This window comes from Azolla caroliniana, unplaced genomic scaffold (assembly GCF_043228905.1).
Source record: "Azolla caroliniana isolate FFs.n. ecotype wild unplaced genomic scaffold, voAzoCaro1.0.p SCAF_1, whole genome shotgun sequence".
NCBI lineage: Eukaryota > Viridiplantae > Streptophyta > Polypodiopsida > Salviniales > Salviniaceae > Azolla > Azolla caroliniana.
In genome coordinates this window covers 28,322,773-28,383,720 of record NW_028230436.1, presented here as the reverse complement: position 1 = coordinate 28,383,720, position 60,948 = coordinate 28,322,773, and the positions used below count along the sequence as shown (strand labels likewise).

General features: G+C 37.2%; 6 protein-coding genes and 1 non-coding gene across 10 annotated transcripts; 4 read left to right on the top strand and 3 right to left on the bottom strand.

The window, feature by feature from the left end:
• Nucleotides 1-3,493: 3,493 nt before the first annotated feature.
• On the top strand, nucleotides 3,494-7,278 carry LOC147869446 (Pentatricopeptide repeat (PPR-like) superfamily protein). The gene has a single exon (XM_087329566.1). It carries the CDS (start codon nucleotides 3,535-3,537, stop codon nucleotides 6,013-6,015), a length of 2,481 nt encoding a protein of 826 aa, XP_087185692.1. The 5' UTR covers nucleotides 3,494-3,534; the 3' UTR covers nucleotides 6,016-7,278.
• Nucleotides 7,279-14,121: 6,843 nt separating this feature from the next.
• LOC147869445 (elongation factor 1-alpha) lies at nucleotides 14,122-17,026 on the top strand. The gene is made up of 4 exons (XM_087329647.1): nucleotides 14,122-14,228; nucleotides 15,226-15,551; nucleotides 15,658-15,795; nucleotides 15,933-17,026. The coding sequence occupies exons 2-4, from the start codon at nucleotides 15,228-15,230 to the stop codon at nucleotides 16,812-16,814; spliced, it is 1,344 nt and encodes a 447-aa protein (XP_087185773.1). The 5' UTR covers nucleotides 14,122-14,228; nucleotides 15,226-15,227; the 3' UTR covers nucleotides 16,815-17,026.
• A 1,443-nt stretch (nucleotides 17,027-18,469) lies between these two features.
• LOC147869444 (homeobox-leucine zipper protein ATHB-15-like) lies at nucleotides 18,470-27,878 on the bottom strand. Its single transcript, XM_087329555.1, has 18 exons — nucleotides 26,894-27,878; nucleotides 26,071-26,275; nucleotides 25,033-25,136; nucleotides 24,689-24,779; nucleotides 24,294-24,389; nucleotides 24,085-24,198; nucleotides 23,833-23,919; nucleotides 23,400-23,555; nucleotides 23,223-23,297; nucleotides 22,073-22,179; nucleotides 21,763-21,946; nucleotides 20,777-20,947; nucleotides 20,182-20,256; nucleotides 19,935-20,069; nucleotides 19,492-19,829; nucleotides 19,171-19,276; nucleotides 18,929-19,081; nucleotides 18,470-18,764 (listed from the first exon to the last, which is right to left on the bottom strand). The coding sequence occupies exons 1-18, from the start codon at nucleotides 27,115-27,117 to the stop codon at nucleotides 18,606-18,608; spliced, it is 2,580 nt and encodes an 859-aa protein (XP_087185681.1). The 5' UTR covers nucleotides 27,118-27,878; the 3' UTR covers nucleotides 18,470-18,605.
• A 14,101-nt stretch (nucleotides 27,879-41,979) lies between these two features.
• On the bottom strand, nucleotides 41,980-44,688 carry LOC147869443 (pentatricopeptide repeat-containing protein At2g13600-like). Its single transcript, XM_087324599.1, has 2 exons — nucleotides 42,140-44,688; nucleotides 41,980-42,074 (listed from the first exon to the last, which is right to left on the bottom strand). The coding sequence occupies exons 1-2, from the start codon at nucleotides 43,887-43,889 to the stop codon at nucleotides 41,980-41,982; spliced, it is 1,845 nt and encodes a 614-aa protein (XP_087180725.1). The 5' UTR covers nucleotides 43,890-44,688.
• Nucleotides 44,689-44,956: 268 nt separating this feature from the next.
• TRNAE-CUC (transfer RNA glutamic acid (anticodon CUC)) lies at nucleotides 44,957-45,029 on the top strand. The gene has a single exon. It is a non-coding gene; the product is annotated as a tRNA-Glu (tRNA).
• Nucleotides 45,030-45,228: 199 nt separating this feature from the next.
• Nucleotides 45,229-48,694, top strand: LOC147869441 (pentatricopeptide repeat-containing protein At2g03380, mitochondrial-like). Of its 3 annotated transcripts, none has more exons than XM_087329578.1 (3): nucleotides 45,231-45,571; nucleotides 46,477-46,594; nucleotides 46,680-48,694. In XM_087329578.1, the coding sequence occupies exons 2-3, from the start codon at nucleotides 46,566-46,568 to the stop codon at nucleotides 48,526-48,528; spliced, it is 1,878 nt and encodes a 625-aa protein (XP_087185704.1). In that variant the 5' UTR covers nucleotides 45,231-45,571; nucleotides 46,477-46,565; the 3' UTR covers nucleotides 48,529-48,694. The 3 variants fall into 3 exon arrangements, with proteins under 3 accessions (XP_087185699.1, XP_087185704.1, XP_087185707.1); XM_087329581.1 differs by having other exon boundaries at nucleotides 45,619-46,594; XM_087329573.1 differs by having other exon boundaries at nucleotides 45,229-45,571; nucleotides 46,477-48,694.
• A 1,693-nt stretch (nucleotides 48,695-50,387) lies between these two features.
• LOC147869440 (calcineurin B-like protein 1) lies at nucleotides 50,388-55,289 on the bottom strand. Of its 2 annotated transcripts, XM_087329682.1 has the most exons (9): nucleotides 55,150-55,289; nucleotides 54,137-54,250; nucleotides 53,741-53,823; nucleotides 53,562-53,621; nucleotides 53,257-53,365; nucleotides 53,130-53,182; nucleotides 51,958-52,038; nucleotides 51,010-51,122; nucleotides 50,388-50,733 (listed from the first exon to the last, which is right to left on the bottom strand). In XM_087329682.1, the coding sequence occupies exons 2-9, from the start codon at nucleotides 54,216-54,218 to the stop codon at nucleotides 50,664-50,666; spliced, it is 651 nt and encodes a 216-aa protein (XP_087185808.1). In that variant the 5' UTR covers nucleotides 54,219-54,250; nucleotides 55,150-55,289; the 3' UTR covers nucleotides 50,388-50,663. The 2 variants fall into 2 exon arrangements, with proteins under 2 accessions (XP_087185808.1, XP_087185816.1); XM_087329690.1 differs by lacking the exon at nucleotides 50,388-50,733 and having other exon boundaries at nucleotides 51,006-51,122.
• Between the last annotated feature and the right edge of the window lie 5,659 nt (nucleotides 55,290-60,948).

Sequence of the window (60,948 nt, the reverse complement as noted above, 5' to 3'; positions counted from 1 at the left end):
TGATATTTCCTTATTAATATTTCTATGACTTTATTGTGCAAAAGTTATGTCATGTTTTGTGATTGAGAGCAATTCTTCCTTGATGAAGTTAATTGAGAGAGAGAGAGAGAGAGAGAGAGAGAGAGAGAGAGAGAGCTCCAAAGAATCCACAAGATCATGAGAAACTTGGTGGTGTTTGATAACCACCACCCATTATTCCAACAATAGGATAGACATAGAATTTGGCCACAAAAATAACCGTAAAGACACGAGCTTCCTACAACACATTCTTAATTATATAACAAATCTTTCACATATTCAGGATACATAAAGGTTAATTTCAACATTAAGATGCATTCTTTTATATTTCCTTGTTTTCTTGTAGTTTCATGATACATGAATTGCTAATTTTCAACATTTAGATGCCTCATAAATCCATAGCTACTCACAAAGCCAATTTGTTGAAAAAAATATGGAGTGGGTGTATCATGCTTGACATCTCCTTTTTGAATATTTCTTACAAGACCTCCAAGTAATAGAAGCATCACCTCATGAGACTAATTCCGTTAGGGTAGATGTATAGAAAGTTTCTAACCACCACACAATCTTATAGTGAATCGATGACCCCCATAAGAGTACGATAATTGGTAAATAAGGATGGGATGTTGAAGACTACTATTGAGGAATACACTACCCTTGAGTACTATGGATGATGTAGGTACAAAATTTAATTCGTCTTTTAATTGAAATCACTACATTGTGTGCAATAGTCATATAAATAAAGTTTGAGTGAAAGGTGTGGCTAGAACCCCAAAATTTCATGGAGAAAAGAAAATCAAGAATCCCAAAAGAAAGTAGCATGGTTTGTGGTTGTAGGATCTAATATTGAAAGAGGTTGAAGATCTAGTCCTTATAATGTAGTGGTGGCCTAAATCACAAAGGGCTCTTACTCAAGTAGAAAATGTTAAAGATGTGCCATGGCCAAATAGAACCTAGATTCATGATATGCCCAAAAAAGCCATCTTCTATGTCAAAACAATGTGCGCAAATAATGATCCTTCTACTCTACGTATCAAATGATAATCAATTCAAATGGGTTTTGAATAATTGGCCTAATAATCAAACATGAAAGGATCCGCCTGCTCTTTGGGTTAGAGAGAGAATAGCAATGAAACTCATTGATCAATTATTCCCCTTTCATGCTTTACAATGTGTATACTTTCATAGCCCTTTTGGCTCGATCGCAAGCCCTTCCATATCTCCTAGGCCTTTCTTTAGACATGTAATGCTTACTTGGGGAGTTAAAGAAGCATTTGGCCAAACTGGTGGACTAATTGTTCATGCGGATAAAACAAACATGATGGGGTAGCTATACAACCTCACCAATACCCCACTTTAAATATAATGGAGAATCCAGACAATTAGTTCAAAAGCCTTGAATATCTTGGTTAGGATGTACTTGCCAAAAATAATGTATGTTTTGAGTTCAAGCTTCAAGTTGGTTGGAAAAGTTAGTACATGTCAGAGAAACAATGCAATCCAAGTGACACTCATGGACAGGATGATTCATATAGGTCATATTCAACCATGTCTTATAAGCAACATGGATTTTAACTATCACAAAACCCTTTCACTACTTTGCACACAATCAAAATACATCAAAGCATGATGACATGTACAATATGCAATGAACACCTAGAGGAGGATGAATATCATTTGCTTTATACTTGCTCAACATGTAATATGATTTGTGAGACATTTCATAGCATGTTAAGATGGCGAGATAAGTTTAGTGTCATACTTAACCACCTGAAAGGTTGAGCTCATACATGAGTGCATTATTTGCACACATACATATATTGCTCAAACACATAAGCATCCCTTCTTAGGGAGGATGCACACATCAAGATAAGCTTTGTATTTAGGCCTTGTGGGTCAAGAGCCTTTTTTGTGGATGTTGTTTCTCATTCTAATGCACGCCTAAATTTTATCTCCATATGTATAATTATTAGTAATTACATAAACCCCTTATAATAGCATTCATGATGGAAGATCATAAGTTAGTCTCCAAACTAATGGAGGTCAACCCAAAGCTTGACAAGGGTGGAGAGAGCACGTGGCATTTGAATAAAGAGTCCCTTTTATCTTTGCGATGCAAAGCTTGAACTTAGGCTATTTGGTTGAATGTCAACAACTTGATCCGAATTTAGGCAAGTTAGGATGCATGACACACTCGACATTGGCATCAATTTTAGTCAAGGGACAAACTTTGGTTTGAAGTCTTAGTGTGATTGCAAAAGGGTACAAGAATGTTGATTTAAAGGAAGATGACTTGAAAAGCATATGAAAACCAAAGTTGCAAATTTGTCCTGAACAATCTCAAATCATGGGTAGACCAAGCATATCGAGATCAAATACCATAGTTTGAGAGATGCCGATGGTGTTGATAAAGCGCGTAAAGGGGGGAGTTTTGGTGTCAACAAGCACCAATTCAAACTTTCACCATGGTCAAATAGAAGGCCATTAAGGGTTAATGCCATGGTTGAGGTAGTCATTAGGGTTAATAAAAATTCAATGTATTTAAAGAAATGTGGAAGCACAAAGAACCATTTGTGCTAACAAAAAAGACACATCCAAATTTTGTTCTCTACCCGTTGTTTCTTTTGGTTGTAGCACGATGCAACACGAGCTGTGATCTGTATAGTTAAGAACCACTTGCTCTAACCGACTATGTTATGGAAGCAAGATGGTGTATTATTTGATAATAATCATTTCTCTGGCTTTATTTTGTCTCTCTTTAACAATAGAAAGCAATATATAGATAGATAGATATTCTATATATATATATATGAACTCGGTCCTAGGAAGCCTTGGGCATCTAGCCTTAATGTAATCAAATATACGTGGCTAAATAAGTCGACTAGTAGGAAATTAGTCTCAATTTGTTCAAATGAAATTATTGCTGTTGTTGTCACAATCCCATGATGCGAGAGCACACTCACAAAACCATCGAAGCAAGCACTAATCCAATAGCAAAGTCATGGAGACATATATGTAAATGAGGGGGGGCGGCTTGGATCGAACGGTAAGGGTGTGTGGACATGATCGATGGACCACAAAAAAGAGGCATAACATGACAAGAGAAACCGATGGGGACAATAGGAGGAGGGAGAGTCGGATGAAGTGGATGGGCCGTGTGCAAGGGGAGATAAGACTAGAATGGGGGCATGGGCCAATGTGGCACGGAGTGTGTGTTCCATGCGTACATCACGAGCATCTTGAGCCGTTGTGGGAAACTGATGGATGGACCAAACCCACTGGAATGGCCGTGGCCGATGGGCCCATGCGTATGTCATGCCCGGCCGGCCACCATGGGAAATGGAGCGAACCCTGATGGGCCCGTGGGTCCATTCCTCGCCTGCCGTGGACAAGCACAATGGACCACACCCACCTATCCCAACTTCACAATTCTTCTTCTTTTGTTATTGTTTTATGATAAGAATGAAAATCCACCTGCCTGCCCTGTCCCAGGGTAAGGAAAGAAGAACAGGAATTATGCCTCTCATGGGCAGCAGAGCTTTTCATGGCTTCTCACCTCAAGACCTCGCCCTCTTCAGTCACAAGGTTCCGTGGTTTCTCCTCAGGAATCACCCTCGTCAGCATCTTCATCATCAAACCGTTTGCGGAAGATCAATGCACAGAGGAGTTGCTATCGATAGCTTCAACAAAGAAGATGCACTCTACCAACCTAGCTATGGAAGCATCAACGCGATCAAGCAGGAGGCTTCCCCTGATGCTATCACTCCTAGACCTGATAAGGAAAACCTAAAGCTTGACCTAAATGTGGTTAAACCTGACATGAATGTGGTGATAAGAAGTGACTCCAATCAAGGTATGGTTAAATATGATGCCAAGAAGGAGTTAGATGAACTAAATCTGGTAAAAATGAGTGTCTCAAAGCAAGATATTGTTAGGACATGTGCTAAGGAGTTAAATGAGGTTAAACCTGATCTAAATGCAGTAACAAGGAGTGATTCGAGGCAAGAAGTTCCTCAACCCAAACCTAAGGAGTTAAGTGTGTTTAAATATGACCTAAATGTATTAATTAGTAGTGGTTCAAAGCAAGATGCAGTTCAATCCAATGATAACAAGGATTTGAATGTGGTTACATCTGACCTCAATGTGGTTAAACCCAATGCTACGAAAGAGAAAATTGTGGCAATGAGGAGTGATTCCAAGATAGGTGTAGCTAAATCGGATTTTAAAAATGAGTTAAATGTGGCTACGTCAGCCATAAATGTTGGAAAAATAAGTGATTCCATACAGAATTCTGCTAAAACTGATGCTAAGAAAGAGTTTTCCAATCTACATGAACTTGTGGATAATATCTCCATTGTTAGATCCACAGAATCTCTAAAAGGCCTTCTCCATGGAAGGACAATGAACCTTTCCACCGATGCTATGCTTTTACTCTTCAGCCGTTTGCAAATGAAATCTTTAGGGCTTGAACTCTTTTCATGGATGAAGAATCAGCCAGGATTTGAGCTCAATGATGATGTATTCTTCGCTGCATTTCGGAACTTTGTTAGGGCGCAGAAATGGCGGGCAACTGAGGAACTTTATAAGGATTCTATCGAAAGGAATGTTCATCTCTCCATTGATACATTTTCTCGAATGATTAAGGAGCTTACCAAAGCTCGTCGATTTGACCTGGTGGAAACATGGTTCGATAGAATGAAAGGAAACTTGCAAGAGGCTACAGGTCCATTTAACAGCCTCATGCTCGCTTACTACAAAGAGAAGTTGTATACCCGGGTATTCTGTGTGTTTGATAGAATGAAAGCCGAAAGTATCCCTCAGGATTTGACATCCTTTTGCATCATGCTTTCTTCTCTAAGAGATTCTGGAGAGACACTGAAAGCCATAGATTTCTTTCAGGATATGCAAAACCAGGGGTTACCCATTGATACAAAGGCTTATAGCATTGGTTTGGATACGTTAGGGAAAGCTGGAAAAGTCTGGGAGGCTTCCTCTCTTTTCCTCCAGATGCAGCAACAAGGATTACAACCTGACCGAGTCGCATACAATTCATTGATACATGCGTTTGCAAAGGCTAAGATGTATGAACAAGCTGATTTAGTCTTCCAAGATTCTTGTAAACAATCTTTTAAGCTTGACCCCATTATATTCTCAACGATGATCAAAATGTACGCCGATGCTGGTATGCCAAAACAAGCACATGAAGTGCTCCTTATGATGAAGGAACATGGAGTGAAGACTCATGAATATGCCTACCATATTGTTATGAATGCGTATGCAAGAGCAAATTATTTCGATGAGGTACTCGAGATTTACTCGGATATGAAGAGGTCTGGATGTCCGGTGCGTGAAGTTACTTATGCATCGATGATCAAAGTATATGTGAAGTTGAAGGACGAACACGCTGCACAGAAGACATTTCAGGAAATGCTAAAGAATGGGTTTAATAAAAGTGTTGTGGCTTATTGTACCATCATTGATATGTATAGCAAGAAGGGTGACATTGAGAAGGCTATGTCAACATTTAATGAGATGAAGAAAGCAGGATGTCGGTTGAATGCTTGGGTATATAACATCTTAATTGATATGTTTGGTAAATCAGGTAAACTTGAGAATGCTTTGTTTTATTTCGAGAAGATGGTTGCATCACGAATTTCACCGGATTCAATTACATATAGCTCACTAATTATGGCAGCTTCTAGAGCTAATGAACTTGAAAAAGCTATAGAATTATTCACTGACCTAAAGTCAATGGATATCGCGTTGGATGGGACTCTCGTTGCAACAATGATCAACACATTTACAAAAGCTGGCAAATATGGTGATCTTGAAATTCTTCTAACTGATGCCGCAAAAGCAGGTGTAAAAATTGATCATCGGATGTACCTGTCTGTGTATAATGCATTCTTGAATGCCAACCTTAATGAAAAACTCAAGTGGTTGCAAGAAAACTACGGAATTGTACAGTCACAAAAGCCAACTGACCTGAATTCTTAGTGGGTTTGATTTATATTAAGATCAATGGGCATCTCAAACTTAAAGTCTTGATTAACAAGCTTAAAGAAGAGGGTTTATTACTCGGATCTTAAAATGCCATTATGATGCAATATTCCAATATCGAAATGGGAGCAGTCAGTGCCCAAGTTTTAAAAAATTTGCGTCATGATCACTTGATGCCATCCTTCATGAGAAGGCCACTTTGTTTGAACACAAGTGCCTCGATTTATGAAAGCAAAGCAAAGTTCAAATCAAATTATTGTCAAGATCTTCATGCCATCATTCTGTTGTTTATGATGGATGATAAGGTTAAACTGGACTAATCAGGAGAACCAAGAAGCCTTTCAAGCTGAATTTTTCTTACTCTCATTACAAGAAATCTCGTTGCACCAGTTTTGTTGAAAAAACTCGAGGGTACTGGCATGATTATGAATTGTCCAATTTATCATTTTGATGTGCAGTTATCCTTGTCACAAGAAAGCTCTTTGCACCAGTTTTGTTGAAAAAAGTGAAGGATATTGGGATGATTATAAATTATCCAATTTACAAGGGTACATGCATAGGTTTTTAAGAACATGAAATCTGACATTTGTTTACTTTTAGAAGAATATGAATCCGGTGGTTATGAAGATGGTTCCAGGTGGGGGTGGGTTGGCCCAAAGACAGTTTACCATCTCTTAGGTATGATGATGATTCTTTTGTTATCCCTTCTCTAAGTTCTTGAGCTTCTATCGAATTTTCATGTGTATCATACATTCAATTCCTCCATCCTATTGAGGATCAATATACAAAGTACATCCTGTAAGCATGGGTGATGGTATTATGGTGAAATTTCCTATTTTTTTAACGCTGCTGTTGAAGCATCTCTTCCGTGTGATGCTTGTATATTATGATTAGTGTAACAGTCCTGACTCGCCATAACCAATAATAATGACATATTGGAAATTGGAACGAGCTAGAAAATTATACAAAAAGCTTTGGCAATTATGTACATTTAATCTATCTGAATCAATTCATCAATCTATTTTGGTATTAATAGAATCAGGTATTCTACTATGGAGTGTGGGATTAGGAACACTCATTAAGTTGGTTCATTATGCTTTTCACAAGTGAATTTGTTAGCTTTTCTATGCTTCTAGTGCCAAACTTTGCATTCTTACTATTAATTCGCCCTCTTTTCTATATCTTTGGTGTGAATCATTGTATCCCATATGATGACGTCTTTAAAGCATTTGCAAAATATATAAATCCCATTTGTTATTATCTTTGCAACAAACATTATTGTTGATGTCATTTTTTATGTTATCTCATTCTCTGTTATTTGTTTGTGTACAATAACTAGTGCTTAAAAGCAATTAACAATTTGTTCCAATAATAGTGGTTTGTTAGCCTTCTCACTTTGTAGCCAACCATTGTATTCCAAAAGAGACATCCTTATAGTGAAATTTCATCATGTAATACTACTAGCTACAAGATTAACTAGCACAACAACAAAAATGTTGATAAGCAACTCATGCATAAAGATGGCAAAAATAGAGATAATTTTGCAAGCAATGGTGAACTAGAAATGTATTGGCATCCCTGAAAGACTTGACATTGAGATCCCAAACTCTGGCCCTCCATGTTCTTCCAATAATGAAGTAGTTGAAACTTAATTATAATCGCTCATATATTTTATTCTGCCAATCAATTTTGCAATGGATGTGAAAAAACATTTCTTGAATATGAAGATTAGCTATGTTACAAAATATGTGAAAAATACCTGTGTTGAGAGCTATTTCAAAGAATGTGGGCACAATGATTCTGTTAGCAAAAAAAAATGTTTATCTTAGTGCATTAGTAGAGTTTGAAAAGTGAAGGGAAAGACTATTCATAGACCGTGTTACCAACATTCATATAAAGTAGAGAACAAGTAACGTAAACCTATCTTAGAGATCATATGAAATTGAGAACGAGATGGCTATCATCTAAGGCAGAACAAGAACAAAGGTCTTCATTTGGAGACTTTTGATTGGGGTTTTGCCTTTGGGATTACCACTAAAGCGACGTGGACTAACAAATGGGCAATTTCTTCTTTTGCACTATTCAAGTGGAAGATAGTACTCTTCATTTCATAGAATGTATGCTTGCTCATGGCAAATTTCTTTATTGGAAGTAAGTAGCATTTTTTTTCATCAATGGAGTGTGCGTCTTGCCTATTGGCAATTCAACATGTTCCACTACTCGTGTAGTTGTGACCATACCCCATTGTATTATTTTTCACACACATTTATTAATGTAATTGTGCGTTTTTACCAAGAGAGAGAGAGAGAGAGAGGTTATATTGTCATTCACCAAGATCAAACATGACATGTGGGATCAAAAGTGAAACATTTCTCAGTAATACACGTTGAATTGAGATGTGACTCTCAATTTTCAAGAATTTTACTTATCAAAGTTGGACTTGAGAGTGCACATTCTAGCTATGAGAGAAATGTGTTCAAGGAGCATAATGGATTCACAATGCCTCACAATAATGTGAAGATGTACAATGTTTAGATATGAACGTGAACTTATGACATTTTATATGTTCATGACACTTGCTTCTCTCTAAACCATGCTTTATGCCTACAATAACATTGCCTTGTAGTTTGGAGAATTCTTTCATAAAGAAGTATATGTTATCATAACCATGGATGGTTATTTCAACAACAATAAGATGTTGGTTATTTTTCTATGTTCTCTACTATTGACGACTATTTCATGCTTTTGCGTGGGCTTCTTCTTTTTCCTTGAAAGATTTTCTTCAATAGTATTAAAAGCGTTTGAAGATTACAAGTTGAAGTTATCTGCCTAGAGGCTTACAACATAGAATAAAAGACATTGTATGTACACCAAAACCTGTACATACAAAAACAACTTATAAAGGGGTTTTGAACCTTGATACAATACATTACCATGATGTACTGATATTCAAGAAAGGGACCATGGATGTTGATAGTTCCATTGAGGCCCTTGATTTGACACTACAAAGAGGAGCAACTTCCTCCATAAGTGAAGAAGCTTCGTCCTTCTCTTATGAACATTTTCTAGAGAACCATACATATTATCATACTGCCCACAGACTACTGTCAATAATGTTTCCCATATCTCAAGCAGTACATCTGAAGGACCAAGATTTGTTGCATCATAAAGTCGACTACATCTACATTTCCATAATACACATAACATTACCGTAGTCACAGATTTCCAAACCTGGATAGATCACACCTACTTTCGAGATTGTTGAAATGGACTAACCAATATCAATCTTCTATTGTGTACCATCATGGCCACTTGAATATCGTCTTCCTCTTACAACATCAAGCTGGAATGTAAAAGTCCCCACACCACTACTCCCCATGAGAACAAGCAACCAACATTGATCGTTAAGAATAAAGAAAGAACTTTATTCCATACTCGATGAGCCAAGGGACAAGACCAGGCGGCATGCTTAGTAGTCTCCTGAGTTGCATAGCAAAAGCCACATTGCCTAAGATTAGGTGCTACATTCTCTTTCAATGACTAGCCAACTGGAAATGTTGCATGCACTACTAGCCATCTAAAAAGAATAAATTTAGTGGGCCCCTTGAAAGACCAGATCCATCTCCAATATGTTTTCAACTGCAATGTTGAAACACCCTAGTTAGTCCAATGTTTTTGAGTTGTTGGTACCATTACACGTAGACATTAGTAATGACCTTCCAAGCCTCACTGAATACTAAAAGAAGGGAACCTTTATGACCTGTTCCCCCAAGGAATATGACCAAAACCAACCCCCCAGATCCCATAGTAATCTTGCAATAGGTTCTTTTGCGGACAACCACATCATATCCCATAGTGGGCTTCTTCTTTTTCTATATCCCATTGTTCCTTCCCAAGTTAATTTATTTTCAACTACTTATTTCCATTGTGTTTTTGTTCGTTGGCTGTGACTTGTGTCACATAGTTTTGGCTATTTACACAAAGTTTAGCACACACTTCAACGACCGGCCGATAGGTCCTGCAACAACAACAATCCCCTTCTCAAATTTGAGCTTCAAATGATGGATCCCAAAGACCAAGGTCCTAGTTCAAGTTAACTTTTCCACTCATAATGCTTGGTTCTAACATTTCTTTCATTGGGAGGTTGGTTTGAAATGCTAAATTTGAGCATACTCAACCATTACTAACTTTGGGGGGCACATTTCGAAATATTTGGTTAACATCAAGCCCTTCAAGAGTTTATCTTGAGGATTCTTTCATGTTAACACTTTGAATATTATGGACGATTTAGAGGTCTTATCTCATTTTGTGTACTTTTAGTGGTAGAATTGCTTTTCTAGTGATGACGAGGCATGGATGTTGTCGATTTGGTTTCAAAAACTTGTCTCCACTTCATCGAAATTGGTATGTGGCTTATTGCCATATTCAATTAAAGGCCTCCTTCCAAAGTACAAATCAAAAGTGCATTTGCCCTATATCCATCTCCTCAAGAAAAACATGTGTGTTGTTAATTGTGTTGCGTGTGAAATGGAGATTTGGATTTGTCTTCATTAGTGGGTCAGTTGGCATGATGATGAGTGTGGTTACAATTTATTGACATCCTTCTTAGAGTTTATGCTTCTACATGGTATGATACGTTTCAACATTTGTTTGAGCTACCGTGGTAGTGTGTTTGTGTCCTTTATGGGTACAAATCAATAGAGTCACTAAATGACGAGGATCATGGTAATATTGACTTTATTAAGATATGGTTAACATTGACATTTTCAAACACCTATATTATTTGATAATGGGCTATATATATGCTATTAGACTATATCATTGACATCTACCACAAACTTATTGTTCTTATCTGTTTTTTTTTCTCCATTTGAAGAAAATTCTCAAAGCTTAATATAATGGTCAATGTTGATGACTCTTGAGATTTGGTTGATGTTTTTGACATCTCAGCATCTAGGAGATATGCTCTTGATGTTTAGATGATCTCAATGAACAATACATGTTTATGAGAACCCACCCTCTCTCATCTAAGAACTTTGCACATTCTTGACAACCATATCACGTACAATAGTGACAAAACATAAAGCCTAAATTTTTTTCTAGATACATGTTTACAAAATGTTTGGGAGAAAAATACTTTTTTGTTCTTAGAATAATACTAAAACCAACCACATGGACACAATTTTATAGTCATGAAATGTCACAATTGGACAACGCCCATTACATAGAAGTGTTCGATCTATTGCCAAACATGTGTTGTGAATGATGAACCACTTCTATTTACAAGTAGACATGAAATTATGGACGTGTGATTAATTTCATAATGAATGAATTCATATGGTGGGTAACTGTTGGTGAGAGTGAATTGGTCCGGAAGACTCACAAGCTATTCATACATAGTATATAATTTTGCCTTAGAATACAACATAATACACAAGGCTTGTGGTAGCAATTGGTTTTTATGTTTTTTTGTGAACCTAATCGGGCTATGTCTTAAAGTTTAAGAGCAAATGTCTTATCTTGGTGTAAAGGGGCAAAGGACCCATTTCGGTGTAAAGACAATGGTAGCTTTTGTAAAGTTGGTATCTTGTATTTTAAATCTAGCATCTGCTTATGAGCCTTTAGGGGTAGCATCAACTTTACCCCTTGTAGTTTAAAAAATACGATATATTACAAGCACAACAACCTGTTGGTTATGATTATCCCTAGATAAATCACAAAACACTCATGTGTGAAGCTCATCGGCCATGAACACGTGGGTCCAAAGGCGATATTACCCAATCAGCCTTAAATCATATGATTCTTTTTAAACTATTCTTTGTCAACATGTCGTCGTATTAAACCATTTCTTAATTATTTAAGAGATTGGTAGGTATATTGGAAACAAGAAGTCACGAGCATATGGAATTTCTCCCTAAAAATAAATGGCTAGACCAAGATGTATCCCTTATTAAGAGCAATATCTCGAAGAGAAATAAAGCACAACGATTACCTATAAAAGATAAACAATGAGCACACACACAAAATGTTTTCGCACCTAATATGTCGTCCTGCATCACCAAACCTAATAATCCAAAATAGCAATACAAAACACCAAGAAACCTACTAAAACACCAATACAAACATTCATATGCAACAACATTGTTTATCATCGACAATGGGAGAGAAGAAACCTAAGATTGCAATAATGTCTGTCATGTTATATGTTCAACCCCACAATGCTTGTAGCAACTCGTATATGTGATCAATATTGCATCGAACAATCCCCACTATCAATTTTTTATCAAGGAAATCACATCAATATTATGACACTCGTGCTTAAAACAATTCATTACATACAACCCAACGCCCTTTCTCTTTATCATCTTGAAATAGTAAAATAAATATGTTTAATGAATATTTCAAGCCTTTTCATTCAAAATCTTGTCTTTCGATGGTGGCTTTTGTCGACTTTCGCTAGCCAATCATAAATCTTAAAGTGCTTTATAATTAATCGTCATTGGACTTGAGTCACTTGACATTCAGTTGGAGGTTTTAGCCACCGAACTTTAGTTGAGACTAGTAACAATGATCACGATGCCCCACATATCCAGGCAAACTCAGTATAAGCTATCAACACCTCAACACTTGGCGTTCACTAGCAAGGGCCACATTTTTTCTCTACACAGCAATGAAAACACATCGTTATCTCCTCATTTAACCAATGATCGGGTTATGTTGCATTTAGGTGGTTCCCTTTCATTATATGGCAATCCACACCAACAATCTCGAGGACAACCAAATTCAAACTTCCAACCCCCCCCCCCCCCCCCCCCCACACACACACACCTTTTCCAGGGTTACTTACATTCACCGAAAACCAAAGGAGCATTTTGGCCACTAACTGTGTGTGAGAGAGGTGCAATCACACTTAATTGACTTGGCCCAAGGGGGTTTAAAGAAGTTTACACATAATAAACCCAAGACAAAGACAAGACAAGACAAAGCAACTACACATGATGCATGCGTCTAGAAGAAGCGTATGTATGTATACATGTTGATATATGTACATATCGTGGAGAAAAAGAAAACACACACACACACATACACACACAAAAACAAAACAAAAAAGAAAAGAAGAAAAAGCAAAAAGAGAAGAGAAAAGAAAAAACAACAAAAAGGAAAAAAGAAAAGAAGAAACAACGAAAAGTATTTTCCCAAGGTAATAACAAAGAAGTAAAAAAAAAAAAATACTAGAAAGACGAGATAACGAAATACATACATAAATACATATGCATGTATGTATGTATGTATGTGTGTATGCACAGTACGTAATATGCTCGAATGCATTGGCAAACATTCTTTTTTTACATACGAATGAAAACGAATGCGTAAGTTATCTAAACATTTGTGTTTTTTTTATTTTTATACTTTTTATCTTAACTTTCTTACCTTTAAAAAAAAAAAAAAAAACCTTATAATAAGTAATGAATACAAAAGTATGGTATTTAGTATTTACTATACTTAGACGGTGTTTAGCATACTCGAATGATTTAAGTATTCGAGAATGCGAATGCACGTATGGTTCATACTATGTATGGTATTATTTAGTATTTACCATATACTTCGACGGTGTTTACCATACTCGAGTGATGTAAGCCCTCTCGAATGCGAATGCACGTATGGTTGATACTCTGTATGTGTGTATGTATGTATGTATGTGTGTGTGTGTATGTATGTATGTGTGTGTGTGTATGTATGTATGTATGTATGTATGTATGTGGAAGATTATTGAACGAAGGGGAGGGAGATGATGGGTGGGGGATGGATGGATGGATCGAGGCCGTCCGTCCGCCCGCCTGCCCGCCGAGGAGCAACGGTGGAGATGAAGAGCGATGGGGGGGTCAGAATCGGAGCCGTTGGATCGGAGGGGAGAGATCGGACGGCGTACATACGAAACACACACACACACACACACACAGAGGGGTATGTGTGTGAGAGAGAGAGAGAGAGAGAGAGAGGGTTAGGGTTTGTGGGCAGAGTGAGAGGGGGGGGGCTATAAAGAGTGAAGAAGAGCAGAGAGCTTAGGTCTTTCCACTCTGCTCTCTATATACTCTGTGCGGCTTGGCGGCTCGCTCTCTCACTCCTGTTACACACAGACGACTCAGACTCAGACTCAGACTCAGACTCAGATCGAAGATCTCCTCCGACCTATTCTCTTCGACTTGCAGGTATGCCTTTCCTTCCTTCCCTCCATTAATTCTTATCTCTTCTTCTTTCTTTCTTTCAATTCTCTTCTGCTTTCTTCGGTTTGGTCTTTCTTCTCTCGGTATTCAGCTTCACTGCTGGGCTTCTTCTTGTCTTACATAGCTTAAATTTGTTTCTTTTCTACCTTGTGTCTTATGTTTCTGCCTCCCTTCCATTCCTCCCTGTTCTCTCAAATGTTCTGTTTCTCTTCATTTTAAAAGGTCCATATTTTTCTTCCATGTCTCCTGTTTTTCCTCTGAGAGTTCTACTTTCTGTTTCCCTCTTCGAAATTTCTCAGTTTCCTTCATTTTTTCCTCTCCCTTGTTCTTTGAAATTTCGTCAAAGAAAGGCCGCATTTCTTCTGTTTTCCTCCCTTCAAGCTTTTGCCCCTCTTCGCTCACCTCTTCCTGCACATCCAGAACATGCTCACTTACTCTGGATTTTGGTTCTTTCCACTTTTTTCCACACCTGCTTATCTTACTTAAAAGGTCTGGTTTTTATTTTTTCCTGCATACTCTTTCTCCTTTATTCTCTCCCCTGCAAATTGCTAATGTATTCGCTCTTCCCATGGGCCTCAATGCAGTTCTGAACCAAACCTTTTCTTCTCCTTTTGTATGCAATGTTTCTAGGGTATGGTTCAGATCTGTTTTGAAACCTAACACTTTCTCTTGAATATTTGTTTCCAGCGGTTTTCTACCTATTGATATCTTACATTTTTCGATCCGTTCTGTACACTTTCTTCATTTGGTTTTTCTTTATTGATTCTTGTTAATACTGTTAAAGCCGTCCTTTTTGAGACATTCTGAAGTTATCTAAGATCTTTTGTTTTTGTTAAGAGTCATCGTTATCGTTTGTCGAAATATGTTGTGTGTTTGTCTGTAGTCATTTTGACGCCGTTGCAGTTTTCGTTGTCACTATGGTGGTCATTTGATTTTTGATAAATGCAAGTCTGCTTAAAACTTTTTTCCTGTATGATTCCAGTCATGGGGAAAGAGAAGACACATATCAACATTGTTGTCATTGGACATGTCGACTCTGGAAAGTCGACAACCACTGGTCACCTTATCTACAAGTTGGGAGGTATTGACAAGCGTGTGATTGAGAGATTCGAGAAGGAAGCAGCGGAAATGAACAAGAGGTCATTCAAATATGCATGGGTTCTTGACAAGCTTAAGGCCGAGCGAGAACGTGGTATTACCATTGATATTGCTCTCTGGAAGTTTGAGACCACAAAGTATTATTGCACTGTCATTGATGCACCTGGACATCGTGATTTCATCAAGAACATGATCACTGGAACTTCTCAGGTTTGTGATTGTTCTAGTTGTGGAATCATTGTGATTTTCTAAGAAGTACAAAGTTTCCAGAAGTCTCTAATGTTGAATGTGTTTTAATGAACGATGATTTTAATAGGCCGATTGTGCTGTTTTGATTATTGACTCCACCACTGGAGGATTTGAGGCTGGAATTTCCAAAGATGGTCAGACCCGTGAACATGCTCTGTTGGCGTTCACTCTTGGTGTGAAACAAATGATCTGTTGTTGTAACAAGGTAATTTTAGAATTTTATGTTCAAAATACTTTTGCCATTCTGTTTTATTAACATTAGCATTCCAGAATATATACATGGTTAATAATTATATCCAGATTGGTGTCCTTAATGTTGGTTTGTTCTTTGACTCCCTGTAGATGGATGCTACCACACCTAAGTACTCAAAGGCTCGTTATGAAGAAATCATGAAGGAGGTGTCTACATATTTGAAGAAGGTTGGATACAACCCAGAGAAGATTCCTTTTGTTCCCATCTCTGGATTCGAAGGAGATAACATGATTGAGAGGTCTACCAACCTAGATTGGTACAAGGGCCCAACCCTTCTTGACGCTTTGGATATGATTTCTGAACCAAAGAGACCATCTGATAAGCCTCTCCGTCTCCCACTTCAGGACGTTTACAAGATTGGAGGAATTGGAACTGTGCCTGTGGGAAGGGTTGAAACTGGTATTATTAAACCAGGTATGGTGGTCACATTTGCTCCAACTGGTCTAACCACTGAGGTTAAATCTGTGGAAATGCATCATGAAGCTCTTTTAGAAGCTCTCCCTGGAGACAATGTTGGATTCAATGTAAAGAATGTTGCTGTGAAGGATCTTAAACGTGGGTTTGTTGCTTCTGATTCAAAGAATGACCCAGCCAAAGAAGCTGCTAACTTTACCTCTCAAGTTATTATCATGAATCATCCCGGACAGATTGGAAATGGATACGCACCAGTGCTTGATTGCCACACCTCTCACATTGCTGTGAAATTTGCTGAGATTCTTACCAAGATAGATAGACGATCTGGTAAGGAGATTGAGAAGGAGCCCAAGTTTTTGAAGAACGGAGATGCGGGTTATGTGAAGATGATTCCAACTAAACCAATGACTGTAGAGAGCTTTGCTGAGTATCCTCCTCTGGGTCGTTTTGCGGTTCGTGACATGAGGCAGACTGTTGCTGTCGGAGTTATCAAGGCTGTTGAGAAGAAGGAACCCACAGGAGCTAAAGTCACCAAGGCTGCAGCCAAGAAGAAGTGATTCATTCACTCCAATCTATGCACTGTTGTTTTTGGACGGGATTTCAGTTTTGTTTTGCATTTTGTTGCTTTCTTGATGTTTTGTAGGAAGATCTTTTGTTATGCTTCTTTGAAGAGGAGGTAGGTTGGACAACTCTTATTTTTACCCTGCCTGACTAAAATATTTATTCGGTTGGAGTAGTCTTTCTATGATATGATTATGAATTTTCTCAAGTTGCTGGCTTAGTAGGAGCATTTTTCTTGTTTTCGGTATGTGGAAGGATGAGGTCTCTCTGGTATTATTATTATGTTAATGACTGACCTTGATACTATGATGCCGAGATATTACCGAGTTATCTCGAATTAAAATTAGTATCATTCTTTATCATTGTATCATGTTCTTGAAAAACATTTATGCTTTAAGGATAATATAGGGACTACTTTTCTGTTGTGATCGTAGTAGTTGAGCTATGAATTGTTTTATTTGGATTGTGGGAAGCATATGTGGAAATATGGACTAAAATGTTTTTTAGTATGTCTAAGTTTTAACCAAGCTGTGTCTAGTAGTAATGGCTTTGTAACTTGTGGCTCTATTTAGTTTGGAGGTATATGTGCACATCTTTAATATAAATATCGTTAATGTTACAGTAACTACAGTAGAGAAACTTGGCTTGTACAGATTTTGTTATAACAAAAATGGGCAAGTCAATAGCAACTTAAGCAGGGAAGGCGTTTGTTTGAAAGCGATTTTCCTCTACACTACCTCAATTGTATGTAAAAAGTGTGAAATGATAATATGGAGTGTAATATATCACCACCACATAAACATTCGATGTATATATATAATATAGACATTGTTGTACTATGCGTAACATGTCCAGGCATGACACGTTTTGTTTACGAACAGTTATTTTATCTAACATTGGCTCTTAAAAGAGTACGTTCCGCATTATGTTGTGATTATGTCTAAATTACCCTCTTAACACATGCTTCTAAAGTAGGATGTTTTTTATATAGTTAATCAGTTATGTATGTTGCATCAATGCAGTATGTGCTATGTCTAAATCTTTGTTCGACACATGCTTATAAACAGGCTGGCAAGTTCCCACAGTACATATTTTACGTGGGCTCATAACAGTGAGCTGTCTCCCCCAAATGCACTAATGTTAATCGTTTGTTTATATACAATAAAAGCATCAGAGAAAACATGACAGCTCAGTGGAAGTTGTAAAAGAATACGTGTATATGGTTAGGGCAATTCAATAAAACCTTCAAATTTTTGCCCTTAGTGGACTGTATGTAGTTGTGTTAGATAACGTTTTTTCTTATTGCACATACCAACATATTCCAAACAAAACAGTGACACAATGCACAATATGGCCTTCAAGGATTGTATCTCCTATAAATATGCCAAAATGCTCCAAAGAAATCATTAACATAATTTTACACCAAAATCATATATAATAATATGTAAATTACAAAACTTAATGGCGATTACTTCCACATTTTTATCATTAGTTATCACCTCCCATCACATGGCACAATCAAAGGAAACTGTATGGCAACACTAAAAAATTTGCCCGTTGTCTAATGTATCTTGTTTAAACAGTATGAATGATGTATAAAAACATGTTGGACAGTTCCAAAATGCTCAAAAGAAAAAAAGATAATGTTAAAAACAAAATCTATTCATATATGTAGGCGCTAAAATAAATCACGTAAAACTTTCTTGCAAAGAAGAAGTGAGCTCCAAAAAAGGTTCACTTAAGTTATAGATGTATAACTATGTACCTTGCCATCTTCAAGAACAATCCTATGAAGGAACACTAGAAAAGGACCAATTACAAAACATAAAAGCGGCTACTTGAGCGTTTTTATCATTAGTTATCACCTTCCATCCCGTAGCACAATCAAAGGAAACCGGATGGCCAGTACTTGTTAAACAAATTCCCGATGGTAGACAAGCATAGCCCTGTAAGAAAGAGTATTCATATATATTATATATATTTATATATAATCATAACATGGTCAGTACACTTGTTTTAGACGCACATATACATATACTTTCATGAAGCCCATTTTGATGAATTAATTAATGTTGGTGACGATTTTAGAGATAATATTTTTTCAAGATACCTCTTTGAGGATGAAAGGAGGAGGTTGGGAATAGTCTGTCTTGCTAGACCCATCATTAAACATTTGATCGAGGGATAGTCCCCGCAACGCAGTTGGATTTGTTTCTAGCATATCAAGAGCTGCTTGGTTTGCAAATATGAACTCTGGTAAGGGCTGCAACCATATCATAATCACCATCACCATCATCATACAAAAAACAGATATCAGCAAAAAAAGAGTTTTGTTTTGTTTTTGGGAAACACCTTCCAAGCACAACAAACAATTGAATCTTTGAGTGTCCAGAAGCTCCTGAACAATCCTTCGGCGCCTCCACCTATGCATTGCAAAAGATCTTGGCATAGATAGGACCTGCAAGTGAACATTTTCTAGGCAATTAGACTTCAATATTAGAGCTAATAAGAGACGTTATTTCCTCTTGGGCCTCAACATTGTTATCTAAGAGCAATGCATGCAATTTAAAACTTGGGATTCTGCCTTCCAGCTTGGTTAGACACCATTCTTATAGAAAGGAGCATCATCACAAGCTAACATACAATAAAAGCTAATATTAGTAATATCCATACCTGTAGCTATCTACAATCTGTTGCACCAGAACCAGAGCTTCCATGCTACATTGCCCCATCATAGTGGGTGGATGCCCAATCATGGGGGCTGGGTTATATAGCCGTAGAGAAGCTCCTGCCTGCTGAAGAACATCAACCAATGCTTGGACATGTCGTTGAACATTTAAAGCCACCACATCACGGCTTTCCGCCTTGTACATGTATTGGAATGCTATGGTCACAATAGAGCTTTGACCTTGCAATGAATGGCTATTGTTTATTACTTGAATCCTATTATTCGCCACCATCGACCGATCTTCAAGCGACGATGCTAGATCCAAGGTTTGCGAGGAAGTTTCCTACACCAGCACAAACTATCTGGTTTAAGCTTTGGTGTAAAATCGAACGAACTTTGGTTGAACACATGCTATTTTCAAACAAACCTTCTGATATGTAAAGCTTACTTTGGAGCCATTTAAATGCATGATACGGAAACCCGAAGGTAGAAGAGGAGCATCATCGGGAACCGATGCATCAATAGGTGCAAAAATCAACTGAGAATACTCCCCAACTTGTATTTCCTCCACAATGCTGCAAAGCTTCATAGATCAATCCCCCCACCCATTCCCCAATCCCCATCCAATAAAAACGTTTCAGCAAATGTACATGGTAAAAACGGTTCTAATTGTATGTGACATTACTATTTCACACCTGAAGCAAAAAGTTCTCCGGTAAGATATCACCACTCGGTGATCTTGACCTCTGAATTTTCATTAGCTCTAACACCTGCAGGGGGCAGCGATGGACACATACACATGGTTTATTTTCTATATATTTGAGTTCTCACATTCAAAACATGATGTAGTACATGGTCACCAATGTGAAAAGCATTGCTTTTATATGTCCATACAAAATTATATTTACAATTAGAAGGTTAAAGGTTATGCTTTAAAAAATAACAACTTGAAGGTTCTCGGCTCAAGTCTTAAGTGCTATAAAGGCTGTCCTTCAAAGAATAACCTCGAGGTTCTAGGTTCAAGTCAGAAGTGGTTTAAGGTTGTGGTTAAAAAAAAACGAAGACGTTCTGAATTCAAGTCTTAAGTGACAGGTCGAACACTACATTGGATATTGTAAAAAGGACAGAAAAATTTATCATACTTTGACTTCAAGATTATAACTAACATTTTTCTATTGAAATTAATGCATTTGCAGCATCAGTTTCCAGAATTCAAAGATTAAAATCAATAGCATAGCCTTAAGAGAAAGGAAAATCCTAACAGATCATCCATAAAGTTGCATTTCGTACCTCCTCTTGCCCTATAATGGGCTGAAGTACACGAACAGAGCTGAATTTTTTTTTCGACAAATCATTCACGTTCGCCCTGGTGGAATCAGTTAGGCTTGTCTCAGAACCAAAGTCGGCCCAGGAAATCCATCGCTCTTTGAGGAATTGGAGCAGAAGTGGAGGAGGAACACCCTATATATATCGATCCAAGTTGTTTTTTATTAAAATATGGAGGGAGGGGAGGTATGGTATGCGAGGGAGAGTTCAGACAGAGGAGAATGAATGAAAGAAAAATATATTAATATCTTTTATGATGGCAAAATGGGCGAGATATTAAATCTTAAAATCCTGTCTTGTCTTTGAGAACAATACACCAAAATAAATATAACTAAATTAGTAGAAGCACCTAAAATACGAGAAAATTTTGTTAGGTAAGCACTTAAACTTAGACAGTCTGAAACTTGTGCCTTTGAAAGATGTCCAACATGGGACAATCCAAGATGGAGATCTCTGAAGCAAGGGAAGCGCCTTCAGTGTCACATGATATGAGCTTTGTATATCAATGATAGTGGGTGACAGGGTCTTAGATGGACATGGTCTAGTCGCATAACAAAATTGCTATTGGCAGATCTAATGTAACCACTTTTGTGTGTTATGGTCAAGATCCTAATTGTGTAGCCCTTGATTGACTTGCAATATGAGTGATGGAGCAAAAGAAAGTTGTGATGTTTCTTTGTTGATGAGTTGTTCTTCAATTTCACTCTATTTCTTGAGTTCTAGCAAGAACAGTCCGAAATACCTTGTTCTTCGTATTCCATAACCTTGAGGAGTCCGCCAAAACCTTTTTTGAAGAGGTGGTGGGACCTGCCACTTATTTTGACATACAGTATCTTGCAGAGGCAACCAGGAGAAAATAAGAGAGAGAGAGAGAGAGAGAGAGAGAAAAAGGGAGGAGAGAGAGAGAGAGGAGAGAGGAGAGAGAAGAAGATTGTCCTGAAAAAACCAACCTGTAATAACAAAGAGGCCTTTGCACATATAATGCCATTTTTAATTCGGCTTCCAGCATCGATACCTCCAAATTGCTTGCCATTTGATGGTGGGTTAATGTGAATGCTGACAGTACTAGGTCCATCATTGATTATAGAAACCCACCCTTCATCAGGAAAGCAATTGACTGCATCATTGAACCCTCTGAAATAATCAAACTGGCCATTAGTTCTGATACAATCACTTCTAACTACTACTAATACTAATAACAATAATTTAATTAAGGAGTCAATATATGGTGGTAAGGTGATGAAAAAAGAAAATTCTAACCTGATAAGTCGATGGCCGAATCCTCGCAATGATGCAGTTGGATCGCTGATTATGTCAATCTCAGATTTCAAATTCTCTTTGGCGATGCTCTTTAGATGAAATAGGACCTACAGAAGAAGATAAAGATATTAGACGATTAGCATGCCAGAATGACTATATGGTGGAGCAAGAAAAAAAGAAAGATACATCAACATTTTTTAAGAGACCAAAATTATCTATAAACAACAAACGAAAATCATATAGCTAAATTGGTGGACCTACTTAAGGTACTACTTAAAATCCTCAGCTTAAATTGATTGAAACTTCTGTATTCAAAAGATCTCCAACATGGGCCAATCGAAGATGGGGAGGTCATCAAAGTGAGGGAAGTAGATTAGGTGTCAGGTGATAATGGCCTTTATTTGTCGATGATGAGGGTGAAAAGATTGAGTTCTAGGTCGATGTGGCCTATGTGCATGACAAACTAAATTGATTGAAACTTCTGTATTCAAAAGATCTCCAACATGGGCCAATCGAAGATGGGGAGGTCATCAAAGTGAGGGAAGTAGATTAGGTGTCAGGTGATAATGGCCTTTATTTGTCGATGATGAGGGTGAAAAGATTGAGGTCTAGGTCGATGTGGCCTATGTGCATGACAAACTATTATTGCTAGATCTATTGTTTAAGTGGGTTTATTGATGGTGCTACTACCTTAGGTATTGGGAGATGTGGTTTAACTGAACTATGAGAAATGGGTTCTTATTTGATGGACTTCGGGGAGTACCACAACAACTCAGTAGGCTGAAAGCAAGTTGATTTGGCAATTCACAACTATGTTGTATGGAGACATTGTACCAAGATGAGGTAGATTCATGTCATCTAGTATTACAGCAGTTGAGAGGGTTTATCTTGCCATATCACTACTAATAAAGTAGTGGAGATAGCAAGGGTTGTATTAAAATCTTGTTTTAATAACAAACATAGATTTACGAAGGAAAAAAGAAAGAGATCTTATTATCGTCCTTGGAGGTCAAATATAACCTCTAGGACCAAAAGTGAAGCATTTTCATGATGTATGTGTCAAAAGGATGTTCAACCACTGGGTTAGTAAAAACAGGGCTAACCAATAAGGTACAGCCCTAATACAGAAAGAGAGAGAAAGAGAGCTTACTTTACAAGTCATTCTCCTTGCAAGGATAGCAGATGCACCATAAAGCGGTCGAAATCCTTCCAATAGATTACAAGACTAGCAACCAGCAATGAGCGCATTACTTTTTTGAGCATGAATGGTCAATATTCAATCTAATAAAAAGTTTAACATGTAGGATCAAAGCCAAAACAAGTATACCTTAAAACTCAAGTCATCTATCACCATCACCATTGACCCTCCATGTTCATAAGGTCGTATCAAGAACCCACTTGTTAGCATTTCAGCCCTGGTAAAACCCGGCATAACAGGGATTTCTTGGATACCTTGCCCTGCTGCCAATGATCTTTCACATACCTACACACCAGAGAGCAAGATATTACAATAAAGCACAATGTGAAAGCACAATATAATATATATTATATATCTAAGTTCTCACTTACTGATTTTTAATAAGATTACTTTATCAAAATTTCTTACATTTGGACTTGGTAAACATGATGTTGTGGGGATTGGGCCTTAGGATTTTTACAAGCTTAAGGTGGTGAGACAGTGATGGGTTTCATGTTGTGCTTGTAATGGTAACAAAATATGAGACAAAAAGGAACTTTAAGAATATCTTTATCGTCTTTACCACCAAGCTTCCATCTTCCATGCAGCATGTGTATCGTAGGGTCCAAAAGTCGCAAGGGGCATCTAATAGCGTTGTAGGAGCATACATCTGAAACATGGGTTTTAAAATGACAGAGGATTCTTAAGGCTTGACAAAATTAGAAATGAAACGCATCTAATAGAATTGTATGAGCACCCATCCAAAAGATGGGAAAGAATATTAAGAATGCTTTTATTTGAGTGAACAACAAAATAGAGGCCAACTGGATGAAACCTGAGTGTGCACAAGCTCAACCAAGCCTCCACGATCTGCAGTAAAGCTGGCTAAGATATCCTGCCTCCTACAATCTTGAAGCCACAAAGATCTGTTCTTTACTATCTCAGCAACCTAGAAATAAAATGCGTAATGACCACATTAAGAATCATCAAGTAACCTGTGAATTGTGCTTTACACACTATAAAATCGCCCAGCAAAATAATCACCTTAAAAGCTTCAAGGTCGATGAGAGCGCAGGCTTGTGCTGCCACAACTCCTGTTAACCTTCTCAGAGCAAAAGCTCCAATGGAATCCGGACCAGGCTGAACAAAAACAAATGTACGTCATGACAAAGGTAGTAGCAACAAAATATGGGCAGAACACCAACATATCACAAACCTTTTGGATACTTCCCATTATACACCTAAGCCTCCAAAACTTTTCAAAGAATTTTCTTTTGCAGTTGTGAATGCTTGTGTAAATAGGGGTATTCTGGTGAAGTTTTAAAACTTAAGGTATCCTAGGAAATTCTCAACAGATTTAAAGAGTATCTTGGCGTTTTATCTTCATCCAAACCTACAACACTTGACCAGGTAATATAAACCATAGTTTGTCTTCTCACCTTCATCCCGGGCAACGGGATCCCATCTACCACACTGCTTGTGGCCTTGGATAAGAACTCCGCCAAGGTCTTCTCCGCAATTAATGACAGCCTACAAATTGGCGAAAACAAAAGGAAAGAACAACCTCGATCAATGGTCACCCTTACATTAATGCCCAAATAATAATAATACACAGAAGAACAAATGGTCACTTCAAACATTAATGGACAGAAAAAATACAAATGTCCTAATTTTCGATGGTCACTTATACCACTCATAGAAAACATCCTGATTTCAATGGTCACTCTCTCATACCATTAATGCATAATTCTTAAAGACAATTCAGTAATGGATTGATGCATACTGGGAAAGACTCCACTCTTGTGAAGGATGCTGAGGAGAGTGTTGATGTTGCCCATTCGTAACCACCGACTCTGAGCTAGTATCAGTCACAGCGCCCACAACTACCTAATGCACAAATATGGTTAATATTTCAATAACACAGTAGAGTACATGTATTGTTCAATGTGATGAACTCATTGTCTCATATTTAAGTTTTGGTGAATTATGCATTAACATATACCATAACGTCCAAAAACCATTTCCTTTCAAGTGACAACAAAAATGTGTCCAATTATTTATAATACAAATAAAAACATTTGGAATTCTACAAAAATGTCTAGCTATTTATGAAAAAAGAGAGATATCTTTCATCCTCAAAACAGGGCACTTCAAGTGAGAAACAAAAGTAGATTAAGGAAAACCACTGAAATGTCCCCAAGTTTTTGCTATATTTCAATGCCTTCAGCCAATCGTCGCAAGAGCAATCATATGATCAATTAATCCTAAAAAAAGACACATATCTTTCATCCTCAAAATAGGGCAGCCTAAAAACCTTTCAAATGAGAAAGAAAAGTAGATAAAGGAGAATCACTGAAATGTCCCCAAGTTTTTGCTATTTTCCAATGCCTTCAGTCAACCATTGCAAGAGCAACCATATGATCAATTAATGCTCAAAAACAACTGATATTTTTCATCCTCAAAACAGGGCATGCCAAAAACTTTTCAAATGAGAAAGGAATATAGATTTAAGGAGAATCACTGAGATGCCCCAAAGTTTTCACCATTTCCCGATGCCCTTAGTCAACCACTGCAAGAGCAATTATATGATCAACTAATCCCCTTCTTCTCCATTTGATGTGCTATTCGAGCAATTTTATATGGTGAATGCATCCCTTTACAGAGACTATTTTTGAGCAATTATATGATTGATTAATTCCCTTCTCTTTTGGCGGTTGACAAATGGCGCTTATGGAAACAGCAGAAACACTAGGCATTTGAAGGAAATAACAAAAAAAAACTTGAGGGGTATTTTGAAGTTTTTCCCCCAATAGATTATTACCGGGTTAATGATGTGAGGGTTGGCATCAATGTTGTTAGGTTGTTGCACATGCAATTGTTGTCGGAGGTACTGATTCTCAGAGCTCAATTGTGTGGCTTGCTTTTGCAACCTCTCATTCTCCTCCAGAAGGAGCTGATTCATTGCATTGAGCTTTGAGTTCCAGTTCTGAAGGCGACTCGTCTCTTTCCTTTGCTTTTCCCGACATCTACAATAGAGACATGGCATGTCTAGCAATTAAATCTAAAATTTTGAAAACTCCATTAAGATGAGTAATATAAAAGCCATTTATTTACTTCTATGTTAGTTACAAAGGCTATGGGTTTCTATTTTTAGCTAGCATGACACAAAATAACTTTAATTCATATGTTCTTTATGAAGGCTTTGTTTAGAGGTGTTCAATTTTACAAGTCCAAAGGTCACTACCATTAACCATTAGCTGGTCACCACTGTATGGAGTATAGCCAAGTGGTACGGCATTGGTTTTTGATACAACACACAAAGGTTCAAATGCACATCCTCTATAAAACCTTAGCATTGAGAGAGCTCTACAACTTATAAAGACATATTGTTTGAGTCATTATTTTAACCGTCATATGTTAGTTAAAAATAATGTGATAATTGAAATCAGCATTAACTTAACAGGAGAAAAACTAACTTGTGAAGGTTAGGTTGAAGGAATGGGAAAATGGAAATTCAGCTTTAACTTGAAAAAGGAAGCAAAAACTAGAGCAGAAGTTAAATTCATGAAGTTAAACTAAAAGAAACAACAAATGTAAGATAATAAAGAGCGTTGTATGTATATATATTTTATACACACACATACCTTCTGTTCTGAAACCATACTTTGAGTTGCTTATGGCCAATGTTAGCCAGGATAGGGCATTCTCTGATGAGTTGTTGCCGCCGGGAGGAGCTTGGCTTTGGGCAGTCGCTGTACACACGCTCTAGAATCTCTACTTGCTCTTGTGTGTAGCGAGCATATTTCCCACAATCCAAGTTATCATTACTTGCACATGATTTCCCTTCTTTTGCCTTTGAAGAACCCATATCCACATATAAGATATAGCGTAAGATCAATCCTTTTGTTCTTCTTAGTTTTCTCTATATTGCCTTGAATTGCTCTTCACAGCAGAATTTGACCAGAAAATGAGCTTCTTTTTTCCCTCTTTAACTTTCTTCTGTTTTTTTTGTTTTTCTAATTCTCGTCAGAATTGACAAAAAAACCAAGGTTCCTATAATCTCTCTATTTTTCCTCTGCTTCTGTCTGTGTTTTTGTACTCGAATACGTTGCTTATAGAAGCCATATCCACACAAACGTATAACAGAATGATGTTTTCCGAGTGTAACTCAAAAAAAATCTCTTTAATTTTTCTGTTCAGAATTGACAAGAAAACAGCATTTTTTTCTCTCTGTATTGACTCACAGTGTTAGCGTGGTAGAGTTCTCTCTTTCCCCCTTTGATGAACCTATATCTAGGCAAATATGTATATATATATATATATAAGAGTAGAATTTCTCAGAAAATGAAACCCAAAAGCCTCTTCTTCTTCGTCTTCTTCGTCTTCTTCTTCAGAATTGAGAAAAGGGAGAATGTTCTTTTTCTATGTAAAACAAGCTTCTGTGTAGAGAGAAATGAGATTTTCTTTACTCTCTCTATCAGTCAGTCTGTCTGTGTGTTTTTTTTTTTCTTTCTTTTTTTTACGCACAGAGCTTGCTTGTTAGAGAGCAGCTATGGAAACTCATTGGCGAGACAGCCGAAATTATTTACTACACACCATTAAATGCTAAAAACAGAGGGACAGAGGGGAAACAGAGGGAAGGGGAGGGGGGGGCTCTCTGAGAACCAGTACTGATGATGCAGAGAAAATGAAAGAAAGAGAGAAAAAAAAAAAAAAAACAGAGCAGAGAAAATGGGTCTTTTAGTAATAAAATTAATCCCTGTATGTATACAAATATTTTCACTTTACTTACACATCGCCCAATAAAACAACACACACAGTCACATACACAGAAATCTTATGTAGTAAATGGCCGTTTGTTATGAAGAGACAGAAGACACACACACATACACACAGAGACACAGAGAGAGAGAGAGAGAGAGAGAGAGAGAGAGAGAGAGAAACAGAGAGCTCTTTTCTATGTTGTAGGAAACCATTCATTCATTCAATAATAATCCAGTCCTAGAACAAGGCGACAGAAACAGGGGAGGAGAGCACACAGACAGAGAGAGACAAGAGAGAGAACATGAAGATAAAGATGATGAAGATGAAGAAAAAGATGAACATTTAATTTAATTTGTTTTTTTGGGTCTCTCAGTGAAACAGATGTAAAGGACCGATCCTACACTAAATGAAGGGGAGAGAGAGAGAGAGTGTGTGTGTGTGTGTGTGTGTGTGTGTGTGTGTGTGTGTGTGTGTGTGTGTGTTGTGTGTGTGTGAGTGTTTGTGTATGGTTGTGATATGGTATGGACTCCAATACGAAAAGGATGAGAGAGGAAGAAAAGATCGATGGTATGGGTATGGGTATATGGATTCCGATGAGAAGATCGAGAGAGGTATGGTGGTTTTTTTATGGGTATATGGATTCCGATGAGAAGATTGAGAGAGGTATGGTGGTTTTTGTATGGGTATATGGATTGCAACGAGACGATGGAGTTGGGGGGAGGGGGGGGGGGGGGGATTAGTATGGTGTATCGTTCGCAATGAAACGAGACACGATCAAGTAGTAGGTATGGCAAATGGTCATGGATTGCGTCCGAGAGAGAAGATCGAGGGGTTAATGTGGTAATGGTGGTATGGTTACTGGTATCGCAAACTAGCTATGGTAAAGGAGAGACCAAAAAGATTAGGGGAAGGGGGTGTTATAGATATCCTTCTCTCTCTCTCTCTCTCTCTCTCTCCCTTTTGACACACACACTAAGCAACAAGGCACATAGAACGAGTCACTATTTTTGTTGGCCCATGCTTGACCCTCCCCTCCCCCCCCCCCCCCCAAAAAAAAAAAAAATCGCATCCAACTTGAGCATGGCCATCCTCTGTGTGTTTGTGTGTGTTTGTGTGTGTGTGTGTGTGTGTGTGTCCCTCTTCCATGCCACACATAGTTTTAGGACCCAAGTTTCCACGAGGCTCCCCCATTCGAACACAACACCAACTCTTCATGACCTTTTTGCATCTATCGATGTCTTTCCCTCCCCTTCCCTTGCATACATGCACATATCTACACCCCACCTAGTCATCCACCCACAAAACTCTGATTATCTTATTCACATATACATATTATATTCTCTTTGTTATTACTAATGTTATCGTGGTAGCGACGGTGTCCTTGTCCTTGCCGTCGACGTTGATAGTCATTGTCTTTACTTTAAGATCACTAACATGTGACTTTTTCGACCAACCATTGCCCTCTCATATATCTTTTGCATCTTCCAAAACAACTTATGGGTTCTTTTAACATGTACGTGTTGGCATTACAAAGATTGACCATGAGTTGTAGAGCAAAGAGATGTCATATGTGGTTAGATTTCTCTTCAATTCGCAATAATGATATTGTATTGATACTCTTCATTCTTACCCAAAGGAAATTTGTGATGGTATAGGGAGTGATCATCTAGGTGTTTGTTGATGATTGATGGAGTTGAGAATGAAGCTAGGGACCATTCCCTTTCAACATGCATAAAATAGAGGCTATGTAAAGAGACAACATTTAATGCTCACATTCAAATTAGCCACCAAATCATTGTATTGATTTTCATGAAATTTTTAACTTTATCATATGAATGTGCCACCTACTCTTGTTAGAGGCAAGGAATGTCAAGGAGGACGCCCCTATTGTGGCGATTGGTTCAATGAAGTTAGATCCTCGGCGATGCCAACATTGGTTGGGGGATATAAAAGGGATGGCATCGTTGGTTCTGCCAATAAATATGATCCTTAACATTGCTCAAATCTAGTTGGAAAAACATGATCGAGAAGTGAGTTTAACTTAACCAAGCATGTCAACTAGGATGTGGTCCTTGCAACACTCGACAATTCAAGATTGTGAATTTAAGAGAAATTGTGGTCCTAACGTCATTAATGCAACCAACTGGGCATAACTGGATTGTTTTGAATGAGCCCGAATAAGGACATGAAGCAAAAGTAACGTGGTGCTCACTTGATTATGCCTTCTACCAAAGATCTCGAGGTGTAAATGCATTCTATGAATTGGCAATGATTCCTGGTCTTGGGCAACATTATTTAGTGTACACTCATGGCTAGAATCTTAACTACTTGGTTAAACTTTATAGGATAAAATTTATGATTCATGCAAAAGACCGGTAAGATCTACTTTAAAGCCATAAATATTGCACCTTTGGGTATATGCAAGAAAACGATGCCGTACTTCAAGCTATGATAATGTCTTGGTTGAAGGATGTTTTCCTACGAAATATTTAGTCGAATCTTGAACCTCCATTGCTTGTTGAAAGGTGACATTTTGTCATTAAACTTTGTTGTGTAATGTGTCATGATTTATGCAAGTCGTCAACCTTCACAAGTATAGATAATATTCTCATATATTATTACGAACACAAATACCTTTGTTCTTCTTTATTATGTTTGAGTTTCAAGCTATCAAGTTCTTCTATTCTAAATCCTACCAACCTTACTATATATACATTGTAGTGAATTGCTTTATCTTTAACCACACACATGCACATATCAATAAAGGGTAAACACTACATTCATCGAGATATAAACATTTATGTTGTAAGCTTCTCTCATTGTGACATCCTAATGATTCGGTTTGGCAAAATACAATAAGAGACAAATTCAGTCATTGCAAAGGACCAAATATTATCTAAGAACACGATAGTCACACATTCCACATTGTAAAACAATATTGGCTTGTGTAAATGAGAATGTTTGAGATTGTAAGGTATTTCAACTTTGATTTTACTGAAGGATTCTACAATATACTATTCTGTCATTATCTAAGGCAAAGTACTTATGTCAAGGGCTTGTCGTACTACTTAACCTTAGAGTTAAACTCGAGAAATGGATAATAAAAACTATGAAAAGAAAGCAATATGTGAATATAGAAATCTAACATATTGGTGTCGGGGCAAGAGAGGCTATAGAAATTGGCTTTCTATAGAAAGTTTTTAAGTAAATTGGTGTGCTTATGGGTACATAACTCCTCTATATTGTGTTGTTGCTCTACCCACCTTTCCACCCCCTTTTTGTGCTCACACTCCAATTCAAGAGAAACTCCACGTAAGTAAAGTTTTTTAAAGGCAAGAAGATATCTATAGTGCAACATCTTACTATTGGAGATAATGTTGATCGACAACCCTTGAACTTAGCCAACCGCTTTTGTAATGGTTTGTTACTTGAACCACACATTATCCCCCTACTCCCCATTTGCAAATGTTCGCATATCATCTATGGTGTTCTTGTTGATCCTTCCTAGACTATCTTGTATTGCATTGATTGAGGCTCTTTTAGTTTTGAGTTCGCCTCTCTCTCTCTAACGCTTATGAAGACATTGGAATTTTTTTGCATGTATACTAAATTAAGTGTCAATAGCTCTAAAACAAAGATTATGATTGTGAAGAGCCAAAAAAGAGATAAACCATGCATTATGTACAACAATGAGCCACTTGAATGTATGGAAAGCTTCAAATATATTGGCCTTGAAGTTCCTTCCAATCATAGATGGAATGAATGTGCTACACGCCGCTTAGAGGTGGGTAAGCGAGCATACTATGCATTTGAGAACACATGCAATCTTGGAGATATTAAGTGTTGGGTCCTCAAGAAATATCTTTTCGACACTTTGGTGACACCGGTTCTTCTCTATGGGGTGGAAGTATGGGGTGGTAGCATCCCTAAATCTACATGGAAAGAGTTTGAAAATGTCCAAAAACATTTTCTTACAAAGTTTCTACAAGTTAAGAAACAAACGTCCTACACTCTCCTCCTCCTTGAGATGGGAACGCTTCATGGCCATGGATAGGGTTGTTGAATACATGCTTAGGTTCAAAAAAATCCCTCACATCGACTTCCTAGAATTGCATGGGAAGCAAGCAAAAAGATCCAAAAGACGCATAAAAGCAAATTTTTGTGTTCCGGTTGGATGCAAGATATAGAAAAATGGTTTGGTAGATGGGATGCAAGACACTTGCTTCATGATGCATCACTAGATCCCTCTGTAAATGAAGCATTTTTACAACGCCAATGTATAATGACAAGGGACAAATGTGGGGTGTTGGGGCACAAGTGATGAGAGTGGCCAGGTATGCACACTTTGCCCTAAACAAGTGATGAGAGTTTGAGTATCACACTTTGATACAATGCTCTGCCTTTTATCATATTTGACCATGCTTTCCACATATCTTTGACCGAGCCCAATCCTTGCACAAATTTCTCCCACAACAACAATGCGCACTCTCGATTGCAACATTTATTGGTAAAGTTCTTGAACATGGAGAGTCACTACTCACTTTCACACTACCACGTGAAATGTAATATTTTTGGTCTCATAGGTCATATTTGACCTCCGAAGATGATAATAGAATGAATCTACATCTCTCTCTCTCTCTCTCTCTCTCTCTCTCTCTCTCTCTCTCTCTCTCTCTCTCTCTCTCTCTCACTCACTCACTCACACACACACACAACTAGGAGAACCCATTTTTCTATCATTGCCATGGGCTTGGCCCCATCCCAATTCCATAAATCTCTCTCTCAATGTTTATTTAATTTAAATTTTCAAAGTTACTAATTAATCCTACAAACGCTACATGCAATATTTCACGTTGATTCAATAGGACAAATTGGCCTCAAAGGACAATATTAGAACTTATCTATCTCATGTATACCTCTTGCATGCAAAGCATAATTATATAGCTTGATATCACATAGCTACATTCTTCTCAAATATGATAGTTTATGTGTCATCATCTTAAGCCCCGTTTTGAAAGTTAAAATCAACAATGTAACAAGGAGCCACCATTGAGCAAGCAATGCAATGTCGAGTACCTAGGTACAAGATATATTTCCATACCGACACTTGATCATGGAGATCATTACTTGCCACATTTGAGACAATCAATAACACCTCAATATAATCAATGTGCATCATTTTTGCTCTCTACCATGTCCCCTCTCCACCATCCATCCCATAACTAATGGTCTTATGTTGTAAAACCATACGAAGACTCATTACAGATCATAAAGCCATTTGATGCATTAAGACCAATATATATGAATGTGAAGGGAACATTAATTTTTTTATTTTTTCCCTTGTATGGATAACTTTGAAGCTACCTATATTTAGATTCCTTATTGGACTTATCGGGGGATTTTAGCTCTTGTAGATGTCACTTGCTCACTCGACCAACCACCCTCCTCCCTCCCTTCTCTTTGGCAATTTGAGGATGTTAAAACTCCAACATCATTGCCACCATCTATATCTTTGCTTTCTTAACTTTTAAAGATTCTTGTTGCAAAATGCATCCATCACACATATGTTTAGCTTGACTCAAGTTTCGTAGATCACTTAAAAAAATAGACGACACTTGAACTATAGGAGTGTGCAAATGAACAAGGTTGTCCCCTCCATTGTTTACATTGAAATAAGTTTGCCTTCAGTTCTGTGATTTATAAACTCTATGCAAGCTCAAATTTGCTACGTTATCACTAGAAAAATTGACAAATCGCATATTCCTAAATATGCACATTTCTATTGGGAACTTCAAATATTACGCAAATTTAAGAGACATGGTTAAGTTGTCAAATATTTTTTATCTAGTGCTTGCACCCCAACCTTTGACAATCTAAATAGTTCGAATGCCATGCCCTCTTTTGTGGAAAGTAATATTGAACCCCACCATAAAAGAATGGCATAACTATGGCACCTTGCCAAGAACAATTGTAAAGGATACTTCACAGAAGCAAAATTCTCACTTTTCCATGATGGTCCAAACACTTTGAATGCCATGGGTTCCTTTGTGAAAAGTAAAAACCAAAATTAATCAAAAAAGAATGGCATACCCATATAAGCTTGCCAAGAACAATTGTAAAGGATATTTGGTAGAAGCAAAATTCTCACTTTCCCATCATATATGGCTTTTTTTAGAGCTTTGCTACTTTTTTTCAAGGGTAACTTTGCTTAGAAGTTGAGAGTTTGACCAATAATTGGAAAACACCCCTCTTTTCCTTTCCCGAAAAGAATAAGCGCCCAACTAGATTTGGAATGAGAATGTAGTCACTTATTACAAGAAGAATTTTCTCCCAAGGCTGAAGCGTGCAAGCACCCAACTGGATTTGAAAAGAGAATTTAGTCACTTATTACAAGAAGAATTTTCGCCCAAGGCTAAAGCATGCCATGTTGCATACCAACTTTTTTACATCTTAGATGAAAACAAAGGTCCTTCGAGAAACTTAAAAAAATCCATGCCAACAAAGACATTCACCTCATAGATTCACAAAAATCTCTTAAAGATCTATTGATTAGGACACTACACATATCACTCACTTTGTATTTTCCTCTATCCAACTTAGATATTCCATCAAAGATTAAGCTTCAAATGTGCAACTATCATTTTCTTTGTCCTGGTTTATGACTACAAAATAAAAACATTCATCCCTTGTGCTTGATTTTATCCAATTCTAGTTGCCCATTCATTCTTACATTTCTAACTTTGCTCATTTTACTTATACATTAACGCAAACACGTATCCTAGCATATTCATTAAGACTATGTTGAGATCGTCCTAATTCTTAACTTTAAACATAATCCTACATGTATCTTATATTGTGGATTTCCGTTGTAAGAACTCAACACATAATATAAATATACCATATATTTTGACATATTTATTGGGGTGCTTGCATTTTCACAATGCACACACGGTATTAATCGATAAATCACTAGCAAAATATGTTGGAGATGTTTCGTAACATATTTTAGCAAAGAAGTTTTCTTTTTATTAGGTACAAACAACAACCCATGGCTAGGTAGCTAACCTCACTCTAGCTTGCCATGTACAACACAATATGGCTTACCAAAAGTCCATGGAAAGAACATGCATACACAAATATGTGAGCCCAAAAGGGGAGCCTCACTCCTATGAGATGTTACATAAACATCTAAAGTACACATATCACAAAGGTCATTGAATGTGTATAATGATTTGTAAGGTTTGTAATGGCATATTAGGTGGATAGAACCCAAGTGAGGAATAAGACATATTATACAATGAAACTCTTTTTTCAGCTTGAGTATGTGTGGCGCAATTAGACCAAAAGAAACATGACTTCGCCTTTTGGAAGGACTTGTGAAAGTAATTGATCCCAAAGCACTATAGAAAAGTTTTTGAGCGTGCCAACCACAATGAACTCTATCCATGCTATTTAAGACTTGTTGCCAAATTCACAAAGATCAATGATCCCATAAAATTAACAAAAAACAATTTAGTGTGCAACTATAACTCAATAGAATGAATATCTCAACAGGTTGCAATTGGTCACCACAAACAAGTATAGCATACAGAACATTTGTATGGTGTGCATCATCCTTACATGCAAAAATTCAATTAATATATGGAGAGCCACTAGCCAACTCCAATTTTCCAAATGGGAACAAGATGAAGAACATATCACATAGTTTTCTTAAACCTTGCAAAAAAAAGCCATTTGAATGATGTTGCAGTTCCATGGAAACATCTCACAATGTTTGACAAAATGCAAATAGATTGCTTGAAGCATTTTGATAACGCTCAACTGCAAACATTATAGGCAAATGTAATGATTTATAAATTATAATGTTCAAAAACTAATTTCCATATTGTAATAGACAAAAGAATATGCTTGGGGATTTGAGACATTTGAGAAATATATATTTACTTTATGGTCGTATCCCCGAGTGAGCAAGAGATTTATTTAATCTAAGAGGACATGAATTCTGGGGATTATCGATTTGTGTGTATGTTGAAGTGTGTGGTGATAGATATGGAAAAGAAACTGCAGAAAGATTTGACACATGAATACCAACCAATTGCAGGGCACATCTCTTGAGAAGTGTGCATCGAAGGATGCTTTTTAAGATGGATAGAAGGCACGCGAAGATCAAATGCATCTCCGAATGTTTTAACGATTGTGAATTAATATTTCTAGTGTCAATTCAAGTTTTAGACTTTTTATTTATAAACCATACTTCACAATAAAGCCTTGGATTTCAAGGTTTTGAAATAAGATGATAACATGGTTAACCGAAGACAAAAAAGAACTTCACCCAAAAAATTATGACCATTGAATACTAGCCATGACTAAGCTTGATAATTGAAGAGAGAGGAAAAAATATGCACAATAAAAATTCACGGATGATGGCTTAATAAAATGAACAAGAATTTTTTGCTAACTAAAGCAAAGTAGCGTTATTCGGGAAAAAAACAAGAAATTTGATAAGTATGTCTAGAACTTGGAAGTGGGGCTCTCATACATTGTGTTGTGTCACATTACACTACCATTATCACGATATGATTATTTTAGTCTGAGAAAAATTCAAAGTAAAATGATTTGATAAAATCTCATATACTAAGGTTCCACTCACTTATTCTACAAGGTAAGGTGTGCATAAGGTGGTGGGGAGAGAATGTGGCATATATGTAAAGTAAATGAAAGTTGTGCCATGATTTCATGTTGAGTTTGTGACCATGATTATATTAGTATTCAATCTTCCCAACCATTTGGCCCTCTTTACTCAAGGACAAGGGAATTTTATTTACGTAACAATCTATATTCATGTGTGTGCATGTAATAATGTTTACATAAATACATGCATACGTGAGAAAGATGCGAGAGAGGGAACAAAATATATATGATGAATTTATAGTTGGAATGCAACTAAATATGAAACAAGGAATGTACATGTTGGTAGACAAGGGCATGAGAATGAACCAATAATGAATGAGGTGATGATGGTCTAGAGGCTTGCAAATGGAATGTTCGAGGACATCTTAAATTTACTTTTTATTGTTTCCTGGTAAAAACAAGGCTTCTTCAAAATACAACATTCTATTTCCGCCTTTAAAATCTAGTGACCTACGTTCATTATTACTACTACAAGTTAACTTTTACTGATTCAACGCACATATTATTGTGATCAAACCATTTATAAATGCATCTGCCCTATTCACAACAGTTTTGAAAATTTATTGATGCTACATCTTTAATTCTCTTGTTTTCCATCATCTCACATTCATCCCCCCTGAAGGCAAACATCATATCTCTTGCATCCAAAAACCTCTCTGACAATGCATGCATGAATTTGCCCTAGCATTTCATCCTAGCCAACTTTCAAAAGTCTTCGATTTTGGCCCATTCAAAAGGTCAACAATTAGTTTTTTTATCATCTAAAAGACCATAGAACAAAATTTTGGATCCTTGAAAACGCATTCTCCACAACCATAATTTGGATTCAAGTTTTCTCCTTTAATGCTCTTTAGAGGTTAAAAGTTAAGCATTCATGCCTCAAAGTATGACGTTTATACACAGTGAAATTGACGAGCATGATGAGGTAAATGTGTAACAAGAAGTCATATATGTATTTTTGTATCCAGATAAGTGGACACTGGACACTATGGGAAATTATATCTTTTACTCCAATCATCCCATTATGTTTGTCAGGTTTGTCATGACATTGGTTAACAAATTTATGGACAATGTTTTTGAATTTTTTTTTCATAAATGGTGTTGTATTATTCTCAATGGACTATCAAGGATGATAGAATATCCCCTCGGACATGCAGAACCATATTATTTATCGGCCAACATAATTGGTGAATATGATGTCTTACCTAGAACACATTTGAACCTCCTCAAGTGATAACAATATTGAAGTTTCCAACAATCGTAACTGCTAGAGCAACCTACTTTTCAACTTTTGGATATGTCTATGCACCCTAGTTTGGGCATAAAAGACAAAGTCATTTTATATACACACCAAATATGCCATAACCCATGTTATGTCAACTAGTGAAAAACTGTTTGAACTTGTGACTATGGCCTTACACTTCTAGTTATGGAAGCCCACATTGTAGATATGTATGTTTAGGCGTATTGTGACTCTAGACAAGTTCGAGTGACACAATACATAACCCTCAAAAGAAACACCTTAACTTTGAATGAAATATAGGAACGCCAACCCATGCCTAATACGCTTTATCACTATGGTATGGTCTTTGGAATTCTCCGCAACCTCATAATCTTCTTCGCCATCTGCTCGTGTTTGTGACTGATTTTATGTCCAATCAATCTCTGGAGTAGTGCCATGGGGTTCTTGAATTAGGTATCGTAACGTTGTCGCTCCTTGTATCCTAGACCAAATATATCTATAGTTTATGGGAATACAAAATCTCTTCCTAGCTATTTAGAATGCCATTACTTGTTATTTAGTATCAAACATAACATCTCATACCTTAATCAACTCCAACTTTGTTGTCTTATGAAAATTTGGTTTTGAATGTTTCTAACTCATATGTTGTAAAAGTTTGTTGTGGTTTTCATCTCACTTGATTGCTATAAAGTGTGACATGTGGTTTGATCTCACATGAGTTCTTTGTGGTTTTGATCTCATTTGATCACTATGACCATTCACTTCTTGTTTATTTTTATGTTATGAGTTAATTTTTGTCTATAAAGTATCTATGCAAGAAGCACATACGGTCATATGCAAGAGAAGGGTTTCTACAAACTACAACCATCCTAACACCTATTTGAGAGAATAATTCTATGATGTGCAATCTAGGATACTTTACAAGGTTCTAGATGTTTTCACCCATTGAAAGATAGTGTATCCAATCTAAGATGCCCTATGAAAATAATGTAGAGCCAAGTTCCAACCACACTATTTCCATTGTGTTTTTTTGTACACATAAAGTTGTTAATGCCATTCCATATAGACACACATTTGTAACTAGAATTCTAATGCAATTGCACATGTTTAGATTTGGGTTTCCTTATCAATCCAACTCTTCTTCATCCATTGAAACTTGACTCTACATGTGTTTGCCCTCTTCCATCCTTGACGTGTGCAGTATGAAGGACTATTATATGTCATGTTGCTAAGTTCTTGTATGTGCATTCATATTACCAAAGACAAGAAGATCTCCTTTGCATTTGACGTAAGCAATGCCATGTTCTAAATTCACAAAAATATATTTTAGAAATTATACATAAATACTACTTATACATTAAGAACAAATAGTCACAACATATATTAATTAGCATTGTTAAGGCAATGGAAATAAATATATAATCAAACACATTTGATGGACCTCATTAGTCATATATAATTGAACACATTGAATCATATTTGGCTTATACAATCAATCACATAGCATGGGAAATGAAGCCACAACATTAAGACACTAGTACGTGGACCTCACCATTGCACTATCATGCTCGTCTAATTCCATTTATTTTAGAGGTAAATACGTTTGTTACAGTGGAAATCTTTTACATGATCTAGGAAATCCAACAATATTGAAGATGCTATACAACTCTATCCTTGAAGGCCTGTGTAAGGTGTCTAATTATTATGATGTCATTTTCTGGTATGATGAAAGTAGGCAGTAGGATCCATGGCTAGTCATTGGAATAGTCCTTTTTCCTCTTCTTTTTCATCTCTTTTGTAGTTTGTACTTGATAGGTTTTTTAAAACTAATGGAAGGATATTTTGTTTTGGAAATAAAAAATACAAAAATCCAACATATATTGAAACTCCTAGCAATTAGAGAGGGAAACATACTCCATCTTAATAAGACTCTACCTGGTTCTATTTCCATCATAGACGGACAATTGTGAATAACTCACAAACAAGTTGCAGGGAGATCCCCTTTGATACATGTGAGGTTTATTCTATCACATTAAAGTATTTTCTGCTCCAACTCCTAAAGTGCTCCTAGTTGTATTGTTGTCACACTAGCTTCCATAGGAGGAGGATACATCATCATCATCCATGTACTTGTTCTAGATTTGAAACGAGTGTGCATACATTATAATAATTGATGGGATTTTTTAGGAGTAATAATTCACACAATTGTCCCATGCGGCTCAAGAGGCATACACACATGCACACCAACATCCAATTCCAAGTTGTTAACATTCTAGTAGTGACGAAAGGCATGTTGAATTTGCAACATAATCATTCTAGATGAATTGTTTAATTGACATATCCTCTCCAAACCTCTTAAATTCATTCATCATCGATTGGTTTCCAAAATGACTTGAATGTTCAAGCCACATCCCTCTTAGCCTAGGTTCAGAAGCACTATTAGTGGCCATGGGATGAGTGAAGTTATTAAAAACGGTTTGAGTGCTAAAAAAGTGGAATGGGATTACATGATGAATCAACATAACATTAAGCCCCAAGTTAGGAAAAACAATGCATGGCTAAGATGGTAATGACTTATTGGTTCCAAAGGAATGAGTGAAAATTCTAATGTATGAGTGTCAAATATTCACCTAAATATCACTACATTGGATTGGAATTCTACCAATTAAAGCCTACCAAAGTTTTAGCATGTTAATCAATTGAGCATTAAGATGGGTTTGAATCATTCCAAGATCTTATATGTACAATGCCTAAATCTTAGTATCTACATCAAATTTGTTTTTGGCCCTTGTTGAATTTTGTTTAAAATTAAATAATTTAATTAACTTTATCCCATCTTAAGTCTCCATAGATTTCTATAAACTTGATTTTCACGATTTTTAAAGTAACCAATATAAAATTCCCTATTTGTAGGTAAATTTCTGAGCATATTCTCCAAACTTATTGTAGACATTGCAAACGGCAAGTCAATGGATACCCAAGAAGAGCATTCTACCTTGCTAACTATCTTCAGAAGTGTGTCTACAATGAGCATTATTTCTCTATCTGTTGCCTTTCACTTAGGTTAGGTACCTGGGAATGGGTTGATCCCAACACACAGTTGGATGTGTATGTGCCTGAATTTGGGATTTTACTGGATGTGTGCAAGTGTCAATTTGAGGATATTGGCAATAATTTACACATTTTGAAAAGACTCCATCTTGGCTTCCTTCTATCCTTTGTTGTTGCTTTCATTTTTCACTGTTATCTATTGGTCGGTGTTATGCAGTTCAAGGTCCTCATGTTTGCTGCAGTTACTTGTGTTGAAAATGGGGCAATTTGTGAGAATTTCTTCTGCAGCATTCTGGGTTTGATAGAAGCTGTTGCGAAGTTGCTATAAAATTATGGATATAACTGAAATTTCCCTGATTCTTATGAAGTTGTCGAATATAACTGGATTTTACTAGGTTGTTATGAAGATCTTGAATAGGACTGAAATTAATGTGTGCTATTAATCGCTTCTTGACTTGCTCAATCTTGAACTTTCTAGGGAACTTTTCTTCTTCATAATACCAAATTTTGTGGGAATCAAATTCCTCCCACAAACGTCTCGTTTTTTAAGGCTCTAATATAGGCATCAATAAATATTGAGATTCCATTCCACTCCCGACTCGAAATTATCATCATTGAAGCCAATTATGTAGTACTTTTGACATAATTTTACTTGGTGTGCTAAACTGTGAAACCCAAAACTAGCTTATTATGTGGATGTTTGAAACTCAAGCTCCTGAAATTTCGCATTTTGATATTCCTTCATCTTGATATTGTTGAGGAGCAAAAACATAGAAATCAATCAATGAAGATGAATGAATGCATCATAACAGGTAAATGCTCAAAATGCATCCCATGCTAGAAGTGAGCATATGTACATTTTCTATGTTAAAAAATGTGAAGTTCACCCATATCACTAACTGTACTCTTCCTCTTCTCAAAGTTATTTGGACAAATGTATATGGTTTCACCTTCTTTTGAGGGCTTAAATAAAGGCACATTTCACACCATGCTCTCATTGTGTGCATCCCTTTCATTGTCTGAATGTTTTTGTATATCCCATACATGCTTGTGCATTTGAGAGGAATATCTTAAATCTTCGTATATATATGATCAAATAGAGGATGTGGCTTATCCACTACAGCAGAAGAATGAACATTACCTCTTGTATCAACCCATACACTGGTCCTTGCTTTCTTCTGAGCTGATTTCCTCGGTCTCATGGCTTCCATTTTTCTTGCATCTTCTTGCATGCCAGCAGCTGTATAAATATCAGCCATAAGGACATAAGCTCCTCCGCAACTGCTATCTAGCCTTATGACCTCATCAAATGCCAACCTTCCAACCTCAACATTTCCCCATTTTCTACAAGAACCCAACATTGCAAGCCAAACTGGAGGATGATCAGAGCATGGCATTGTCTTAATCACTGACATTGCCTTGTCAAAGTGACCTGCACGACCAAGAACCATAACCATGCAAGTATGGTGATCTAAGCTTGGTACAATCCCATATTTGTTGCTCATATTTGTGAAATATGATTGGGCCTCGTCCAAGAGTCCTGAATTACCACATGCATTGAGAAGACATAGGAAACTTACAGCATCTGGTGTGAGACCCTCGCTTAGCATTCGATCGAAACACTTCAGTGCTTCATGACCTCGTCCTTGTTCACCATACCCTACAATAAGTGTGGACCAAGAGACTTCATTTCTGGCTGGAAGCTCTTCGAGGACCTGTTGCGCTTTCACAAGAATGCCACATTTTGCATACATGTTCACCAATGCACTGCCCAACACATAATTTCCTTTCAGAAATCCTTTATCAACAATCTCTTCGTGAATTTCTCTGCCCTTGTCAATAGACCCAGTGTTTCCACACGCCGTCAAGGCATGAGTGAAAGTGACTGCATCTGGGGAAAGACCCTCTCTTCGCATCTTTTCGAAACAACTCAATGCTTCATTGCATTGTGCTTGCTTGATGTATCCTGCAATTAGGGTGGACCATGATACTTCGTTTCTACGAGGAAGCTCTTCAAGCACTTGTTGTGCATCTGGAAGCACACCACATTTCACATACATATCCACCAAACAATTACCGACCATGATATCTTTCTCCAACCAACCACTAACAATAATCCAATTATGAATCTCTTTGCCCTTACTAATATCATACATGCAGCTACAAGCCTTCAAGATGCAAATGAATGTAACTCCATCTGGAGAGAATCCTTCACCTCGCATTCGCTCAAACCAATCCAATGCTTTGTGGCCCTGGCCTTGTTGAACATAGCCTGTGAGGAGTGAATTCCAAGAGACTACATTTCGAACAGGAAGCTCATGGAGCACTTGCGTGGCTTTTGAAAGGTCCTTACATTTGACATACATATCCAGCAGGGCATTTCCAAGCACAATATCTTTGCCCAACAAGCCAGTACAAACAATCTCGTTATGTAGTTGTTTGCCTTTACCTATCGCTAGTGTGGTTCCACACGCATTCAAAATGCAAGTAAAAGTGACCACATCTGGCAAAAGGCCCTCACTTTGCATTCGTTCAAAACAAGTCAATGCTTCATGACCTTGTGATTGTTGGGCATAGCCTGTGATCAGTACATTCCATGTGACTATATTCCGAACACGAAGCTCTTCATGAACTTGTTGTGCTTTGGAAGGCATGCCACACTTTACATACATATCGATTAAAGTATTTGAGAGATATAAAGAGCTCTTGTGAAGCAAGTCCCTGTTCCGAATATCATCATGCAATTTGATGCCTTTATGAATATCCTTAAGCTTGGCACAAGTTTTCAAAAACCCCACAAGTGCGAAACATTCACCTCGATGTGCATTTGTATGCCTTCTCTTTCGAGAAAGGGATTTCCATGTGGTGATGTGACCATTGTTGCTCCTCATGGAGCATTCAAGGGAGCAAAACTTATGATACTCATCAGTAATCCAAAAGATCCTTAAGCTTTGGATAAGTTTTCAGATAACCTAAGAAAGCAAATTACTCATGCAATGTGCATTTTTATGCTTTTCCTCTAGTAGAAGAATCTCCTTAAGCACCATTATTGTTCATCTTAGACCATTTCTAAAAACCAAGAAGGTACAATACTACCCCGGCAATCCAAAAGATCATTAAACTTTGTATAAATTCTCAAAAAACTGGAAAAAGAAACATTACCAGCGACCCAAAATTTTGTATCGTTACTCTTCCCAAGAAAGGGCTCACTATGTGTTTGTGATATCATGGTTGATCCATAATCTTGGCACAATTTTATCGTTTGGAAACAAAACGACATTCGTTGCCATGAAAACATCATTTATATGCTCTCTCCCTTGCTTACGAAGAGCTGTCCATGTGCTGAACATACTATTGCTTCTACTCATAGGCAGAGGCAGAGGCACAGTCATGAAGCTAAAAAGGTATAACGAAGTTTAAAACCCCAACACCATAGATCCTAAGTCTCAAACCCAAATTCCAATGTCTCTTGACTCTAGAAAGTTAAACAAAACCTGAACAAAAACGTTTTTATCGTTTTCCCTTTCCCTTCCCCAAAGGAGCCATATTCATGTAGCCAAAACAAGTGTAGAATAGTACTAAAGCTCAGAGATCTATAATACATGCTGTGTCGAATTTCTTACCTGGAAACCTGCAAGAGCTCTGGATCATATACGTACACATATCAATATGTGAGCACATCCTTACTCTCTAAGAAAGGGCAACACCAGAAAGACAAAACGTTGCCACACGTGTTTACCATAATTCCTGAGAATGGCACTCGTGGGCTGGAAATTGTCTTTCTTCTTTCTTCCGAGTCTTTTAACTTATACCTCGGAAATGGATTAAGATGAGGAGTCTAAGCAATTGCTAGTTTAAACTGACTGAAGTGCCAGTTAATTATGCTACTTACAACAACCGATGGATCGAAAGGAAGAAAGAAAATTAATTATTACTAAGAAAGAAGAAAAAGTAACAATCCGTTGTAGTCTAGTTGGTTAGGATACTCGGCTCTCACCCGAGAGACCCGGGTTCAAGTCCCGGCAACGGAATTCTCCTTTTCCACATTTCCAAAAAAATTATGATGAAAACTTACTATCCTCTCTATATTAATAAATGCCGATCTATCATTTGAACCCCTTATGTGAAACAAATCCAATGTTTTTTGTTCCACGTTTGTGCCAATCATTCTTCACCTACGGTATAATAATAAAAAATGGTTCTTTTTTAATAATGTCTTGTTTCTTTCGATTTTATAATAAATGTTCTTTTGAAGATGCAGAGTAATTATTACGGATTCGTATTAATTTGCAACGATTTAATCAAAGTGTACACTAATCTGTTATGTAAAAATGGTTGATTATTAGTTCCTTTTTTTAAATGGATAAATAAAAAAGAAACGAAAGTTTTGGGGATAGAAATATGTATGTATATATTTTTGCTTTTTGAGGTTGCAGGGGATAGATACTCTGTTTTTCTCAAGGGAATGGCATGCCTAGTAGGCATGGAGATCCTGTGGAAGGAGAATCTCAAGAAGGAACATTCAGATACCAATGTCACTGCTCCCACAACCGACACCATGAAGGCTTATAAGGTATTGGAAGAAGAAGATGAGGGTAGAGCGAGACGGATCTGTCACAGATAGAGAGAGGGAGAGCTTAATTCATTGCTGGAGGAATCAGAATTTTCCGATTCATGAGAGCGAACGAAATAGAAGAAGAGAGATCGTAAGATGTATTATTAACATCTACGAGGGGCCAAAATCGACCTATGAGACAGACAAACATGGGGTGAATTTATGTTATCCATACTGAAACAAGAAAATAAAAGCTTTAGTTTCCTAAATATCCATGAACTTAACCTTAATGCATGTGGTGGAGTGATTTTGGAGATGGTTGACGATCAATGCAGTGCACAAATAATATCTATGGCTTTGAGTAGTAGTAGTGAGGGGATGTTTGTATCTGAGCTTGGTTCATGCGTTGACAACTTGACACTAAGATGTAGTTCACCAAGTGGATTTGGGTGCCCTCATGTAGATTGTACATGGCGAGCAATGATCTCCATGATATGGTGATGCTATGGCCCATGTGCTTTGTATCTCAGTACTCTTGTTCTCTGTTCTCTGTCCCCTGCATTTATCTGCTTGCTCTATCGTGACTCCATTGCATGTCGTCGGTGGAGGTCTGGTTCGATAGAAAAAGTCAGTGATACACGATCGCTGTTGCATTCTGTGTGCTAATATAAGGGGTGATTCCCTATGGTTTTGAAGCTCAGGTAGAAACCATGAGGATATGTTACATATGATGTAACAAACATGTGTGGAAGTATAAGGATTTGAATCCCACAATCTTTTGTTGGTAGTCTAATAGCGTACCAATAACATAAACCCATTATGAGAGAGAGAGAGAGAGAGAGAGAGAGAGAGAGAGAGAGAGAGAGAGAGAGGGTTGGTTCATTTTTAGAGAAGATTTTTTATTCATTCTCTTTTTATATCAGAAAACAAGAGTAACAAAAAATGCAGAGTCCAGAGATGTAGAGGGGATTTCTTTGCATGAGCTCCCCGCCCTTTTGAAGTCCCTCAAGTCATGTGGAAGATCCAAAGACCTACAAAAAGGCATTAATATACATGCTAATTTACTTCAACAAGGACTCTTATACAATGATCTATCCATAAACAATGCTCTCGTAAACATGTACAGCAAATGTGGTGCTCTTTCCAAGGCTCAAAGTGTGTTTGACCAAATTCATGGGTTCAGAGATGTGGTGTCATGGACCTCTTTGATCAGTGGATATGCCCAATATGGCAATGCCCAAGAATCTCTCAATTGTTTTAGAAGAATGCAAGAAGAAGGGCTTGAACCTGACCCCATTAGCTTTGCTTGCGCCTTGAAAGCTTGTGGAACCATAGGAACGATCCCTAATGGGGTAGAAATACATGCCAAGTTAATCAAAGGAGACTTGATAAGGAAAGATATTGTGCTTGGCACTGCATTGGTTGATATGTATGCCAAATGTGGTGACCTTGGAAAAGCCAAAGCCATGTTCGATGAGCTTTATTTGATCCGTGACGTGATCTTGTGGAATGCATTGATATCTGGATATTCTCAACGCGGGCTTGGTAATGACGCTCTAGAATTGTTCAGACAAATGCAAGAGGAAGGTCTACTTCCTGATGTGGTCACTTTATCTTGTATTCTTAAAGCTTGTGGAAGTGTAGGGTTAGCTAATAAAGGAGAAGAGATTCATTGTGCAATGAGGAAGACGACGCCATATAGAAGGAATATAATTCTTAGAACCTCATTCGTGGACATGTATGCCAAATGTGGTAAACTTGAAACAGCACGGGAAGTATTTGATGAACTCCCAATGCATGATGTGGCCTCATGGAATGCATTGATTTCTGGATATGCCCAACATGGCCACTCTGATGAAGCTATGAAGTGTTTTGACCACATGATAGCTGAGGGTCTCTCCCCTGATGTGATTACCTTTGCTTGCATCTTGAAAGCTTGTGGCAATATGGGGTCAGACGAGAGGGGGAGAAAAGTTCATGCTGAAGTCCAGAAACATGGATTATTAAGAAAGAATCCAGTGCTTGGCACTGCTTTAATTGATATGTATGCAAAATGTGGATCTCTAGAAAAAGCACGAGAAGTGTTCAATGAACTTTCCGTACATAATGTCATCTCATGGAATACACTAATCTCTAGCTATGCAAAGGAAGGGCTTCTTGAGGAAGCGTTGAGTTGCCTTCGGCGCATGCGTAAGCAAGGTCTCACTCCAGATGCAATAAGTTTTGCTTGTATTATAAAAGCTTGTGGAAGTATAGGGTCGATGGAGTTAGGAGAAAAATTACATACTCAAGTCAAGAATCAAGGACTACTGGAGAACAACAATCTAATGCTTGGCACAGCATTGATAGACATGTATGCTAAGTGTGGGATGATGAGAAAAGCTCAACAGGTATTCGACAATCTTCTAGAAAGGGATATCATCTGTTGGAATGTACTTATTACTGGTTATGCTCAACGTGGTGAGGCTAAAGAGGTGTTCGCATGTTTCGACAAAATGTTAGCAGAAGGTTTAATTGTGCCAAATATGGTCACATTTATGATCTTGCTTAGTGCATGTTGTCATGCGGGGCTAGTTGAAGAGGGCCAAGCTTACTTTTATACTATGGATAGGGTTTATACTCTCATTCCAACTCTAGATCACTATGGTTGTATGGTTGATCTTTTCGGTAGGGCGGGCCAGTTTGAAAGGGCCATGGAAACTATTGAAAAGGTATCTCCTTCAGATCGTCTCGAAATGCTAGTGTCCTTCCTAGGTTCTTGCCGAAAATGGGTGAATGTATCACTAGGTAGGTGGGCATTTGAGAATGCAATAAAGTTGGATGGGAGATGTGCAGGTATATACGTGTGCATGAGTAATATATATGCTATGGTAGGTATGCGAGATGAAGCTGATAAAGTTGAAGCCTTAGGAAAGCAAAATGGAGCATCAAGGTTTACAAGTGAGCTAGAACACATCAATCAGAAACTATTGTAAGAAAGATTTCCATGGCACATCAAGACTTAGGACTTGGTGATTCCATCAATTGTAAGAACAATCCATCATTTGTGCTAAATCAACACCCTTTCACTCCTACTTGTTGCATTTGCAGCTTGCATTTCTAACAAGAAATGATATCTTAGTATTCCAAAAGTTTCTATTCTATTCCTTGTACAAATATATATGTATTACAACAGGAATATTTAAGACTTTTGCTCAAGAAGCCAATTGAAATGGCAATTGATTTTTGTCCTCTGGTGACGCTGAAGGACAAAGAAGCCATTTTGGATTTTAATCTAACCTCAGCGACATTCGTTAGGAGGATTATCTAATATCTATGGTTTAACCCTCGGTTCTTGCATTCCATTTTACTTGTATGGATCTCTATTTGAACATCAATGGGTTTGATTAACTTTAGGCTGTTGGCAACGCAATGTGCACACCATACAATGTCAATGCGGTGCAAAGAGTGTTTCGGAACACCATTAACCTTGGGGAGTGAGGATTCATCTTGGTGGTATATGGTAGACAAATTTGCAATTTTTTTAGAACTTATGGTATGAAAGATTACACTAGTAATCCCTGTACTTACAAAAATAACCTTGACTAAAGTCTCTCCTTTGGGCTATAAGTATTCAATACATGCCGTTCTGTTTTGTCAATTTTATTGCTATTAAGAAGGTTGTGGTGATAGATTCTGGCTTGTTTATTGGCCAGACTATATGTCAAATATATTATAACATCGCTAAATGGTTTCCTACAAAGTTTGCTTTCCTATCCTTTGTTACAACTATGGCACCACAATTAGTGAAACATTCATAATCGCTAACAGTGGATCAACTTCGTTGACAGGTTTACACTTTGTGAGGTTATTAAAATTTTACCATGCTAGATTATTTTGTAATGAACACTTGGTTCGTAGTGTAATGCTTTTATCTCAACTCATTGAAAGAATAAGAGCGGACATTTGTTTATCATTTTTTCCTCTTATGAATGCAGGGTATCATGAATGTGCCAACTTCCTAAAACTAGATGGATCGCTTGAATGTCTCAAGAATAACCTTCTGTTCATTGAAATATCCATCATCGGTGATCAATATATGGAAGGTGGGGTGGGACAAAGCAAGCATCTTTGGTGCCCTGTAATGGTGGTTTTGACCTTGTGAAGATATGCACGTAAGATTTATGGCTGGTTGGTGTCAACATCTACGACAAGTAGAAAGGGGTTCTAGGTGGTTCTAATTACTATGACCCCTTTGAGTCATGAATCCACTTTGGCATGGGTGTTTGCTTGTGCACCATGAAAACTATCCCTAGTAGTGTTCATACGGAAGAAATATGTCAAGTTCTCTGCATTTGTGTATTGGTTGGAGTTTACCTCTCTCTTGAGAGGCTCTCTCTAGTTGTGGTCGGTTGATGTCAACATCTATGACAAAGAGAAAGGGGTTCTAGTTACTGTGACTCAGACATGAATCCCCTTTGGCATGGGTGTTTCCTTGTACACCATGCAAACTATCGGTTCTCATGGTGTATTCATATGGAAGAAACATGTCAAGTTCTCTGCATTCGTGTATCGGTTGGAGTTTACCTCTCTTGAAAGGCTCTCTCTATCTTCTATCTCTAGAAGAAAGAGCACGGCGCAGATTAGATCAGTGCATTCCACTTTCCGAAGAGTTCCAAATCCTCCTCAATACAGAGGGAAGTATCTAAAGCAGATATATTTTATTCAATTAGGATATTTGATATGCCATGACACAAGACTCATAAACCACAAAACATGGTGTGCCAAACAACGCATGCCTCATATATAGAAGAGGACAGATGGCAAGCATAAAAATAACATTGCTAGAAGGAAATACTCAAATGCCATATTAATTAACTCATCTAAAACATATCAATGTATACATTCTCTGTGGTTTATATTGCAATGATACTTGTTTACAAACCTCCGTGATTTACAAATTATATGTAAATAACCTAGTTCAACTATCTTTGAGTTCAGATTCAATACAAGGTAGTGAAACGGTACAGATAACCATAAACTACTGTAAGTTTGAAAGACGGGAACTTGTTCAAAAAAACTCTTCAGCTCCACATTCTGTTCAAGAAGTTGATAAACAATTCGTGTCATATCATTTGGATGTAGTCATATCCTCGACTCCAGAATTGAAACCAAAGCTTGGGAATGTTGTTGTCATATTCCTGGAAGATCAAACAATAGAAATAGCATAGAATTTAGTTTAGTTTTGTTCAGATCTCAATGTAGCCATCACCTAATTCAGTTGAAAGGTTACACCATTGAAAGAAGTTAATATGTTGACGATAAAAAAAAAACATAAATGGTTGTTAATTCAGTTAAGGGAGAACATTCAAAGAAGTCAATTCAGTTGTAAGGGGGAAAAAACTTGGAAAATAGTAAATCTGGTGTAAGGGTAAAAAACCATAGAAAGTAGTTTATTTGGTTGGAAGTGACTTTACTTGAGGTAAGGCAGGGTCATTATTTTCATAAGAGACGGATTGCGGTAAACAAAACTCCTCCATTCCTCTATGTCAATTTTCCCATCCCTATTCATATCAGCTTCAGCAAACGTCTGCAACATCAAGTCAAAATCACTTCATTTCAATAAAATTATCTTTGCTTGATAATCCTTGGTCTGTGCAACACAAATTTATTTCCCAAACAAGTTTCTATAGCCTTCATTTCATAAGGACTTTGTCTACAATTTACTGTAGAAAACAAAATTTTAAATCCCAATGAGTTTCTTATAAAAATTTTATTTACAAGGAAGCATAAATACTTTCTCTATGAAGGTAATGAAATAGGAAGCCCAACAATGCTTGGGATTTCTCTTGCTAGAAATCACAAAATTATAGAACCACAAAACCTCATCAACAAATTAGAACCATCACAACTTTCTTTCGCTCCATCAGTCCTCAAGCTATGAGTCGATCAAGGGCCACACACATTATAAGGTCTCTACCGCAACATTAGAACAGGGTTAGCAGGTGATCAGGTACTAGAAATGTTGTCACATAGTCCTATTCCATCTGGACTACGACCCTGCCACCATTGTTACCTACAAATAAAGCACAATGCTGAAGGCATTTCTCTTGCTTCTGAGACCTCTCCATCTTGGATTGGCTCATGTTGAAGATCTTTCAAAGGCAGAAGTTTCAGTTCATCTGAGCCCATAATGTGAAGTGCTTAGGTAACAAGAATATCTGGAACCTTAACACATTTTTACTATTTTTGGTAGTTTGCTCTAAAAGATAAGAAAATATTGTAAGATGTAATACCTTGTTTGTTTTTTCATATGCCATTTGGGACTCTTCATAGACATTTAATATATCTTTCTTTCTATAATTTAATTTTCAATTCTCGACAAATTTGCTTATAGATTTTGATTATCACGGAGGTATAAATACCTTATCCAGGATGACTTCAACCACTTCATCAGATAGTTTCATTCCTGACTCTGCCAACAAAGCATCAAGCATCGTCCTTACCTGGAATTGAGATTACCACACTTTCAATGGAGGATTTCTTGAAATAGGAAATCATAACCAAGGTCAAATCACAAGACAGGAACAATATTGAATCTTTCACAAAATGGGCAACAGATTAGATGTGTTATCATATTATCTCTAGATTCACGTTTCTCAATAAAATACCCAAATGCCACCAAATGTTTCTCATACTCATGTCACATAAATGGAGCCTCAATATATAGATGAATGCTAACTTCTCACATACCATCATCCATACCTAGTAATGATAAAATCCATGAGCATAAACAGTAAGTTTCTTTCATTAGAGAGAGAGAGAGAGAGAGAGAGAGAGAGAGAGAGAGAGAGAGAGAGAGAGAGAGAGAAGAAAGAGTGAAGTCTAGCTTCTAAGTTAGAATATTAAGTGCTTTTGAATATGAAGTGTTTCTTGTTAGACCTATCAGTAAGATCACAGTATCAAATTCGATTATGATACAAAATGGACATATTGATAAAAGTATTCATCATAATATAGACATATTGCAATACAAAATGTGGTACATACAATGTCCGTATTATTTGTTTGTGGACAATCATCTCTAAAAGCCATATTGTAAACACTCCAAAAAGAGCCGACCACAAGTATATGACCAAAACCTTAGATTGGTTCCTTACAACAGTCTGCATCCATCAACAAATTGTGGCTATTTATCTCATCAGAACTTTACATAATGCAAATGAGATTGAATAGCGCACTATTAGTGCATATAAACGTTTTAGTTCTACCTCAGAATCCACATAACTCTCTTTCACTCTAAGGTGACCTTACAAGAAAACAAATCATAAGAGAGCACCTGTGTAAAGTTTGGATCCAGGATAAGCAAAATATTTGACGTTCCAAACTTTCCAAGAAATGCATAATTCTTCATTGAGATTTCTAATGCCTACTGAAACCCAACTGGGCACACGTACATACACAAACATACATGTATGCATGCATCATTGAGAATTATTATGCCTACTCAAAAGAATATTTGGCATTCATACCTACGTGTAAGTACATAAATACATACATAAATAAATAAATAATTACGAGGATATCATGAGTTCACCTCTTCTCTTTCAATGAATCCAGTGTTTCTCAAGTCATAAAGCTTAAAGGAAACTGCAAGAAAGACCAATATAATTTAAGTAAAGTCAAACAAAAAAGAAATTTTCATTTAAAAAATGAATTCTTACAGTCAATTTTCTCATTGGCTGGTGTACTGGGATGGAATACACTTAATGACCTTACAAATTCACCAAATTCTATAACTCCATTATTCTTAACATCAAACAAAGTGAAGACCTACAAAGTTCAATCAGAAGGAGTGTCAAAGATTTGGTGTAATTATAACAAACACTATGGGAAAAATATATGCTTGCTCACTATCTTTGAAATAAGGAACAAACTCAAACATTAAGCGTGGCCATCAAAGAGCTATAGAAAAAATAAAAGATAGGTCATAAAAGACAATAATATAAAATTATAGATAGGAGATTACCCTGTTTAAGAAGAGATTTTCTGTTTTGCTGTTTTTGAACAATGCCAACTGAAACTCCTCCTGATCAATCAATCAACCAAATGCAAAACGGTCAAAATGATATGTAGAATCTATGGATTTGATATATACAAACACAACATGGGTTTATGTCCAAACAAACAAAGAGATTTTGATCCTACTTTTTGTATCAAGCCATCATCTATGACAGAACTGCTAATCTTCTTGAAGAGTTCGTATAAAGCTTTGACTTCATTCACACTGACTGCAAAGAGCATATAAGTCTATATATATCAAGCTTGCCCCAAGAGAACCATTACAACACATGAAACAATAATCTCAATCATAAAGCAAAAATATTGAAAAGACCCATGATAAACAGAGAGAGAGAGAGAGAGAGAGAATAAAACAAAGAAAATGTATTCATTTACATCATACTAAGATCAAGATTAATAAATTATTATATGTTATTTGCAGCTCAAAATTTTCCACATATACATGTGTTTGTATGTCCATAAATATCTATATCTATGTATATATGATTTTGGGGATAAAACTTATGAAAATGATTTACATACATGAAGTCTTGGCTGCAAGATCTTCTGGGTCCTCATATCCGGGAGGTGTTTGGTTGATTGGCTTTGATTTGAAGCACCCCATTCGAATCACCCAGAATCAGCAAAACAAATTTCCTGACAAATTCCATCACTAATGATATCAGTGTCCACATACTTAATACACTATTTTCTTTCCTTCAGAAAATTGTTGTGTCAATGCACCCTTTTTTCTAAAATGATATGACATGATGCAATTAAGCATGAATATACAAGAATAAAAATATTTTTAGTATTAAAAGGTCAATGAATTTGTTCGCAGCACTACAAACCAGATAAATTGTTGAAAAGTAGAATACTCAAACAATTGGGTTCTATTTGCAAGTAGAAATGCAGACTTAATTTCAATTTGATCATTAGAAGGAGAAAAAACACTCTGGAATGTCAATAATATATATATATACAAAAACAAAATTAGTAAATACAAAATATGGAGATAAATTTGAAATAAAATTTGGCGTGAAAGCGTGAAAAATTAAATTAGAGCACTAACCCAATTGATTAAAAAAAAATGTCATAACCCAATTGATTAAAAAAATTGTAAAAAATCCATGAACAAAAGTAAATAATAGCCCGAGGCATGACTAGATAGGACAATCGACACATAATGAGATAATAGCCCAATTGATTAAACAATACAATAACCTGAATGATTACATTAGGCCATTGGAACATTCAATTGGGTCATCAAACCTAATTGGTTGAAAAATTAACACGTAGAGAAACCCAATTGGTTAAGCAAAATCATAACAATAGAAAATGACTCAATTAGGATATTAGATTTTAAATTAGAACATTAGATGAATGACTCAGCAATGGTTCAATTGATAAAAAACGAAACATGCATAAAACCCAATTAATTAAAGAAAAACCAATAAAATTGATAAAATGATAATCCGATTGATTTAAAAAGAAGATGTGCAAATTGGAAGACTAGAAAAATTACTTGAGGGTGAGAGAGAGAAGAAAAAAAAAACCTTCTCCTTGTATTTACTTTGATTCGTTTGATTTATTTTGATACTTGAAACAGAGGCATGAAGAGACTGCCCACTTCCTAAAGAAGACGGGTTTCTCTGCACGAGAAGAAGAGGAGGAGGAAGAAGAAGAAGAAGAGGAATGGTACTCTGTCATGGGGCTGTCTCTTTGCTTTTTATATGGATCCATTGCAAGTCTACTGTAAATACTTGCACAGTTAAAACAGAAGAGAGTAAGAGAAAGGTAATTGTGTGTATGAGTGAGTGTGTGGGTGTGGGTGTGTCCCATTTCTTCTACTTCTTTAATAATAAGCTCATTTCAGTCATATATATACATACATATCCCTGTCTCTCTTCTTTCTTGACTTCAATGCCACAATCATAAGAGGATGTAAGGTATATATTGTATAGCTATTTCTAGGGTTTCTCGGGCATCCACCACACCAACCCTGGTACTCATAGCCTCGCCTACATTACCACAAGTATACTGACCATTGCATTGGAACCCCAAGTATCGTTAGTAACCACCAATATGCCCACCCCGACTAAACGTGTTACGTATCCATAACTTTCCCCATATAATACAAGCTCATATTGAGACAAACTTTCAAAAGGAAACATGAGGGGAAGTTGGTTGTTCAAAGGAACCTAGCTATACATGTCTGCCAAATCTAGCCGACAAAACCCGCATCGTTTTGAACATTGTAGAGAAACATGAGGGAAAGCGAGCTCTTTCTTGGTAGCTCCATACTCCCAATCACGTACTGTGTCAAATACTTCAAGGTTGTAGAAATACGTGAAGGAAAGTCTTGTGTCCCTTGCTCCACAACCACCCTGTGAAATGTCACATGTTGTCGAAGTTTATATTTATAATCAATATAGAGAAACATGAAGGAAAATGGGTTCTGAGTTCCCAACATCGCCTTTGCCCCAACACAATCAGACAAGAGTGTGGACCCTTCCATGTAGAGGCTCATAATGCCAAAGATTATAGGGAATGAAAGGAAGTAGAATAGTCTCGAAATGACCTCAATTTGGCCCCACCATGCATAGTTGGACGTGAAGTCTTGGTCATTCAAGTTCATAACATTGAGATTTTAGGGAGATGTGAGGGAAATTGGGCTCTTCACAACACATGAAAATCCCTAGACTTCTAGCATTGGTTGCAAGATGAGCTAATGGATGAGCTAAGCTAGCGATTGAAAGTAAATTCAAAGCATGATGACATGTTGCTCACTTTGTGTAAGAGAATGCATACAAACAAGGTATATCACATGTAGATGTGGTTGTAACGAGCCATACCATGTTTGTAAGGGAGTTTCCCTATTGGTTTTGTTATAATGAAAGAATTGTTTGTGTGTGGGTAAATAAAATAAATAAAAAGTTTGTGTGTGTGGGTTTGATGTTCAAAGTGCATGTTTGAATGATTTGTAACTTTGTCTAGATTTTTCACTAATATAGCACAAGTGAGAGTTTTCAATCACAAATTAACGAGGATTAATCACAAAATATTCCAACTATCTCCTGAATATTCATCTAAGTTATGTTAGTTTGTAAGACTTTGAAATCCACTTATTGGTAATTTGTATTTCACTTTAATGGGTGGATTGGAAGTTTATGTTTTCATAATGTCAACAAAAAATTGACAAACATGTAAGTTGTCTTGTTTCTCACGCGAATAGTTTGGCGAGAATGCAAGGATCTCAAAAGCTTTTTGTTTATTTATGAAAACTCTTTTTTGGCAATCTCAGTAACATTTATAATTGTCTTTCGGCATTAAGATTAAATACCTAAAGACTGAAAATTGAGAGCTCAACAAATCCAGATGTCGACTGAGACCGAGACTAAGAGATTTAAACTTATACATGTAGTTTCCTTGTAAGTGTCTTTCTCAAAACTATTGATAGCTTTCACTTAATCCTATACTTGTTAAGTTTTATGAATTGTTACTATTTAAATAGTATGAACATGTACTTATGTGACATTGTACCTCACATGTAAACATTTATGTTGATATTTTCCATTTGAGGAAATTGAACCGTTTTTCACACGACAAAGTATTGATATTTGTGATAACATTATGAGGCTCAACATGTGATGCACAAATGGGGGATAGGTAATTGGCAAGCCTCTCACTTTCTATTGTATGTGGCAATGTATGATTGTATATTACGACTTAATGAAAAATCTAATGACATTAAGCAATATCTGGAAACATCAAGGAAAGGAGACTCTTTCCATCGAGCAAAAATGCGAAAAACTACTCCTTTTTAAAGTGAACGGTTTCATAATATTGAAAACATAGTTCTTTTCTATTCTTCCAAGCTTTTCATCATCTTGAGAACATTGGTAAGCAGATACATATTTGTTTCTTCATGTCTAATTCTCTCATTTAAAGCAAGCAATTTTCTACCATCCACGTGCCTGCAGGCTACAACCATTAACCTTGTCATGTGACCACACAATCTTTAATATATATTAAACAAAGTATGCTCTAGGGTTTTACTATCTATCTATATATATATATATATATATATATATATAGAGAGAGAGAGAGAGAGAGAGAGAGAGAGAGAGAGAGCATCTATATCTTGTACAATCAAGTCATATTTAACAACCTCCTCTATCTGCAATGTTTTCATAAGTTGAACACAAATTGTCTCCCTATACATATGTGAACATTATGTAGAAAATGGATTTTAAAGGTCCGCTTTACGCATGCATTTATGGGCAACCCCCAAAATGGATTTCAACTGAATTCATAACTTCCTATAAACTGCCAATAGAGAAGTGACAATAAACAAAAGTGTGAACATGTACACATGTTAACACCGTGTGTGTTTAAGGATGCTTATGTGGCATGCTAGCTACCACCAATTGATGTGGTAGTGTGTTGCTCTAGCTATCAAGAATTGTTTGCAATAGTGAAACATGGATGACAATATTATTAGGCAGTAGAAAATTGATCATACCAAACTTAACTTTGGTTATGGCAATAGCATTGTCAGCGTTGAGTGGGTAACAACCAATTCATAATCCATGTCTATTTATTTTTCTTTTTGAAGATTCACATTGGTATTAATAGAAAGATGCCCAAATGCTACAAAGAACTCATACATGAAAACACCACCATACCCACATCAACCAACATGTCGAATAGCAAAAGGCCTCACACAACTACCTTAGAAATTGCATTTACACATCTAAAATCGGGATCCTTGTATAATGGGGGCCGAAAAAAGCCACCTTGGTGGAGCATATCTCCACTTTATTCTCTCCACGTTTACCCATGTCTAGTTTTTATTCTACCCAACCATGCATATACCCATGTAACACATGCAAAATATCTACAAGCCACACACAAACATGCATATATTATATCTATAAACGTGCACACTCTATAACAAGTCAAGGATTTGGTGAATGCCTTCATGCACGGTCATTATTTTTTGAACAATTTTAGACTTGTCGCAAAAGTATTTATACAACATTAAAGCTTTATTGCTTTGTGGTGCATCAAACCCATTTCTAGACTGTTTGAACTTTGGGTTCATTAAAATTGTAGTACATCAAACTCAAACTCAATTGACGAAGAGAACCAACCGATATGTGAAGATAATCCCTCTCAATTGTAGTTCATCCAAGCGATAATCCATTTATATTTTATGTTATAATTTTTTTATATTTTTTATGTTCTTAATTGGTTCATTCATTCTTATTAGCATTTTGATATTTAGGTGTGGATAAGTTATGACATGTCGATAATTAAAGACAATTGTATCGTTCGTGAAACTTGTGCTGAGTAAACCGAAACTTGTTTTTCAACAGCAAAAGCTCCCTAGCGGTGAGGTGTTGTTAAATATCTGGTTCGAGATGGTATCTTGGTTGTGGGGACGGTACAACTCGATTCAGGGGGAATCTGATGCAACTAAAAGAGCTCGGTCAAAGTTCCTGCTAAAATGGGGTAGTTCTCCTATGGTGGGGAGATCATCATCAGGGCCTAAATGGAACTACCAAGCAGCTCGATGGTTGTTTCAGCCAATGGCTTCCATTAGTGACCGGGTGTTGTAAATATGTATAGATATGGTACAAGTTAATTACTAGGTTATAGGAGTTGTTGGGATACTTTTGTTGAAAATGAGGTGGGGTGTATGACAACTTTGGTGAGAACTTAGAAGGCCAATGTGAGGGTTGCTGAAATTTGTTGGTCTATGATGTACTTTGTTTGCTAACTAATGTGAAGTAGTGGTTTTTTGGAAAAAAGAAAAAGAAAAAGAAAGGAAACTTCATGTTTTTTTGTAAAAAGCTCTTGCTTTCTTCTTCTTCTTCTTTTTTGATAAGATCATGAGAAAGGAAACTTCATGTTTTTCTTCACATGATTTTTTTTTTCCAAAATAAAGCTACTTTCCCATTAGTTAGGAAGGATTATTACAAGGAGACTATACAAGGAAGCTTATACACAAAATGGGGAATCTCCCTCAGATCAAGATCAAGAAAATGAGACTACTTACATAGTTTTTCAAACCGACTACCTAAAGTAAGTAGATACCTATACCTAAAAGCAGTAGCCTTTAGTGTCGGCCAGAATGAGCCGACTCCCGGGGCCTACATCGAAGGGAGGGAGGCGTGAAAGAAGGAAACAACCATCGTGGGGGCTGGTAGTTCCACCTCGGTCCACTTTCTCCTAGCGTCACCGTAGGCGTGTTCCGCCATTTCTGCCAAAAGCGCAACCGAGTAGTGGCTACGTCATTGGAGTGGTTGCAAACCTCATCTAATTGCCCTCGTAGGCAGCTGATAAGCGCGAACCAGATATCCATGATCACTTCCTCTAGGGGTTGTACCCGATCTTGGAAAACCTTTAAGCATCGTGCTTTCCAGACATACCATAAGGTGAAGCCCGCGATCAACCTCCAAATTTCCAGGAACCTAGGGGATGCGGACAACAAGTCTCTCTTGAAGCGGATCTTGCAGATTTGGCCTCCCGTGCATACATAGCACCAAGTATCCACATTAAAGGCGTCTGTCCACCTATCAATCGAGAGGTCAATCCATGCCGCAGCACTCCACGAGGCTGTTCCAACCACTTCACATGCCGCTAGGAGGCGAGTGACTCTGTCCCATACCTTTTGAGCTTGAGGGCAATCCCAAAGACAGTGTCTCAGAGACTCAATGGGTGAAGAGCAAAGTGGGCATCCTATCGGGCCGCCCCTTTTACCAAGCCATTCCCCAACAGGAATCACATTGTGACCAATCTGCCACCAAAAGAGCTTGATTTTTTTAGGCATGTGGAGACGCCAAAGACCCTTCCAAAAGGTAATGAGCACCCCGTCAGGGATGCCCAATGTTCGCCATCCATTACGAATGGGACCAGCGAGCTGCAATTGTAAAGTCCGCCCCAATTTAGTGCTATATTCAAAGAAGTGGCAGAGTTTGTCACCATGTTTCCACCTGAAATCCCCTGGGTTCCATTCTAGTTCAACGAGGGGACGAGAACCATATACCCATAACTTCCAATGGGGTTCCACCTTAGTAACATCTGGGTCTGTCTTCCAAATGTTATCAACCTCCGCCACCATTCGAACCAGAAGCCAAGTGCCCCTACTTTGCCTCTCCCCAAAAAATGTATCTCTTCCCAATCAACTCACACCCTTCACCAACTTAACCATTCCAGCCTCATCAAAGAGACTGAACCATGCATCTTCTCGCATAGTCCCCAACGGAACCCTATCAACTGCCTCAGCTATCAGGCTCCACATCTTCATAGCTCCCTTGAGGGGAGGGAACGGGTCCTCCTGGGCTCCC

Excerpts from the sequence above, each read along its gene's own strand:
- LOC147869440 (XM_087329682.1), bottom strand. The coding sequence starts at position 54,218 with ATGGGGTGCTTCAAATCAAAGCCAATCAACCAAACACCTCCCGGATAT. Across the intron at positions 53,824-54,136 it reads TCTTGCAGCCAAGACTTCAT|TCAGTGTGAATGAAGTCAAA; the intron begins GTATGTAAATCA and ends TGCTCTTTGCAG. Across the intron at positions 52,039-53,129 it reads GATTCATTGAAAGAGAAGAG|GTAAGGACGATGCTTGATGC; the intron begins GTGAACTCATGA and ends TCTCAATTCCAG.
- LOC147869441 (XM_087329573.1), top strand. The coding sequence starts at position 45,404 with ATGTATATATTTTTGCTTTTTGAGGTTGCAGGGGATAGATACTCTGTT. Across the intron at positions 45,572-46,476 it reads ACACCATGAAGGCTTATAAG|AAAACAAGAGTAACAAAAAA; the intron begins GTATTGGAAGAA and ends TTTTTATATCAG.
- LOC147869445 (XM_087329647.1), top strand. The coding sequence starts at position 15,228 with ATGGGGAAAGAGAAGACACATATCAACATTGTTGTCATTGGACATGTC. Across the intron at positions 15,552-15,657 it reads TGATCACTGGAACTTCTCAG|GCCGATTGTGCTGTTTTGAT; the intron begins GTTTGTGATTGT and ends TGATTTTAATAG. Across the intron at positions 15,796-15,932 it reads TGATCTGTTGTTGTAACAAG|ATGGATGCTACCACACCTAA; the intron begins GTAATTTTAGAA and ends GACTCCCTGTAG.
- LOC147869443 (XM_087324599.1), bottom strand. The coding sequence starts at position 43,889 with ATGAGGAGCAACAATGGTCACATCACCACATGGAAATCCCTTTCTCGA. Across the intron at positions 42,075-42,139 it reads TGTATGGGTTGATACAAGAG|ATTTAAGATATTCCTCTCAA; the intron begins GTAATGTTCATT and ends ATATATACGAAG.
- LOC147869444 (XM_087329555.1), bottom strand. The coding sequence starts at position 27,117 with ATGGGTTCTTCAAAGGCAAAAGAAGGGAAATCATGTGCAAGTAATGAT. Across the intron at positions 24,390-24,688 it reads TCCCGTTGCCCGGGATGAAG|CCTGGTCCGGATTCCATTGG; the intron begins GTGAGAAGACAA and ends GTTTTTGTTCAG. Across the intron at positions 19,277-19,491 it reads CAGATTGTAGATAGCTACAG|GTCCTATCTATGCCAAGATC; the intron begins GTATGGATATTA and ends GTTCACTTGCAG.
- LOC147869446 (XM_087329566.1), top strand. The coding sequence starts at position 3,535 with ATGCCTCTCATGGGCAGCAGAGCTTTTCATGGCTTCTCACCTCAAGAC.